This window comes from Ascaphus truei, unplaced genomic scaffold, assembly GCF_040206685.1.
Source record: "Ascaphus truei isolate aAscTru1 unplaced genomic scaffold, aAscTru1.hap1 HAP1_SCAFFOLD_141, whole genome shotgun sequence".
Taxonomy (NCBI): Eukaryota; Metazoa; Chordata; class Amphibia; order Anura; family Ascaphidae; genus Ascaphus; species Ascaphus truei.
In genome coordinates this window covers 334,124-401,423 of record NW_027454291.1, presented here as the reverse complement: position 1 = coordinate 401,423, position 67,300 = coordinate 334,124, and positions in this window count along the sequence as shown.

Sequence of the window (67,300 nt, the reverse complement as noted above, 5' to 3'; positions counted from 1 at the left end):
GAAAGAAAGAGCGCAGAGAGAGAGAAAGTGCGAAGAGAGAGAGAAAGAAAGTGCACAGAGAGAAAGAAAGAGCGCAGAGAGAGAGAAAGAAAGAGCGCAGAGAGAGAGAAAGAAAGAGCGCAGAGAGAGAAAGAAAGAGCGCAGAGAGAGAAAGAAACAAAGAGCGCAGAGAGAGAAAGAAAGAGCGCAGAGAGAGAAAGAAAGAGCGCAGAGAGAGAAAGAAAGAGCGCAGAGAAAGAGAAAGAGCGCAGAAAGAGAGAAAGAAAGAGCGCAGAGAGAGAGAAAGAAAGAGCGCAGAGAGAGAGATAGAAAGAAAGAGCGCAGAGAGAGAGAGAGAAAGAAAGAGCGCAGAGAGAGAGAGAGAAAGAAAGAGCGCAGAGAGAGAAAGAAAGAGCGCAGAGAGAGAAAGAAAGAGCGCAGAGAGAGAAAGAAAGAGCGCAGAGAGAGAAAGAAAGAGCGCAGAGAGAGAGAAAGTAAGAGCGCAGAGAGAGAAAGAAAGAGCGCAGAGAGAGAAAGAAAGAGCGAGAGACAGAGAGAAAGAGCGCAGAGAGAGAGAAAGAAAGAGCGCAGAGAGAAAGAAAGAGCGCAGAGAGAGAAAAAGAGCGCAGAGAGAGAGAAAGAAAGTGCGCAGAGAGAAAGAAAGAGCGCAGAGAGAGAGAGAGAAAGAAAGAGCGCAGAGAGAGAGAAAGAAAGAGCGCAGAGAGAGAGAAAGTAAGAGCGCAGAGAGAGAAAGAAAGAGCGCAGAGAGAGAAAGAAAGAGCGCAGAGAGAGAGAGAATGAGCGCAGAGAGAGAGAAAGAGCGCAGCGAGAGAGAGAGAAAGAGCGCAGAGAGAGAGAAAGAAAGAGCGCAGAGAGAGAGAAAGAAAGAGCGCAGAGAGAGAGAGAAAGAAAAAGCGCAGAGAGAGAAAGAAAGAGCGCAGAGAGAGAAAGAAAGAGCGCAGAGAGAGAAAGAAAGAGCACAGAGAGAGAGAGAAAGAGCGCAGAGAAAGAGCACAGAGAGAGAGAAAGAAAGAGCGCAGAGAGAGAGAAAGAAAGAGCGCAGAGAGAGAAAGAAAGAGCGCAGAGAGAGAAAGAAAGAGCGCAGAGAGAGAGAGAGTGCAGAGAGAGAGAGTGCAGAGAGAAAGAAAGAGCGCAGAAAGAGAGAAAGAGCGCAGAGAGAAAGAAAGTAAGAGCACAGAGAGAAAGAAAGAGCGAGAGAGAAAGAAAAAGCACAGAGAGAGAGAGAATGAGCGCAGAGAGAGAGAAAGAGCGCAGCGAGAGAGAGAGAAAGAGCGCAGAGAGAAAGAAAGAGCGCAGAGAGAGAGAAAGTGCGAAGAGAGAGAGAAAGAAAGTGCACAGAGAGAAAGAAAGAGCACAGAGAGAGAGAGAAAGAAAGAGCGCAGAGAGAGAGAAAGAAAGAGCGCAGAGAGAGAGAAAGAAAGAGCGCAGAGAGAGAAAGAAAGAGCGCAGAGAGAGAAAGAAAGAGCGCAGAGAGAGAGAAAGAGCGCAGAGAGAGAGAAAGAGCGCAGAGAGAGAGAGAAAGAGCGCAGAGAGAGAAAGAAAGAGCGCAGAGAGAGAGAGAGCGCAGAGAGAGAGAGAGCGCAGAGAGAAAGAAAGAGCGCAGAGAGAAAGAAAGAGCGCAGAGAGAGAGAGAGCGCAGAGAGAGAGAAAGAAAGTGCGCAGAGAGAAAGAAAGAGCGCAGAGAGAGAATGAAAGAGCGCAGAGAGAGAGAAAGAAAGAAAGATCGCAGAGAGAGAAAGAAAGAGCGCAGAGAGAGAGAAAGAGCGCAGAGAGAGAGAAAGAAAAAGCGCAGAGAGAGAGAAAGAAAGAGCGCAGAGAGAGAGAAAGAAAGAGCGCAGAGAGAGAAAGAAAGAGCGCAGAGAGAGAAAGAAAGAGCGTAGACAGAGAAAGAAAGAGCGCAGAGAGAGAAAGAAAGAGCGCAGAGAGAGAAAGAGCGCAGAGAGAGAAAGAGCGCAGAGAGAGAGAGAGCGCAGAGAGAAATAAAGAGCGCAGAGAGAAAGTAAGAGCGCAGAGAGAGAAAGAAAGAGCGCAGAGAGAGAAAGAAAGAGCGCAGAGAGAGAGAGAATGAGCGCAGAGAGAGAGAGAATGAGCGCAGAGAGAGAGAGAGAAAGAGCGCAGAGAGAGAGAAAGAAAGAGCGCAGAGAGATAGAAAGAGCGCAGAGAGAGAGAAAGTAAGAGCGCAGAGAGAGAAAGAAAGAGCGCAGAGAGAGAAAGAAAGAGCGCAGAGAGAGAGAGAATGAGCGCAGAGAGAGAGAAAGAGTGCAGCGAGAGAGAGAGAGAAAGAGCGCAGAGAGAGAGAAAGAAAGAGCGCAGAGAGAAAGAAAGAGCGCAGAGAGAGAAAAAGAGCGCAGAGAGAGAGAAAGAAAGTGCGCAGAGAGAAAGAAAGAGCGCAGAGAGAGAGAGAGAAAGAAAGAGCGCAGAGAGAGAGAAAGAAAGAGCGCAGAGAGAGAGAAAGTAAGAGCGCAGAGAGAGAAAGAAAGAGCGCAGAGAGAGAAAGAAAGAGCGCAGAGAGAGAGAGAAAGAGCGCAGAGAGAGAGAAAGAGCGCAGCGAGAGAGAGAGAAAGAGCGCAGAGAGAGAGAAAGAAAGAGCGCAGAGAGATAGAAAGAGCGCAGAGAGAGAGAAAGTAAGAGCGCAGAGAGAGAGAAAGTAAGAGCGCAGAGAGAGAAAGAAAGAGCGCAGAGAGAGAGAGAATGAGCGCAGAGAGAGAGAAAGAGTGCAGCGAGATACAGAGAGAAAGAGCGCAGAGAGAGAGAAAGAAAGAGCGCAGAGAGAAAGAAAGAGCGCAGAGAGAGAAAAAGAGCGCAGAGAGAGAGAAAGAAAGTGCGCAGAGAGAAAGAAAGAGCGCAGAGAGAGAGAGAGAAAGAAAGAGCGCAGAGAGAGAGAAAGAAAGAGCGCAGAGAGAGAGAAAGTAAGAGCGCAGAGAGAGAAAGAAAGAGCGCAGAGAGAGAAAGAAAGAGCGCAGAGAGAGAGAAAGAGCGCAGCGAGAGAGAGAGAAAGAGCGCAGAGAGAGAGAAAGAAAGAGCGCAGAGAGAGAGAAAGAGCGCAGAGAGAGAGAAAGAGCGCAGAGAGAGAGAGAAAGAAAAAGCGCAGAGAGAGAAAGAAAGAGCGCAGAGAGAGAAAGAAAGAGCGCAGAGAGAGAAAGAAAGAGCACAGAGAGAGAGAGAAAGAGCGCAGAGAAAGAGCACAGAGAGAGAGAAAGAAAGAGCGCAGAGAGAGAGAAAGAAAGAGCGCAGAGAGAGAAAGAAAGAGCGCAGAGAGAGAAAGAAAGAGCGCAGAGAGAGAGAGTGCAGAGAGAGAGAGTGCAGAGAGAAAGAAAGAGCGCAGAAAGAGAGAAAGAGCGCAGAGAGAGAGAAAGTAAGAGCACAGAGAGAAAGAAAGAGCGAGAGAGAAAGAAAAAGCACAGAGAGAGAGAGAATGAGCGCAGAGAGAGAGAAAGAGCGCAGCGAGAGAGAGAGAAAGAGCGCAGAGAGAAAGAAAGAGCGCAGAGAGAGAGAAAGTGCGAAGAGAGAGAGAAAGAAAGTGCACAGAGAGAAAGAAAGAGCACAGAGAGAGAGAGAAAGAAAGAGCGCAGAGAGAGAGAAAGAAAGAGCGCAGAGAGAGAGAAAGAAAGAGCGCAGAGAGAGAAAGAAAGAGCGCAGAGAGAGAAAGAAACAAAGAGCGCTGAGAGAGAAAGAAAGAGCGCAGAGAGAGAAAGAAAGAGCGCAGAGAGAGAAAGAAAGAGCGCAGAGAAAGAGAAAGAGCGCAGAAAGAGAGAAAGAAAGAGCGCAGAGAGAGAGAAAGAAAGAGCGCAGAGAGAGAGATAGAAAGAAAGAGCGCAGAGAGAGAGAGAGAAAGAAAGAGCGCAGAGAGAGAAAGAAAGAGCGCAGAGAGAGAAAGAAAGAGCGCAGAGAGAGAAAGAAAGAGCGCAGAGAGAGAAAGAAAGAGCGCAGAGAGAGAAAGAAAGAGCGCAGAGAGAGAAAGAAAGAGCGCAGAGAGAGAAAGAAAGAGCGCAGAGAGAGAGAGAAAGAGCGCAGAGAAAGAGAAAGAGCGCAGAGAGAGAAAAAGAAAGAGCACAGAGAGAGAGAAAGAAAGAGCGCAGAGAGAGATAGAAAGAAAGAGCGCAGAGAGAGAAAGAAAGAGCGCAGAGAGAGAGAGCGCAGAGAGAGAGCGCAAGAGAGAAAGAAAGAGCGCAGAGAGAGAGAAAGAGCGCAGAGAGAGAGAAAGAAAGAGCGCAGAGAGAAAGAAAGAGCGCAGAGAGAAAGAAAGAGCGCAGAGAGAGAAAGAAAGAGCACAGAGAGAGAGAAAGAAAGAGCACAGAGAGAGAGAAAGAAAGAGCGCAGAGAGAAAGAAAGAGCGCAGAGAGAGAAAGAAAGAGCGCAGAGAGAGAAAGAAAGAGCGCAGAGAGAGAAAGAAAGAAAGAGCGCAGAGAGAAAGAAAGAGCGCAGAGAGAGAAAGAAAGAGCGCAGAGAGAGAGAGAATGAGCGCAGAGAGAGAGAAAGAGCGCAGCGAGAGAGAGAGAAAGAGCGCAGAGAGAGAGAAAGAAAGAGCGCAGAGAGAAAGAAAGAGCGCAGAGAGAGAGAAAGAGCGCAGAGAGAGAGAAAGAAAGTGCGCAGAGAGAAAGAAAGAGCGCAGAGAGAGAGAGAGAGAAAGAAAGAGCGCAGAGAGAGAGAAAGAAAGAGCGCAGAGAGAGAGAAAGAAAGTGCGCAGAGAGAAAGAAAGGGCGCAGAGAGAGAGAGAGAAAGAAAGAGCGCAGAGAGAGAGAAAGAAAGAGCGCAGAGAGAAAGAAAGAAAGAGCGCAGAGAGAGAAAGAAAATGCGCAGAGAGAGAAAGAAAGAGCGCAGAGAGAGAAAGAAAGAGCGCAGAGAGAGAAAGAAAGAAAGAGCGCAGAGAGAGAAAGAAAGAGCACAGAGAGAGAGAAAGAAAGAGCGCAGAGAGAGAGAAATAAAGAGCGCAGAGAGAGAGAAAGAAAGAGCGCAGAGAGAGAAAGAAAGAGCGCAGAGAGAGAGAAAGAATGAGCGCAGAGAGAGAAAGAATGAGCGCAGAGAGAGAGAAAGAGCGCAGCAAGAGAGAGAGAAAGAGCGCAGAGAGAGAGAAAGAAAGAGCGCAGAGAGAAAGAAAGAGCGCAGAGAGAGGGAAAGAGCGCAGAGAGAGAGAAAGAAAGTGCGCAGAGAGAAAGAAAGAGCGCAGAGAGAGAGAAAGAAAGAGCGCAGAGAGAGAAAGAAAGAAAGAGCGCAGAGAGAGAAAGAAAGAGCGCAGAGAGAGAAAGAAAGAGCACAGAGAGAGAAAGAAAGAGTGCAGAGAGAGAAAGAAAGAAAGAGCGCAGAGAGAGAAAGAAAGAGCACAGAGAGAGAGAAATAAAGAGCGCAGAGAGAGAGAAAGAAAGAGCGCAGAGAGATAGAAAGAAAGAGCGCAGAGAGAGAAAGAAAGAGCGCAGAGAGAGAGAGAGAGCGCAGAGAAAGAAAGAGCACAGAGAGAGAAAGAAAGAAAGAGCGCAGAGAGAGAAAGAAAGAGCGCAGAGAGATAAAGAAAGAGCGCAGAGAGAAAAAAAAGAGTGCAGAGAGAGAGCGCAGAGAGAGAGAGAGCGCAGAGAGAAAGAAATAGCGCAGAGAGAGAGAAAGAAAGTGCGCAGAGAGAGAGAGAGAGAAAGAGCATAGAGAGAGAAAGAAAGAGCGCAGAGAGAGAAAGAAAGAGCGCAGAGAGAGAAAGAAAGAGCACAGAGAGAGAGACAAATATAATCACTGCGCTTCTCCATGTAAAGAGCATGCAGCTAGTGAAGGAAATGGCCATACAAATGTGCAAAACAGAAAGTGAATCCCTGCGCTTCTCCCATAGGGATAGCAATCAATGGGGAATATATATATATATGTATGGTGTAAATACCTATAAGAAAAAAGGAGACTTTTGGTATACATCCTTTGATCAAATAATGCCAAGCCTGCTAACCACGTCAAGGTAAGTCTCTTTAGCAGGTCCCTACGCTAAATGCATACTAGTGTTATGTGAAATAAGCCCAGAAGGGGTTAAAATATCAAAGCATATGCTTGTATAACCTAGTGCAATTAAAAACTGGTATATACCAGTACAGATACTCACATGTAAGTGAAGTGGAATAAGGGGACCTTGCTAGGAGATTATATACCTAGACGAGGAGGGGCTGGCCTGCCACAAACTGCTTAATAAGCAGTTGCAGGTGATTGGCTAAATATATTCAATTACACCATAGTAGTGTTGCCCTCTAGGAGCGTGCTGCAAAGGATTAAAATCGGCCCAACAAATAATGTAAAACAAATATAATCACTGCGCTTCTCCATGTAAAGAGCATGCAGCTAGTGAAGGAAATGGCCATACAAATGTGCAAAACAGAAAGTGAATCCCTGCGCTTCTCCCAAAGGGATACCAATCAATGGGGAATATATATATATATGTATGGTGTAAATACCTATAAGAAAAAAGGAGACTTTTGGTATACATCCTTTGATCAAATAATGCCAAGCCTGCTAACCACGTCAAGGTAAGTCTCTTTAGCAGGTCCCTACGCTAAATGCATACTAGTGTTATGTGAAATAAGCCCAGAAGGGGTTAAAATATCAAAGCATATGCTTGTATAACCTAGTGCAATTAAAAATTGGTATATACCAGTACAGATACTCACATGTAAGTGAAGTGGAATAAGGGGACCTTGCTAGGAGATTATATACCTAGACGAGGAGGGGCTGGCCTGCCACAAACTACTCAATAAGCAGTTGCAGGTGATTGGCTAAATATATTCAATTACACCATAGTAGTGTTGCCCTCTAGGAGCGTGCTGCAAAGGATTAAAATCGGCCCAACAAATAATGTAAAACAAATATAATCACTGCGCTTCTCCATGTAAAGAGCATGCAGCTAGTGAAGGTCCCCTTATTCCACTTCACTTACATGTGAGTATCTGTACTGGTATATACCAGTTTTTAATTGCACTAGGTTATACAAGCATATGCTTTGATATTTTAACCCCTTCTGGGCTTATTTCACATAACACTAGTATGCATTTAGCGTAGGGACCTGCTAAAGAGACTTACCTTGACGTGGTTAGCAGGCTTGGCATTATTTGATCAAAGGATGTATACCAAAAGTCTCCTTTTTTCTTATAGGTATTTACACCATACATATATATATATATTCCCCATTGATTGCTATCCCTATGGGAGAAGCGCAGGGATTCACTTTCTGTTTTGCACATTTGTATGGCCATTTCCTTCACTAGCTGCATGCTCTTTACATGGAGAAGCGCAGTGATTATATTTGTTTTACATTATTTGTTGGGCCGATTTTAATCCTTTGCAGCACGCTCCTAGAGGGCAACACTACTATGGTGTAATTGAATATATTTAGCCAATCACCTGCAACTGCTTATTGAGCAGTTTGTGGCAGGCCAGCCCCTCCTCGTCTAGGTATATAATCTCCTAGCAAGGTCCCCTTATTCCACTTCACTTACATGTGAGTATCTGTACTGGTATATACCAGTTTTTAATTGCACTAGGTTATACAAGCATATGCTTTGATATTTTAACCCCTTCTGGGCTTATTTCACATAACACTAGTATGCATTTAGCGTAGGGACCTGCTAAAGAGACTTACCTTGACGTGGTTAGCAGGCTTGGCATTATTTGATCAAAGGATGTATACCAAAAGTCTCCTTTTTTCTTATAGGTATTTACACCATACATATATATATATATTCCCCATTGATTGCTATCCCTATGGGAGAAGCGCAGGGATTCACTTTCTGTTTTGCACAGAGAGAGAGAGAAAGAAAGAGCGCAGAGAGAGAAAGAAAGAGCGCAGAGAGAAAGAAAGAGCACAGAGAGAGAAAGAAAGAGCGCAGAGAGAGAAAGAAAGAGCGCAGAGAGAGAGAAAGAGCGCAGAGAGAGAGAAAGAAAGAGCGCAGAGAGAGAAAGAAAGAGCGCAGAGAGAGAGAGAGAGAGCGCAGAGAGAGAGAGAGTGCAGAGAGAAAGAAAGAGCGCAGAGAGATAGAAAGAAAGTGCGCAGAGAGAGAAAAAGAAAGTGCGCAGAGAGAGAGAGAGAAAGAGCATAGAGAGAGAAAGAAAGAGCGCAGAGAGAGAAAGAAAGAGCACAGAGAGAGAGAGAAAGAAAGAGCGCAGAGAGAGAGAGAAAGAAAGAGCGCAGAGAGAGAAAGAAAGAGCGCAGAGAGAGAGCGCAGAGAGAGAGCGCAAGAGAGAAAGAAAGAGCGCAGAGAGAGAGAAAGAGCACAGAGAGAGAAAGAAAGAGCGCAGAGAGAGAAAGAAAGAGCGCAGAGAGAGAAAGAAAGAGCGCAGAGAGAGAGAGAGCGCAGAGAGAGAGAGCGCAGAGAGAGAGAGAGCGCAGAGAGAAAGAAAGAGCGCAGAGAGACAGAAAGAGCGCAGAGAGAAAGAAAGAGCGCAGAGAGAGAGAGAGCGCAGAGAGAGAGAAAGAAAGTGCGCAGAGAGAAAGAAAGAGCGCAGAGAGAGAGAAAGAAAGAAAGATCGCAGAGAGAGAAAGAAAGAGCGCAGAGAGAAAGAAAATGCGCAGAGAGAGAAAGAAAGAGCGCAGAGAGAGAAAGAAAGAGCGCAGAGAGAGAAAGAAAGAAAGAGCGCAGAGAGAGAAAGAAAGAGCACAGAGAGAGAGAAAGAAAGAGCACAGAGAGAGAGAAAGAAAGAGCGCAGAGAGAGAGAAATAAAGAGCGCAGAGAGAGAGAAAGAAAGAGCGCAGAGAGAGAAAGAAAGAGCGCAGAGAGAGAGAAAGAATGAGCGCAGAGAGAAAGAAATAGCGCAGAGAGAGAGAAAGAAAGTGCGCAGAGAGAGAGAGAGAAAGAGCATAGAGAGAGAAAGAAAGAGCGCAGAGAGAGAAAGAAAGAGCGCAGAGAGAGAAAGAAAGAGCACAGAGAGAGAGAGAAAGAAAGAGCGCAGAGAGAGAAAGAAAGAGCGCAGAGAGAGAGAGAGAGCGCAGAGAAAGAAAGAGCGCAGAGAGAGAAAGAAAGAGCGCAGAGAGAGAAAGAAAGAGCGCAGAGAGAGAAAGAAAGAGCGCAAAGAGAGAGAAAGAGCGCAGAGAGAGAGAAAGAGCGCAGAGAGAGAGAAAGAGCGCAGAGAGAGAGAAAGAGCGCAGAGAGAGAGAAAGAGCGCAGAGAGAGAAAGAAAGAGCGCAGAGAGAGAGAGAGAGCGCAGAGAGAGAGAGAGTGCAGAGAGAAAGAAAGAGCGCAGAGAGATAGAAAGAAAGTGCGCAGAGAGAGAAAAAGAAAGTGCGCAGAGAGAGAGAGAGAAAGAGCATAGAGAGAGAAAGAAAGAGCGCAGAGAGAGAAAGAAAGAGCGCAGAGAGAGAAAGAAAGAGCGCAGAGAGAGAGAGAGCGCAGAGAAAGAAAGAGCGCAGAGAGAGAAAGAAAGAAAGAGCGCAGAGAGAGAAAGAAAGAGCGCAGAGAGAGAGAGAGAGCGCAGAGAGAGAGAGAGCGCAGAGAGAGAGAGTGCAGAGAGAAAGAAAGAGCGCAGAGAGAAAGAAAGAGCGCAGAGAGAGAGAGAGCGCAGAGAGAGAGAAAGAAAGTGCGCAGAGAGAAAGAAAGAGCGCAGAGAGAGAATGAAAGAGCGCAGAGAGAGAGAAAGAAAGAAAGAGCGCAGAGAGAAAGAAAATGCGCAGAGAGAGAAAGAAAGAGCGCAGAGAGAGAAAGAAAGAGCGCAGAGAGAGAAAGAAAGAGCGCAGAGAGAGAAAGAAAGAAAGAGCGCAGAGAGAGAAAGAAAGAGCACAGAGAGAGAGAAAGAAAGAGCGCAGAGAGAGAGAAATAAAGAGCGCAGAGAGAGAGAAAGAAAGAGCGCAGAGAGAGAAAGAAAGAGCGCAGAGAGAGAGAAAGAATGAGCGCAGAGAGAGAAAGAATGAGCGCAGAGAGAGAGAAAGAGCGCAGCAAGAGAGAGAGAAAGAGCGCAGAGAGAGAGAAAGAAAGAGCGCAGAGAGAAAGAAAGAGCGCAGAGAGAGGGAAAGAGCGCAGAGAGAGAGAAAGAAAGTGCGCAGAGAGAAAGAAAGAGCGCAGAGAGAGAGAAAGAAAGAGCGCAGAGAGAGAAAGAAAGAAAGAGCGCAGAGAGAGAAAGAAAGAGCGCAGAGAGAGAAAGAAAGAGCACAGAGAGAGAAAGAAAGAGTGCAGAGAGAGAAAGAAAGAAAGAGCGCAGAGAGAGAAAGAAAGAGCACAGAGAGAGAGAAATAAAGAGCGCAGAGAGAGAGAAAGAAAGAGCGCAGAGAGATAGAAAGAAAGAGCGCAGAGAGAGAAAGAAAGAGCGCAGAGAGAGAGAGAGAGCGCAGAGAAAGAAAGAGCACAGAGAGAGAAAGAAAGAAAGAGCGCAGAGAGAGAAAGAAAGAGCGCAGAGAGATAAAGAAAGAGCGCAGAGAGAAAAAAAAGAGTGCAGAGAGAGAGCGCAGAGAGAGAGAGAGCGCAGAGAGAAAGAAATAGCGCAGAGAGAGAGAAAGAAAGTGCGCAGAGAGAGAGAGAGAGAAAGAGCATAGAGAGAGAAAGAAAGAGCGCAGAGAGAGAAAGAAAGAGCGCAGAGAGAGAAAGAAAGAGCACAGAGAGAGAGACAAATATAATCACTGCGCTTCTCCATGTAAAGAGCATGCAGCTAGTGAAGGAAATGGCCATACAAATGTGCAAAACAGAAAGTGAATCCCTGCGCTTCTCCCATAGGGATAGCAATCAATGGGGAATATATATATATATGTATGGTGTAAATACCTATAAGAAAAAAGGAGACTTTTGGTATACATCCTTTGATCAAATAATGCCAAGCCTGCTAACCACGTCAAGGTAAGTCTCTTTAGCAGGTCCCTACGCTAAATGCATACTAGTGTTATGTGAAATAAGCCCAGAAGGGGTTAAAATATCAAAGCATATGCTTGTATAACCTAGTGCAATTAAAAACTGGTATATACCAGTACAGATACTCACATGTAAGTGAAGTGGAATAAGGGGACCTTGCTAGGAGATTATATACCTAGACGAGGAGGGGCTGGCCTGCCACAAACTGCTTAATAAGCAGTTGCAGGTGATTGGCTAAATATATTCAATTACACCATAGTAGTGTTGCCCTCTAGGAGCGTGCTGCAAAGGATTAAAATCGGCCCAACAAATAATGTAAAACAAATATAATCACTGCGCTTCTCCATGTAAAGAGCATGCAGCTAGTGAAGGAAATGGCCATACAAATGTGCAAAACAGAAAGTGAATCCCTGCGCTTCTCCCAAAGGGATACCAATCAATGGGGAATATATATATATATGTATGGTGTAAATACCTATAAGAAAAAAGGAGACTTTTGGTATACATCCTTTGATCAAATAATGCCAAGCCTGCTAACCACGTCAAGGTAAGTCTCTTTAGCAGGTCCCTACGCTAAATGCATACTAGTGTTATGTGAAATAAGCCCAGAAGGGGTTAAAATATCAAAGCATATGCTTGTATAACCTAGTGCAATTAAAAATTGGTATATACCAGTACAGATACTCACATGTAAGTGAAGTGGAATAAGGGGACCTTGCTAGGAGATTATATACCTAGACGAGGAGGGGCTGGCCTGCCACAAACTACTCAATAAGCAGTTGCAGGTGATTGGCTAAATATATTCAATTACACCATAGTAGTGTTGCCCTCTAGGAGCGTGCTGCAAAGGATTAAAATCGGCCCAACAAATAATGTAAAACAAATATAATCACTGCGCTTCTCCATGTAAAGAGCATGCAGCTAGTGAAGGTCCCCTTATTCCACTTCACTTACATGTGAGTATCTGTACTGGTATATACCAGTTTTTAATTGCACTAGGTTATACAAGCATATGCTTTGATATTTTAACCCCTTCTGGGCTTATTTCACATAACACTAGTATGCATTTAGCGTAGGGACCTGCTAAAGAGACTTACCTTGACGTGGTTAGCAGGCTTGGCATTATTTGATCAAAGGATGTATACCAAAAGTCTCCTTTTTTCTTATAGGTATTTACACCATACATATATATATATATTCCCCATTGATTGCTATCCCTATGGGAGAAGCGCAGGGATTCACTTTCTGTTTTGCACATTTGTATGGCCATTTCCTTCACTAGCTGCATGCTCTTTACATGGAGAAGCGCAGTGATTATATTTGTTTTACATTATTTGTTGGGCCGATTTTAATCCTTTGCAGCACGCTCCTAGAGGGCAACACTACTATGGTGTAATTGAATATATTTAGCCAATCACCTGCAACTGCTTATTGAGCAGTTTGTGGCAGGCCAGCCCCTCCTCGTCTAGGTATATAATCTCCTAGCAAGGTCCCCTTATTCCACTTCACTTACATGTGAGTATCTGTACTGGTATATACCAGTTTTTAATTGCACTAGGTTATACAAGCATATGCTTTGATATTTTAACCCCTTCTGGGCTTATTTCACATAACACTAGTATGCATTTAGCGTAGGGACCTGCTAAAGAGACTTACCTTGACGTGGTTAGCAGGCTTGGCATTATTTGATCAAAGGATGTATACCAAAAGTCTCCTTTTTTCTTATAGGTATTTACACCATACATATATATATATATTCCCCATTGATTGCTATCCCTATGGGAGAAGCGCAGGGATTCACTTTCTGTTTTGCACAGAGAGAGAGAGAAAGAAAGAGCGCAGAGAGAGAAAGAAAGAGCGCAGAGAGAAAGAAAGAGCACAGAGAGAGAAAGAAAGAGCGCAGAGAGAGAAAGAAAGAGCGCAGAGAGAGAGAAAGAGCGCAGAGAGAGAGAAAGAAAGAGCGCAGAGAGAGAAAGAAAGAGCGCAGAGAGAGAGAGAGAGAGCGCAGAGAGAGAGAGAGTGCAGAGAGAAAGAAAGAGCGCAGAGAGATAGAAAGAAAGTGCGCAGAGAGAGAAAAAGAAAGTGCGCAGAGAGAGAGAGAGAAAGAGCATAGAGAGAGAAAGAAAGAGCGCAGAGAGAGAAAGAAAGAGCACAGAGAGAGAGAGAAAGAAAGAGCGCAGAGAGAGAGAGAGAGCGCAGAGAAAGAAAGAGCGCAGAGAGAGAAAGAAAGAAAGAGCGCAGAGAGAGAAAGAAAGAGCGCAGAGAGAGAAAGAAAGAGCGCAGAGAGAGAGAAAGAGCGCAGAGAGAGAGAAAGAGCGCAGAGAGAGAGAAAGAAAGAGCGCAGAGAGAGAAAGAAAGAGCGCAGAGAGAGAGAGAGCGCAGAGAGAGAGCGCAGAGAGAGAGAGAGCGCAGAGAGAAAGAAAGAGCGCAGAGAGACAGAAAGAGCGCAGAGAGAAAGAAAGAGCGCAGAGAGAGAGAGAGCGCAGAGAGAGAGAAAGAAAGTGCGCAGAGAGAAAGAAAGAGCGCAGAGAGAGAGAAAGAAAGAAAGATCGCAGAGAGAGAAAGAAAGAGCGCAGAGAGAAAGAAAATGCGCAGAGAGAGAAAGAAAGAGCGCAGAGAGAGAAAGAAAGAGCGCAGAGAGAGAAAGAAAGAAAGAGCGCAGAGAGAGAAAGAAAGAGCACAGAGAGAGAGAAAGAAAGAGCACAGAGAGAGAGAAAGAAAGAGCGCAGAGAGAGAGAAATAAAGAGCGCAGAGAGAGAGAAAGAAAGAGCGCAGAGAGAGAAAGAAAGAGCGCAGAGAGAGAGAAAGAATGAGCGCAGAGAGAAAGAAATAGCGCAGAGAGAGAGAAAGAAAGTGCGCAGAGAGAGAGAGAGAAAGAGCATAGAGAGAGAAAGAAAGAGCGCAGAGAGAGAAAGAAAGAGCGCAGAGAGAGAAAGAAAGAGCACAGAGAGAGAGAGAAAGAAAGAGCGCAGAGAGAGAAAGAAAGAGCGCAGAGAGAGAGAGAGAGCGCAGAGAAAGAAAGAGCGCAGAGAGAGAAAGAAAGAGCGCAGAGAGAGAAAGAAAGAGCGCAGAGAGAGAAAGAAAGAGCGCAAAGAGAGAGAAAGAGCGCAGAGAGAGAGAAAGAGCGCAGAGAGAGAGAAAGAGCGCAGAGAGAGAGAAAGAGCGCAGAGAGAGAGAAAGAGCGCAGAGAGAGAAAGAAAGAGCGCAGAGAGAGAGAGAGAGCGCAGAGAGAGAGAGAGTGCAGAGAGAAAGAAAGAGCGCAGAGAGATAGAAAGAAAGTGCGCAGAGAGAGAAAAAGAAAGTGCGCAGAGAGAGAGAGAGAAAGAGCATAGAGAGAGAAAGAAAGAGCGCAGAGAGAGAAAGAAAGAGCGCAGAGAGAGAAAGAAAGAGCGCAGAGAGAGAGAGAGCGCAGAGAAAGAAAGAGCGCAGAGAGAGAAAGAAAGAAAGAGCGCAGAGAGAGAAAGAAAGAGCGCAGAGAGAGAGAGAGAGCGCAGAGAGAGAGAGAGCGCAGAGAGAGAGAGTGCAGAGAGAAAGAAAGAGCGCAGAGAGAAAGAAAGAGCGCAGAGAGAGAGAGAGCGCAGAGAGAGAGAAAGAAAGTGCGCAGAGAGAAAGAAAGAGCGCAGAGAGAGAATGAAAGAGCGCAGAGAGAGAGAAAGAAAGAAAGAGCGCAGAGAGAAAGAAAATGCGCAGAGAGAGAAAGAAAGAGCGCAGAGAGAGAAAGAAAGAGCGCAGAGAGAGAAAGAAAGAGCGCAGAGAGAGAAAGAAAGAAAGAGCGCAGAGAGAGAAAGAAAGAGCACAGAGAGAGAGAAAGAAAGAGCGCAGAGAGAGAGAAATAAAGAGCGCAGAGAGAGAGAAAGAAAGAGCGCAGAGAGAGAAAGAAAGAGCGCAGAGAGAGAGAAAGAATGAGCGCAGAGAGAGAAAGAATGAGCGCAGAGAGAGAGAAAGAGCGCAGCAAGAGAGAGAGAAAGAGCGCAGAGAGAGAGAAAGAAAGAGCGCAGAGAGAAAGAAAGAGCGCAGAGAGAGGGAAAGAGCGCAGAGAGAGAGAAAGAGCGCAGAGAGAGAGAAAGAAAGAGCGCAGAGAGAGAAAGAAAGAAAGAGCGCAGAGAGAGAAAGAAAGAGCGCAGAGAGAGAAAGAAAGAGCGCAGAGAGAGAAAGAAAGAAAGAGCGCAGAGAGAGAAAGAAAGAGCACAGAGAGAGAGAAAGAAAGAGCGCAGAGAGAGAGAAAGAAAGAGCGCAGAGAGAGAGAAAGAAAGAGCGCAGAGAGAGAAAGAAAGAGCGCAGAGAGAGAGAGAGAGCGCAGAGAAAGAAAGAGCACAGAGAGAGAAAGAAAGAAAGAGCGCAGAGAGAGAAAGAAAGAGCGCAGAGAGATAAAGAAAGAGCGCAGAGAGAAAAAAAAGAGTGCAGAGAGAGAGCGCAGAGAGAAAGAAATAGCGCAGAGAGAGAGAAAGAAAGTGCGCAGAGAGAGAGAGAGAAAGAGCATAGAGAGAGAAAGAAAGAGCGCAGAGAGAGAAAGAAAGAGCGCAGAGAGAGAAAGAAAGAGCACAGAGAGAGAGAGAAAGAAAGAGCGCAGAGAGAGAGAGAGAGCGCAGAGAAAGAAAGAGCGCAGAGAGAGAAAGAAAGAGCGCAGAGAGAGAAAGAAAGAGCGCAGAGAGAGAGAAAGAGCGCAGAGAGAGAGAAAGAGCGCAGAGAGAAAGAAAGAGCGCAGAGAGAGAAAGAAAGAGCGCAGAGAGAGAGAGAGAGCGCAGAGAGAGAGAGAGTGCAGAGAGAAAGAAAGAGCGCAGAGAGATAGAAAGAAAGTGCGCAGAGAGAGAAAAAGAAAGTGCGCAGAGAGAGAGAGAGAAAGAGCGCAGAGAGAGAGAAAGAAAGAGCGCAGAGAGAGAGAGAAAGAAAAAGCGCAGAGAGAGAAAGAAAGAGCGCAGAGAGAGAAAGAAAGAGCGCAGAGAGAGAAAGAAAGAGCACAGAGAGAGAGAGAAAGAGCGCAGAGAAAGAGCACAGAGAGAGAGAAAGAAAGAGCGCAGAGAGAGAGAAAGAAAGAGCGCAGAGAGAGAAAGAAAGAGCGCAGAGAGAGAAAGAAAGAGCGCAGAGAGAGAAAGTGCAGAGAGAGAGAGCGCAGAGAGAAAGAAAGAGCGCAGAAAGAGAGAAAGAGCGCAGAGAGAGAGAAAGTAAGAGCACAGAGAGAAAGAAAGAGCGCAGAGAGAGAAAGAAAAAGCACAGAGAGAGAGAGAATGAGCGCAGAGAGAGAAAGAGCGCAGCGAGAGAGAGAGAAAGAGCGCAGAGAGAAAGAAAGAGCGCAGAGAGAGAGAAAGTGCAGAGATAGAGATAAAGAAAGTGCGCAGAGAGAAAGAAAGAGCACAGAGAGAGAGAGAAAGAAAGAGCGCAGAGAGAGAGAAAGAAAGAGCGCAGAGAGAGAGAAAGAAAGAGCGCAGAGAGAGAAAGAAAGAGCGCAGAGAGATAAAGAAACAAAGAGCGCAGAGAGAGAAAGAAAGAGCGCAGAGAGAGAAAGAAAGAGCGCAGAGAGAGAAAGAAAGAGCGCAGAGAAAGAGCGCAGAGAGAGAGAAAGAAAGAGCGCAGAGAGAGAGAAAGAAAGAGCGCAGAGAGAGAGAGAGAAAGAAAGAGCGCAGAGAGAGAGAGAGAAAGAAAGAGCGCAGAGAAAGAAAGAAAGAGCGCAGAGAGAGAAAGAAAGAGCGCAGAGAGAGAAAGAAAGAGCGCAGAGAGAGAAAGAAAGAGCACAGAGAGAGAAAGAAAGAGCGCAGAGAGAGAAAGAAAGAGCGCAGAGAGAGAGAGAAAGAGCGCAGAGAAAGAGAAAGAGCGCAGAGAGAGAGAAAGAAAGAGCGCAGAGAGAGAAAGAAAGAGCGCAGAGAGAGATAGAAAGAAAGAGCGCAGAGAGAGAAAGAAAGAGCGCAGAGAGAGAGAGAGAGCGCAGAGAGAGAGAGAGTGCAGAGAGAAAGAAAGAGCGCAGAGAGATAGAAAGAAAGTGCGCAGAGAGAGAAAAAGAAAGTGCGCAGAGAGAGAGAGAGAAAGAGCGCAGAGAGAGAGAAAGAAAGAGCGCAGAGAGAGAGAGAAAGAAAAAGCGCAGAGAGAGAAAGAAAGAGCGCAGAGAGAGAAAGAAAGAGCGCAGAGAGAGAAAGAAAGAGCACAGAGAGAGAGAGAAAGAGCGCAGAGAAAGAGCACAGAGAGAGAGAAAGAAAGAGCGCAGAGAGAGAGAAAGAAAGAGCGCAGAGAGAGAAAGAAAGAGCGCAGAGAGAGAAAGAAAGAGCGCAGAGAGAGAAAGTGCAGAGAGAGAGCGCAGAGAGAAAGAAAGAGCGCAGAAAGAGAGAAAGAGCGCAGAGAGAGAGAAAGTAAGAGCACAGAGAGAAAGAAAGAGCGCAGAGAGAGAAAGAAAAAGCACAGAGAGAGAGAGAATGAGCGCAGAGAGAGAAAGAGCGCAGCGAGAGAGAGAGAAAGAGCGCAGAGAGAAAGAAAGAGCGCAGAGAGAGAGAAAGTGCAGAGATAGAGATAAAGAAAGTGCGCAGAGAGAAAGAAAGAGCACAGAGAGAGAGAGAAAGAAAGAGCGCAGAGAGAGAGAAAGAAAGAGCGCAGAGAGAGAGAAAGAAAGAGCGCAGAGAGAGAAAGAAAGAGCGCAGAGAGATAAAGAAACAAAGAGTGCAGAGAGAGAAAGAAAGAGCGCAGAGAGAGAAAGAAAGAGCGCAGAGAGAGAAAGAAAGAGCGCAGAGAAAGAGCGCAGAGAGAGAGAAAGAAAGAGCGCAGAGAGAGAGAAAGAAAGAGCGCAGAGAGAGAGAGAGAAAGAAAGAGCGCAGAGAGAGAGAGAGAAAGAAAGAGCGCAGAGAAAGAAAGAAAGAGCGCAGAGAGAGAAAGAAAGAGCGCAGAGAGAGAAAGAAAGAGCGCAGAGAGAGAAAGAAAGAGCACAGAGAGAGAAAGAAAGAGCGCAGAGAGAGAAAGAAAGAGCGCAGAGAGAGAGAGAAAGAGCGCAGAGAAAGAGAAAGAGCGCAGAGAGAGAGAAAGAAAGAGCGCAGAGAGAGAAAGAAAGAGCGCAGAGAGAGATAGAAAGAAAGAGCGCAGAGAGAGAAAGAAAGAGCGCAGAGAGAGAGAGCGCAGAGAGAGAGCGCAAGAGAGAAAGAAAGAGCGCAGAGAGAGAGAAAGAGCGCAGAGAGAGAGAAAGAAAGAGCGCAGAGAGAAAGAAAGAGCGCAGAGAGAAAGAAAGAGCGCAGAGAGAGAAAGAAAGAGCACAGAGAGAGAGAAAGAAAGAGCACAGAGAGAGAGAAAGAAAGAGCGCAGAGAGAGAAAGAAAGAGCACAGAGAGAGAGAAAGAAAGAGCACAGAGAGAGAGAAAGAAAGAGCGCAGAGAGAGAGAAAGAAAGAGCGCAGAGAGAGAAAGAAAGAACGCAGAGAGAGAAAGAAAGAAAGAGCGCAGAGAGAGAAAGAAAGAGCGCAGAGAGAAAGAAAGAGCGCAGAGAGAGAGAGCGCAGAGAGAGAGAAAGAAAGTGCGCAGAGAGAAAGAAAGAGCGCAGAGAGAGAATGAAAGAGCGCAGAGAGAGAGAAAGAAAGAAAGATCGCAGAGAGAGAAAGAAAGAGCGCAGAGAGAAAGAAAATGCGCAGAGAGAGAAAGAAAGAGCGCAGAGAGAGAAAGAAAGAGCGCAGAGAGAGAAAGAAAGAAAGAGCGCAGAGAGAGAAAGAAAGAGCACAGAGAGAGAGAAAGAAAGAGCGCAGAGAGAGAGAAATAAAGAGCGCAGAGAGAGAGAAAGAAAGAGCGCAGAGAGAGAAAGAAAGAGCGCAGAGAGAGAGAAAGAATGAGCGCAGAGAGAGAAAGAATGAGCGCAGAGAGAGAGAAAGAGCGCAGCAAGAGAGAGAGAAAGAGCGCAGAGAGAGAGAAAGAAAGAGCGCAGAGAGAAAGAAAGAGCGCAGAGAGAGGGAAAGAGCGCAGAGAGAGAGAAAGAGCGCAGAGAGAGAGAAAGAAAGAGCGCAGAGAGAGAAAGAAAGAAAGAGCGCAGAGAGAGAAAGAAAGAGCGCAGAGAGAGAAAGAAAGAGCGCAGAGAGAGAAAGAAAGAGCGCAGAGAGAGAAAGAAAGAAAGAGCGCAGAGAGAGAAAGAAAGAGCACAGAGAGAGAGAAAGAAAGAGCGCAGAGAGAGAGAAAGAAAGAGCGCAGAGAGAGAGAAAGAAAGAGCGCAGAGAGAGAAAGAAAGAGCGCAGAGAGAGAGAGAGAGCGCAGAGAAAGAAAGAGCACAGAGAGAGAAAGAAAGAAAGAGCGCAGAGAGAGAAAGAAAGAGCGCAGAGAGATAAAGAAAGAGCGCAGAGAGAAAAAAAAGAGTGCAGAGAGAGAGCGCAGAGAGAAAGAAATAGCGCAGAGAGAGAGAAAGAAAGTGCGCAGAGAGAGAGAGAGAAAGAGCATAGAGAGAGAAAGAAAGAGCGCAGAGAGAGAAAGAAAGAGCGCAGAGAGAGAAAGAAAGAGCACAGAGAGAGAGAGAAAGAAAGAGCGCAGAGAGAGAGAGAGAGCGCAGAGAAAGAAAGAGCGCAGAGAGAGAAAGAAAGAGCGCAGAGAGAGAAAGAAAGAGCGCAGAGAGAGAGAAAGAGCGCAGAGAGAGAGAAAGAGCGCAGAGAGAAAGAAAGAGCGCAGAGAGAGAAAGAAAGAGCGCAGAGAGAGAGAGAGAGCGCAGAGAGAGAGAGAGTGCAGAGAGAAAGAAAGAGCGCAGAGAGATAGAAAGAAAGTGCGCAGAGAGAGAAAAAGAAAGTGCGCAGAGAGAGAGAGAGAAAGAGCGCAGAGAGAGAGAAAGAAAGAGCGCAGAGAGAGAGAGAAAGAAAAAGCGCAGAGAGAGAAAGAAAGAGCGCAGAGAGAGAAAGAAAGAGCGCAGAGAGAGAAAGAAAGAGCACAGAGAGAGAGAGAAAGAGCGCAGAGAAAGAGCACAGAGAGAGAGAAAGAAAGAGCGCAGAGAGAGAGAAAGAAAGAGCGCAGAGAGAGAAAGAAAGAGCGCAGAGAGAGAAAGAAAGAGCGCAGAGAGAGAAAGTGCAGAGAGAGAGAGCGCAGAGAGAAAGAAAGAGCGCAGAAAGAGAGAAAGAGCGCAGAGAGAGAGAAAGTAAGAGCACAGAGAGAAAGAAAGAGCGCAGAGAGAGAAAGAAAAAGCACAGAGAGAGAGAGAATGAGCGCAGAGAGAGAAAGAGCGCAGCGAGAGAGAGAGAAAGAGCGCAGAGAGAAAGAAAGAGCGCAGAGAGAGAGAAAGTGCAGAGATAGAGATAAAGAAAGTGCGCAGAGAGAAAGAAAGAGCACAGAGAGAGAGAGAAAGAAAGAGCGCAGAGAGAGAGAAAGAAAGAGCGCAGAGAGAGAGAAAGAAAGAGCGCAGAGAGAGAAAGAAAGAGCGCAGAGAGATAAAGAAACAAAGAGTGCAGAGAGAGAAAGAAAGAGCGCAGAGAGAGAAAGAAAGAGCGCAGAGAGAGAAAGAAAGAGCGCAGAGAAAGAGCGCAGAGAGAGAGAAAGAAAGAGCGCAGAGAGAGAGAAAGAAAGAGCGCAGAGAGAGAGAGAGAAAGAAAGAGCGCAGAGAGAGAGAGAGAAAGAAAGAGCGCAGAGAAAGAAAGAAAGAGCGCAGAGAGAGAAAGAAAGAGCGCAGAGAGAGAAAGAAAGAGCGCAGAGAGAGAAAGAAAGAGCACAGAGAGAGAAAGAAAGAGCGCAGAGAGAGAAAGAAAGAGCGCAGAGAGAGAGAGAAAGAGCGCAGAGAAAGAGAAAGAGCGCAGAGAGAGAGAAAGAAAGAGCGCAGAGAGAGAAAGAAAGAGCGCAGAGAGAGATAGAAAGAAAGAGCGCAGAGAGAGAAAGAAAGAGCGCAGAGAGAGAGAGCGCAGAGAGAGAGCGCAAGAGAGAAAGAAAGAGCGCAGAGAGAGAGAAAGAGCGCAGAGAGAGAGAAAGAAAGAGCGCAGAGAGAAAGAAAGAGCGCAGAGAGAAAGAAAGAGCGCAGAGAGAGAAAGAAAGAGCACAGAGAGAGAGAAAGAAAGAGCACAGAGAGAGAGAAAGAAAGAGCGCAGAGAGAGAAAGAAAGAGCACAGAGAGAGAGAAAGAAAGAGCACAGAGAGAGAGAAAGAAAGAGCGCAGAGAGAGAGAAAGAAAGAGCGCAGAGAGAGAAAGAAAGAACGCAGAGAGAGAAAGAAAGAAAGAGCGCAGAGAGAGAAAGAAAGAGCGCAGAGAGAGAAAGAAAGAGCGCAGAGAGAGAGAAAGAGCGCAGAGAGAGAGAAAGAGCGCAGGAGAGAAAGAAAGAGCGCAGAGAGAGAGAAAGAAAGAGCGCAGAGAGAGAGAAAGAAAGAGCGCAGAGAGAGAGAAAGAAAGAGCTCAGAGAGAGAAAGAAAGAGCGCAGAGAGAGAAAGAAAGAGCGCAGAGAGAGAAAGAAAGAGCGCAGAGAGAGAAAGAAATAGCGCAGAGAGAGAAAGAGCGCAGAGAGAGAGAGCGCAGAGAGAAAGAAAGAGCTTAGAGAGAGAGAAAGAGCGCAGAAAGAGAGAAAGAAAGAGCGCAGAGAGAGAAAGAAAGAGCGTAGACAGAGAAAGAAAGAGCGCAGATAGAGAAAGAAAGAGCACAGAGAGAGAAGAGCGCAGAGAGAGAAAGAGCGCAGAGAGAGAGAGAGCGCAGAGAGAAATAAAGAGCGCAGAGAGAAAGTAAGAGCGCAGAGAGAGAAAGAAAGAGCGCAGAGAGAGAAAGAAAGAGCGCAGAGAGAGAGAGAATGAGCGCAGAGAGAGAATGAAAGAGCGCAGAGAGAGAGAAAGAAAGAAAGATCGCAGAGAGAGAAAGAAAGAGCGCAGAGAGAGAGAAAGAGCGCAGGAGAGAAAGAAAGAGCGCAGAGAGAGAGAAAGAAAAAGCGCAGAGAGAGAGAAAGAAAGAGCGCAGAGAGAGAGAAAGAAAGAGCGCAGAGAGAGAAAGAAAGAGCGCAGAGAGAGAAAGAAAGAGCGTAGACAGAGAAAGAAAGAGCGCAGAGAGAGAAAGAAAGAGCGCAGAGAGAGAAAGAGCGCAGAGAGAGAGAGAGCGCAGAGAGAAATAAAGAGCGCAGAGAGAAAGTAAGAGCGCAGAGAGAGAAAGAAAGAGCGCAGAGAGAGAAAGAAAGAGCGCAGAGAGAGAGAGAATGAGCACAGAGAGAGAGAAAGAGCGCAGCGAGAGAGAAAGAGCGCAGAGAGACAGAAAGAAAGAGCGCAGAGAGATAGAAAGAGCGCAGAGAGAGAGAAAGAAAGAGCGCAGAGAGAGAAAGAAAGAGCGCAGAGAGAGAAAGAAAGAGCGCAGAGAGAGAGAGAATGAGCGCAGAGAGAGAGAAAGAGTGCAGCGAGAGAGAGAGAGAAAGAGCGCAGAGAGAGAGAAAGAAAGAGCGCAGAGAGAAAGAAAGAGCGCAGAGAGAGAAAAAGAGCGCAGAGAGAGAGAAAGAAAGTGCGCAGAGAGAAAGAAAGAGCGCAGAGAGAGAGAGAGAAAGAAAGAGCGCAGAGAGAGAGAAAGAAAGAGCGCAGAGAGAGAGAAAGTAAGAGCGCAGAGAGAGAAAGAAAGAGCGCAGAGAGAGAAAGAAAGAGCGCAGAGAGAGAGAGAGAATGAGCGCAGAGAGAGAGAAAGAGCGCAGCGAGAGAGAGAGAAAGAGCGCAGAGATAGAGAAAGAAAGAGCGCAGAGAGATAGAAAGAGCGCAGAGAGAGAGAAAGTAAGAGCGCAGAGAGAGAAAGAAAGAGCGCAGAGAGAGAAAGAAAGAGCGCAGAGAGAGAGAGAATGAGCGCAGAGAGAGAGAAAGAGTGCAGCGAGAGAGAGAGAGAAAGAGCGCAGAGAGAGAGAAAGAAAGAGCGCAGAGAGAAAGAAAGAGCGCAGAGAGAGAAAAAGAGCGCAGAGAGAGAGAAAGAAAGTGCGCAGAGAGAAAGAAAGAGCGCAGAGAGAGAGAGAGAAAGAAAGAGCGCAGAGAGAGAGAAAGAAAGAGCGCAGAGAGAGAGAAAGTAAGAGCGCAGAGAGAGAAAGAAAGAGCGCAGAGAGAGAAAGAAAGAGCGCAGAGAGAGAGAGAATGAGCGCAGAGAGAGAGAAAGAGCGCAGCGAGAGAGAGAGAAAGAGCGCAGAGAGAGAGAAAGAAAGAGCGCAGAGAGAGAGAAAGAAAGAGCGCAGAGAGAGAGAGAAAGAAAAAGCGCAGAGAGAGAAAGAAAGAGCGCAGAGAGAGAAAGAAAGAGCGCAGAGAGAGAAAGAAAGAGCACAGAGAGAGAGAGAAAGAGCGCAGAGAAAGAGCACAGAGAGAGAGAAAGAAAGAGCGCAGAGAGAGAGAAAGAAAGAGCGCAGAGAGAGAAAGATAGAGCGCAGAGAGAGAAAGAAAGAGCGCAGAGAGAGAGAGAGTGCAGAGAGAGAGAGCGCAGAGAGAAAGAAAGAGCGCAGAAAGAGAGAAAGAGCGCAGAGAGAGAGAAAGTAAGAGCACAGAGAGAAAGAAAGAGCGCAGAGAGAGAAAGAAAAAGCACAGAGAGAGAGAGAATAAGCGCAGAGAGAGAGAAAGAGCGCAGCGAGAGAGAGAGAAAGAGCGCAGAGAGAAAGAAAGAGCGCAGAGAGAGAGAAAGTGCGAAGAGAGAGAGAAAGAAAGTGCGCAGAGAGAGAGAAAGTGCGCAGAGAGAGAGAAAGAAAGTGCGCAGAGAGAAAGAAAGAGCACAGAGAGAGAGAGAAAGAAAGAGCGCAGAGAGAGAGAAAGAAAGAGCGCAGAGAGAGAAAGAAAGAGCGCAGAGAGAGAAAGAAACAAAGAGCGCAGAGAGAGAAAGAAAGAGCGCAGAGAGAGAAAGAAAGAGCGCAGAGAGAGAAAGAAAGAGCGCAGAGAAAGAGAAAGAGCGCAGAGAGAGAGAAAGAAAGAGCGCAGAGAGAGAGAAAGAAAGAGCGCAGAGAGAGAGAGAGAAAGAAAGAGCGCAGAGAGAGAGAGAGAAAGAAAGAGCGCAGAGAGAGAAAGAAAGAGCGCAGAGAGAGAAAGAAAGAGCGCAGAGAGAGAAAGAAAGAGCGCAGAGAGAGAAAGAAAGAGCGCAGAGAGAAAGAAAGAGCGCAGAGAGAGAAAGAAAGAGCGCAGAGAGAGAGAGAAAGAGCGCAGAGAAAGAGAAAGAGCGCAGAGAGAGAGAAAGAAAGAGCGCAGAGAGAGAGAAAGAAAGAGCGCAGAGAGAGATAGAAAGAAAGAGCGCAGAGAGAGAAAGAAAGAGCGCAGAGAGAGAGAGCGCAGAGAGAGAGCGCAAGAGAGAAAGAAAGAGCGCAGAGAGAGAGAAAGAGCGCAGAGAGAGAGAAAGAAAGAGCGCAGAGAGAAAGAAAGAGCGCAGAGAGAAAGAAAGAGCGCAGAGAGAGAAAGAAAGAGCACAGAGAGAGAGAAAGAAAGAGCACAGAGAGAGAGAAAGAAAGAGCGCAGAGAGAGAGAAAGAAAGAGCGCAGAGAGAGAAAGAAAGAACGCAGAGAGAGAAAGAAAGAAAGAGCGCAGAGAGAGAAAGAAAGAGCGCAGAGAGAGAAAGAAAGAGCGCAGAGAGAGAGAAAGAGCGCAGAGAGAGAGAAAGAGCGCAGGAGAGAAAGAAAGAGCGCAGAGAGAGAGAAAGAAAGAGCGCAGAGAGAGAGAAAGAAAGAGCGCAGAGAGAGAGAAAGAAAGAGCGCAGAGAGAGAGAAAGAAAGAGCTCAGAGAGAGAAAGAAAGAGCGCAGAGAGAGAAAGAAAGAGCGCAGAGAGAGAAAGAAAGAGCGCAGAGAGAGAAAGAAATAGCGCAGAGAGAGAAAGAGCGCAGAGAGAGAGAGCGCAGAGAGAAAGAAAGAGCTTAGAGAGAGAGAAAGAGCGCAGAAAGAGAGAAAGAAAGAGCGCAGAGAGAGAAAGAAAGAGCGCAGAGAGAGAGAGAAAGAGCGCAGCGAGAGAGAGAGAAAGAGCGCAGCGAGAGAGAGAGAAAGAGCGCAGAGAGAGAAAGAAAGAGCGCAGGAGAGAAAGAAAGAGCGCAGAGAGAGAGAGCGCAGAGAGAAAGAAAGAGCGCAGAGAGAAAGAAAGAGCGCAGAGAGAGAGAGAGCGCAGAGAGAGAGAAAGAAAGTGCGCAGAGAGAAAGAAAGTGCGCAGAGAGAAAGAAAGAGCGCAGAGAGAGAATGAAAGAGCGCAGAGAGAGAGAAAGAAAGAAAGATCGCAGAGAGAGAAAGAAAGAGCGCAGAGAGAGAGAAAGAGCGCAGGAGAGAAAGAAAGAGCGCAGAGAGAGAGAAAGAAAGAGCGCAGAGAGAGAGAAAGAAAGAGCGCAGAGAGAGAGAAAGAAAGAGCGCAGAGAGAGAAAGAAAGAGCGCAGAGAGAGAAAGAAAGAGCGTAGACAGAGAAAGAAAGAGCGCAGAGAGAGAAAGAAAGAGCGCAGAGAGAGAAAGAGCGCAGAGAGAGAGAGCGCAGAGAGAAATAAAGAGCGCAGAGAGAGAGAAAGAGCGCAGAGAGAGAGAAAGAAAGAGCGCAGAGAGAGAGAAAGTAAGAGCGCAGAGAGAGAAAGAAAGAGCGCAGAGAGAGAAAGAAAGAGCGCAGAGAGAGAATGAGCGCAGAGAGAGAGAAAGAGCGCAGCGAGAGAGAGAGAAAGAGCGCAGAGAGAGAGAAAGAAAGAGCGCAGAGAGATAGAAAGAGCGCAGAGAGAGAGAAAGTAAGAGCGCAGAGAGAGAAAGAAAGAGCGCAGAGAGAGAAAGAAAGAGCGCAGAGAGAGAGAAAGTAAGAGCGCAGAGAGAGAAAGAAAGAGCGCAGAGAGAGAAAGAAAGAGCGCAGAGAGAGAGAGAATGAGCGCAGAGAGAGAGAAAGAGCGCAGCGAGAGAGAGAGAAAGAGCGCAGAGAGAGAGAAAGAAAGAGCGCAGAGAGATAGAAAGAGCGCAGAGAGAGAGAAAGTAAGAGCGCAGAGAGAGAAAGAAAGAGCGCAGAGAGAGAAAGAAAGAGCGCAGAGAGAGAGAGAATGAGCGCAGAGAGAGAGAAAGAGCGCAGCGAGAGAGAGAGAAAGAGCGCAGAGAGAGAGAAAGAAACAGCGCAGAGAGAAAGAAAGAGCGCAGAGAGAGAAAAAGAGCGCAGAGAGAGAGAAAGAAAGTGCGCAGAGAGAAAGAAAGAGCGCAGAGAGAGAGAGAGAGAGAGAGAAAGAAAGAGCGCAGAGAGAGAGAAAGAAAGAGCGCAGAGAGAGAGAAAGTAAGAGCGCAGAGAGAGAAAAAAAGAGCGCAGAGAGAAAGAAAGAGCGCAGAGAGAGAGAGAGAAAGAAAGAGCGCAGAGAGAAAGAAAGAGCGCAGAGAGAGAGAAAGAAAGAGCGCAGAGAGAGAAAGAAAGAAAGAGCGCAGAGAGAGAAAGAAAATGCGCAGAGAGAGAAAGAAAGAGCGCAGAGAGAGAAAGAAAGAGCGCAGAGAGAGAAAGAAAGAAAGAGCGCAGAGAGAGAAAGAAAGAGCAAAGAGAGAGAGAAAGAAAGAGCGCAGAGAGAGAGAAAGAAAGAGTGCAGAGAGAGAGAAAGAAAGAGCGCAGAGAGAGAAAGAAAGAAAGAAAGAGCGCAGAGAGAGAAAGAAAGAGCGCAGAGAGAGAAAGAAAGAGCGCAGAGAGAGAAAGAAAGAAAGAGCGCAGAGAGAAAGAAAGAGCGCAGAGAGAGAAAGAAAGAGCGCAGAGAGAGAAAGAAAGAGCGCAGAGAGAGAGAGAAAGAGCGCAGAGAGAGAGAGAATGAGCGCAGAGAGAGAGAAAGAGCGCAGCGAGAGAGAGAGAAAGAGCGCAGAGAGAGAGAAAGAAAGAGCGCAGAGAGAAAGAAAGAGCGCAGAGAGAGAGAAAGAGCGCAGAGAGAGAGAGAGAAAGAAAGTGCGCAGAGAGAAAGAAAGAGCGCAGAGAGAGAGAGAGAAAGAAAGAGCGCAGAGAGAGAGAAAGAAAGAGCGCAGAGAGAAAGAAAGAAAGAGCGCAGAGAGAGAAAGAAAATGAGCAGAGAGAGAAAGAAAGAGCGCAGAGAGAGAAAGAAAGAGCGCAGAGAGAGAAAGAAAGAAAGAGCGCAGAGAGAGAAAGAAAGAGCACAGAGAGAGAGAAAGAAAGAGCGCAGAGAGAGAGAAATAAAGAGCGCAGAGAGAGAGAAAGAAAGAGCGCAGAGAGAGAAAGAAAGAGCGCAGAGAGAGAGAAAGAATGAGCGCAGAGAGAGAAAGAATGAGCGCAGAGAGAGAGAAAGAGCGCAGCAAGAGAGAGCGAAAGAGCGCAGAGAGAGAGAAAGAAAGAGCACAGAGAGAAAGAAAGAGCGCAGAGAGAGGGAAAGAGCGCAGAGAGAGAGAAAGAAAGTGCGCAGAGAGAAAGAAAGAGCGCAGAGAGAGAGAAAGAAAGAGTGCAGAGAGAGAGAAAGAAAGAGCGCAGAGAGAGAAAGAAAGAAAGAAAGAAAGAGCGCAGAGAGAGAAAGAAAGAGCGCAGAGAGAGAAAGAAAGAGCGCAGAGAGAGAAAGAAAGAGCGCAGAGAGAGAAAGAAAGAAAGAGCGCAGAGAGAAAGAAAGAGCGCAGAGAGAGAAAGAAAGAGCGCAGAGAGAGAGAGAATGAGCGCAGAGAGAGAGAAAGAGCGCAGCGAGAGAGAGAGAAAGAGCGCAGAGAGAGAGAAAGAGCGCAGAGAGAGAGAAAGAAAGTGCGCAGAGAGAAAGAAAGAGCGCAGAGAGAGAGAGAGAAAGAAAGAGCGCAGAGAGAGAGAAAGAGCGCAGAGAGAGAGAAAGAAAGTGCGCAGAGAGAAAGAAAGAGCGCAGAGAGAGAGAGAGAAAGAAAGAGCGCAGAGAGAGAGAAAGAAAGAGCGCAGAGAGAAAGAAAGAAAGAGCGCAGAGAGAGAAAGAAAATGCGCAGAGAGAGAAAGAAAGAGCGCAGAGAGAGAAAGAAAGAGCGCAGAGAGAGAAAGAAAGAAAGAGCGCAGAGAGAGAAAGAAAGAGCACAGAGAGAGAGAAAGAAAGAGCGCAGAGAGAGAGAAATAAAGAGCGCAGAGAGAGAGAAAGAAAGAGCGCAGAGAGAGAAAGAAAGAGCGCAGAGAGAGAGAAAGAATGAGCGCAGAGAGAGAAAGAATGAGCGCAGAGAGAGAAAGAATGAGCGCAGAGAGAGAGAAAGAGCGCAGCAAGAGAGAGCGAAAGAGCGCAGAGAGAGAGAAAGAAAGAGCACAGAGAGAAAGAAAGAGCGCAGAGAGAGGGAAAGAGCGCAGAGAGAGAGAAAGAAAGTGCGCAGAGAGAAAGAAAGAGCGCAGAGAGAGAGAAAGAAAGAGTGCAGAGAGAGAGAAAGAAAGAGCGCAGAGAGAGAAAGAAAGAAAGAAAGAGCGCAGAGAGAGAAAGAAAGAGCGCAGAGAGAGAAAGAAAGAGCGCAGAGAGAGAAAGAAAGAGCGCAGAGAGAGAAAGAAAGAAAGAGCGCAGAGAGAAAGAAAGAGCGCAGAGAGAGAAAGAAAGAGCGCAGAGAGAGAGAGAATGAGCGCAGAGAGAGAGAAAGAGCGCAGCGAGAGAGAGAGAAAGAGCGCAGAGAGAGAGAAAGAGCGCAGAGAGAGAGAAAGAAAGTGCGCAGAGAGAAAGAAAGAGCGCAGAGAGAGAGAGAGAAAGAAAGAGCGCAGAGAGAGAGAAAGAGCGCAGAGAGAGAGAAAGAAAGTGCGCAGAGAGAAAGAAAGAGCGCAGAGAGAGAGAGAGAAAGAAAGAGCGCAGAGAGAGAGAAAGAAAGAGCGCAGAGAGAAAGAAAGAAAGAGCGCAGAGAGAGAAAGAAAATGCGCAGAGAGAGAAAGAAAGAGCGCAGAGAGAGAAAGAAAGAGCGCAGAGAGAGAAAGAAAGAAAGAGCGCAGAGAGAGAAAGAAAGAGCACAGAGAGAGAGAAAGAAAGAGCGCAGAGAGAGAGAAATAAAGAGCGCAGAGAGAGAGAAAGAAAGAGCGCAGAGAGAGAAAGAAAGAGCGCAGAGAGAGAGAAAGAATGAGCGCAGAGAGAGAAAGAATGAGCGCAGAGAGAGAGAAAGAGCGCAGCAAGAGAGAGAGAAAGAGCGCAGAGAGAGAGAAAGAAAGAGCGCAGAGATAAAGAAAGAGCGCAGAGAGAGGGAAAGAGCGCAGAGAGAGAGAAAGAAAGTGCGCAGAGAGAAAGAAAGAGCGCAGAGAGAGAGAAAGAAAGAGCGCAGAGAGAGAAAGAAAGAAAGAAAGAGCGCAGAGAGAGAAAGAAAGAGCGCAGAGAGAGAAAGAAAGAGCGCAGAGAGAGAAAGAAAGAGCGCAGAGAGAGAAAGAAAGAGCGCAGAGAGAGAAAGAAAGAGCGCAGAGAGAGAAAGAAAGAAAGAGCGCAGAGAGAGAAAGAAAGAGCACAGAGAGAGAGAAAGAAAGAGCGCAGAGAGAGAGAAAGAAAGACCGCAGAGAGAGAGAAAGAAAGAGCGCAGAGAGAGAAAGAAAGAGCGCAGAGAGAGAGAGAGCGCTCAGAGAAAGAAAGAGCACAGAGAGAGAAAGAAAGAAAGAGCGCAGAGAGAGAAAGAAAGAGCGCAGAGAGATAAAGAAAGAGCGCAGTGAGAAAAAAAAGAGTGCAGAGAGAGAGCGCAGAGAGAGAGAGAGCGCAGAGAGAAAGAAATAGCGCAGAGAGAGAGAAAGAAAGTGCGCAGAGAGAGAGAGAGAGAGAGCATAGAGAGAGAAAGAAAGAGCGCAGAGAGAGAAAGAAAGAGCGCAGAGAGAGAAAGAAAGAGCACAGAGAGAGAGAGAAAGAAAGAGCACAGAGAGAGAAAGAAAGAGCGCAGAGAGAGAGAGAGAGCGCAGAGAAAGAAAGAGCGCAGAGAGAGAAAGAAAGAGCGCAGAGAGAGAAAGAAAGAGCGCAGAGAGAGAAAGAAAGAGCGCAGAGAGAGAGAAAGAGCGCAGAGAGAGAGAAAGAGCGCAGAGAGAGAGAAAGAAAGAGCGCAGAGAGAGAGAGAGAGCGCAGAGAGAGAGAGAGTGCAGAGAGAAAGAAAGAGCGCAGAGAGATAGAAAGAAAGTGCGCAGAGAGAGAAAAAGAAAGTGCGCAGAGAGAGAGAGAGAAAGAGCATAGAGAGAGAAAGAAAGAGCGCAGAGAGAGAAAGAAAGAGCGCAGAGAGAGAAAGAAAGAGCACAGAGAGAGAGAGAAAGAAAGAGCGCAGAGAGAGAAAGAAAGAGCGCAGAGAGAGAGAGAGAGCGCAGAGAAAGAAAGTGCGCAGAGAGAGAAAGAAAGAAAGAGCGCAGAGAGAGAAAGAAAGAGCGCAGAGAGAGAAAGAAAGAGCGCAGAGAGAGAGAAAGAGCGCAGAGAGAGAGAAAGAGCGCAGAGAGAGAGAAAGAAAGAGCGCAGAGAGAGAAAGAAAGAGCGCAGAGAGAGAGAGAGCGCAGAGAGAAAGAAAGAGCGCAGAGAGAAAGAAAGAGCGCAGAGAGAGAGAGAGCGCAGAGAGAGAGAAAGAAAGTGCGCAGAGAGAAAGAAAGAGCGCAGAGAGAGAATGAAAGAGCGCAGAGAGAGAGACAGAAAGAAAGATCGCAGAGAGAGAAAGAAAGAGCGCAGAGAGAGAGAAAGAGCGCAGGAGAGAAAGAAAGAGCGCAGAGAGAGAGAAAGAAAAAGCGCAGAGAGAGAGAAAGAAAGAGCGCAGAGAGAGAGAGAAAGAAAGAGCGCAGAGAGAGAAAGAAAGAGCGCAGAGAGAGAAAGAAAGAGCGTAGACAGAGAAAGAAAGAGCGCAGAGAGAGAAAGAAAGAGCGCAGAGAGAGAAAGAGCGCAGAGAGATAGAGAGCGCAGAGAGAAATAAAGAGCGCAGAGAGAAAGTAAGAGCGCAGAGAGAGAAAGAAAGAGCGCAGAGAGAGAAAGAAAGAGCGCAGAGAGAGAGAGAATGAGCGCAGAGAGAGAGAAAGAGCGCAGCGAGAGAGAGAGAAAGAGCGCAGAGAGAGAGAAAGAAAGAGCGCAGAGAGATAGAAAGAGCGCAGAGAGAGAGAAAGTAAGAGCGCAGAGAGAGAAAGAAAGAGCGCAGAGAGAGAAAGAAAGAGCGCAGAGAGAGAGAGAAAGAGCGCAGAGAGAGAGAGAATGAGCGCAGAGAGAGAGAAAGAGTGCAGCGAGAGAGAGAGAGAAAGAGCGCAGAGAGAGAGAAAGAAAGAGCGCAGAGAGAAAGAAAGAGCGCAGAGAGAGAAAAAGAGCGCAGAGAGAGAGAAAGAAAGTGCGCAGAGAGAAAGAAAGAGCGCAGAGAGAGAGAGAGAAAGAAAGAGCGCAGAGAGAGAGAAAGAAAGAGCGCAGAGAGAGAGAAAGTAAGAGCGCAGAGAGAGAAAGAAAGAGCGCAGAGAGAGAAAGAAAGAGCGCAGAGAGAGAGAGAATGAGCGCAGAGAGAGAGAAAGAGCGCAGCGAGAGAGAGAGAAAGAGCGCAGAGAGAGAGAAAGAAAGAGCGCAGAGAGATAGAAAGAGCGCAGAGAGAGAGAAAGTAAGAGCGCAGAGAGAGAAAGAAAGAGCGCAGAGAGAGAAAGAAAGAGCGCAGAGAGAGAGAGAATGAGCGCAGAGAGAGAGAAAGAGTGCAGCGAGAGAGAGAGAGAAAGAGCGCAGAGAGAGAGAAAGAAAGAGCGCAGAGAGAAAGAAAGAGCGCAGAGAGAGAAAAAGAGCGCAGAGAGAGAGAAAGAAAGTGCGCAGAGAGAAAGAAAGAGCGCAGAGAGAGAGAGAGAAAGAAAGAGCGCAGAGAGAGAGAAAGAAAGAGCGCAGAGAGAGAGAAAGTAAGAGCGCAGAGAGAGAAAGAAAGAGCGCAGAGAGAGAAAGAAAGAGCGCAGAGAGAGAGAGAATGAGCGCAGAGAGAGAGAAAGAGCGCAGCGAGAGAGAGAGAAAGAGCGCAGAGAGAGAGAAAGAAAGAGCGCAGAGAGAGAGAAAGAAAGAGCGCAGAGAGAGAGAGAAAGAAAAAGCGCAGAGAGAGAAAGAAAGAGCGCAGAGAGAGAAAGAAAGAGCGCAGAGAGAGAAAGAAAGAGCACAGAGAGAGAGAGAAAGAGCGCAGAGAAAGAGCACAGAGAGAGAGAAAGAAAGAGCGCAGAGAGAGAGAAAGAAAGAGCGCAGAGAGAGAAAGAAAGAGCGCAGAGAGAGAAAGAAAGAGCGCAGAGAGAGAGAGTGCAGAGAGAGAGAGCGCAGAGAGAAAGAAAGAGCGCAGAAAGAGAGAAAGAGCGCAGAGAGAGAGAAAGTAAGAGCGCAGAGAGAGAAAGAAAGAGCGCAGAGAGAGAAAGAAAAAGCACAGAGAGAGAGAGAATGAGCGCAGAGAGAGAGAAAGAGCGCAGCGAGAGAGAGAGAAAGAGCGCAGAGAGAAAGAAAGAGCGCAGAGAGAGAGAAAGTGCGAAGAGAGAGAGAAAGAAAGTGCGCAGAGAGAAAGAAAGAGCACAGAGAGAGAGAGAAAGAAAGAGCGCAGAGAGAGAGAAAGAAAGAGCGCAGAGAGAGAGAAAGAAAGAGCGCAGAGAGAGAAAGAAAGAGCGCAGAGAGAGAAAGAAACAAAGAGCGCAGAGAGAGAAAGAAAGAGCGCAGAGAGAGAACGAAAGAGCGCAGAGAGAGAAAGAAAGAGCGCAGAGAGAGAAAGAAAAAGCACAGAGAGAAAGAGAATGAGCGCAGAGAGAGAGAAAGAGCGCAGCGAGAGAGAGAGAAAGAGCGCAGAGAGAAAGAAAGAGCGCAGAGAGAGAGAAAGTGCGAAGAGAGAGAGAAAGAAAGTGCGCAGAGAGAAAGAAAGAGCGCAGAGAGAGAGAGAGAAAGAAAGAGCGCAGAGAGAGAGAAAGAAAGAGCGCAGAGAGAAAGAAAGAAAGAGCGCAGAGAGAGAAAGAAAATGCGCAGAGAGAGAAAGAAAGAGCGCAGAGAGAGAAAGAAAGAGCGCAGAGAGAGAAAGAAAGAAAGAGCGCAGAGAGAGAAAGAAAGAGCACAGAGAGAGAGAAAGAAAGAGCGCAGAGAGAGAGAAATAAAGAGCGCAGAGAGAGAGAAAGAAAGAGCGCAGAGAGAGAAAGAAAGAGCGCAGAGAGAGAGAAAGAATGAGCGCAGAGAGAGAAAGAATGAGCGCAGAGAGAGAGAAAGAGCGCAGAGAGAGAGAAAGAAAGAGCACAGAGAGAAAGAAAGAGCGCAGAGAGAGGGAAAGAGCGCAGAGAGAGAGAAAGAAAGTGCGCAGAGAGAAAGAAAGAGCGCAGAGAGAGAGAAAGAAAGAGCGCAGAGAGAGAAAGAAAGAAAGAAAGAGCGCAGAGAGAGAAAGAAAGAGCGCAGAGAGAGAAAGAAAGAGCGCAGAGAGAGAAAGAAAGAGCGCAGAGAGAGAAAGAAAGAGCGCAGAGAGAGAAAGAAAGAGCGCAGAGAGAGAAAGAAAGAAAGAGCGCAGAGAGAGAAAGAAAGAGCACAGAGAGAGAGAAAGAAAGAGCGCAGAGAGAGAGAAAGAAAGACCGCAGAGAGAGAGAAAGAAAGACCGCAGAGAGAGAGAAAGAAAGAGCGCAGAGAGAGAAAGAAAGAGCGCAGAGAGAGAGAGAGCGCTCAGAGAAAGAAAGAGCACAGAGAGAGAAAGAAAGAAAGAGCGCAGAGAGAGAAAGAAACAGCGCAGAGAGATAAAGAAAGAGCGCAGTGAGAAAAAAAAGAGTGCAGAGAGAGAGCGCAGAGAGAGAGAGAGCGCAGAGAGAAAGAAATAGCGCAGAGAGAGAGAAAGAAAGTGCGCAGAGAGAGAGAGAGAAAGAGCATAGAGAGAGAAAGAAAGAGCGCAGAGAGAGAAAGAAAGAGCGCAGAGAGAGAAAGAAAGAGCACAGAGAGAGAGAGAAAGAAAGAGCGCAGAGAGAGAAAGAAAGAGCGCAGAGAGAGAGAGAGAGCGCAGAGAAAGAAAGAGCGCAGAGAGAGAAAGAAAGAGCGCAGAGAGAGAAAGAAAGAGCGCAGAGAGAGAAAGAAAGAGCGCAGAGAGAGAGAAAGAGCGCAGAGAGAGAGAAAGAGCGCAGAGAGAGAGAAAGAAAGAGCGCAGAGAGAGAAAGAAAGAGCGCAGAGAGAGAGAGAGAGCGCAGAGAGAGAGAGAGTGCAGAGAGAAAGAAAGAGCGCAGAGAGATAGAAAGAAAGTGCGCAGAGAGAGAAAAAGAAAGTGCGCAGAGAGAGAGAGAGAAAGAGCATAGAGAGAGAAAGAAAGAGCGCAGAGAGAAAGTAAGAGCGCAGAGAGAGAAAGAAAGAGCGCAGAGAGAGAAAGAAAGAGCGCAGAGAGAGAAAGAAAGAGCGCAGAGAGAGAGAGAATGAGCGCAGAGAGAGAGAAAGAGCGCAGCGAGAGAGAGAGAAAGAGCGCAGAGAGAGAGAAAGAAAGAGCGCAGAGAGATAGAAAGAGCGCAGAGAGAGAGAAAGTAAGAGCGCAGAGAGAGAAAGAAAGAGCGCAGAGAGAGAAAGAAAGAGCGCAGAGAGAGAGAGAAAGAGCGCAGAGAGAGAGAGAATGAGCGCAGAGAGAGAGAAAGAGTGCAGCGAGAGAGAGAGAGAAAGAGCGCAGAGAGAGAGAAAGAAAGAGCGCAGAGAGAAAGAAAGAGCGCAGAGAGAGAAAGAAAGAGCGCAGAGAGAGAAAGAAAGAGCGCAGAGAGAGAGAGAATGAGCGCAGAGAGAGAGAAAGAGCGCAGCGAGAGAGAGAGAAAGAGCGCAGAGAGAGAGAAAGAAAGAGCGCAGAGAGATAGAAAGAGCGCAGAGAGAGAGAAAGTAAGAGCGCAGAGAGAGAAAGAAAGAGCGCAGAGAGAGAAAGAAAGAGCGCAGAGAGAGAGAGAATGAGCGCAGAGAGAGAGAAAGAGTGCAGCGAGAGAGAGAGAGAAAGAGCGCAGAGAGAGAGAAAGAAAGAGCGCAGAGAGAAAGAAAGAGCGCAGAGAGAGAAAAAGAGCGCAGAGAGAGAGAAAGAAAGTGCGCAGAGAGAAAGAAAGAGCGCAGAGAGAGAGAGAGAAAGAAAGAGCGCAGAGAGAGAGAAAGAAAGAGCGCAGAGAGAGAGAAAGTAAGAGCGCAGAGAGAGAAAGAAAGAGCGCAGAGAGAGAAAGAAAGAGCGCAGAGAGAGAGAGAGAATGAGCGCAGAGAGAGAGAAAGAGCGCAGCGAGAGAGAGAGAAAGAGCGCAGAGAGAGAGAAAGAAAGAGCGCAGAGAGAGAGAAAGAAAGAGCGCAGAGAGAGAGAGAAAGAAAAAGCGCAGAGAGAGAAAGAAAGAGCGCAGAGAGAGAAAGAAAGAGCGCAGAGAGAGAAAGAAAGAGCACAGAGAGAGAGAGAAAGAGCGCAGAGAAAGAGCACAGAGAGAGAGAAAGAAAGAGCGCAGAGAGAGAGAAAGAAAGAGCGCAGAGAGAGAAAGAAAGAGCGCAGAGAGAGAAAGAAAGAGCGCAGAGAGAGAGAGTGCAGAGAGAGAGAGCGCAGAGAGAAAGAAAGAGCGCAGAAAGAGAGAAAGAGCGCAGAGAGAGAGAAAGTAAGAGCGCAGAGAGAGAAAGAAAGAGCGCAGAGAGAGAAAGAAAAAGCACAGAGAGAGAGAGAATGAGCGCAGAGAGAGAGAAAGAGCGCAGCGAGAGAGAGAGAAAGAGCGCAGAGAGAAAGAAAGAGCGCAGAGAGAGAGAAAGTGCGAAGAGAGAGAGAAAGAAAGTGCGCAGAGAGAAAGAAAGAGCACAGAGAGAGAGAGAAAGAAAGAGCGCAGAGAGAGAGAAAGAAAGAGCGCAGAGAGAGAGAAAGAAAGAGCGCAGAGAGAGAAAGAAAGAGCGCAGAGAGAGAAAGAAACAAAGAGCGCAGAGAGAGAAAGAAAGAGCGCAGAGAGAGAACGAAAGAGCGCAGAGAGAGAAAGAAAGAGCGCAGAGAGAGAAAGAAAAAGCACAGAGAGAGAGAGAATGAGCGCAGAGAGAGAGAAAGAGCGCAGCGAGAGAGAGAGAAAGAGCGCAGAGAGAAAGAAAGAGCGCAGAGAGAGAGAAAGTGCGAAGAGAGAGAGAAAGAAAGTGCGCAGAGAGAAAGAAAGAGCACAGAGAGAGAGAGAAAGAAAGAGCGCAGAGAGAGAGAAAGAAAGAGCGCAGAGAGAGAGAAAGAAAGAGCGCAGAGAGAGAAAGAAAGAGCGCAGAGAGAGAAAGAAACAAAGAGCGCAGAGAGAGAAAGAAAGAGCGCAGAGAGAGAACGAAAGAGCGCAGAGAGAGAAAGAAAGAGCGCAGAGAGAGAAAGAAAGAGCGCAGAGAAAGAGAAAGAGCGCAGAGAGAGAGAAAGAAAGAGCGCAGAGAGAGAGAGAGAAAGAAAGAGCGCAGAGAGAGAAAGAAAGAGCGCAGAGAGAGAAAGAAAGAGCGCAGAGAGAGAAAGAAAGAGCGCAGAGAGAGAAAGAAAGAGCGCAGAGAGAGAGAGAAAGAGCGCAGAGAAAGAGAAAGAGCGCAGAGAGAGAGAAAGAAAGAGCGCAGAGAGAGAGAAAGAAAGAGCGCAGAGAGAGATAGAATGAAAGAGCGCAGAGAGAGAAAGAAAGAGCGCAGAGAGAGAGAGCGCAGAGAGAGAGCGCAAGAGAGAAAGAAAGAGCGCAGAGAGAGAGAGAGAAAGAAAGAGCGCAGAGAGAGAAAGAAAGAGCGCAGAGAGAGAAAGAAAGAGCGCAGAGAGAGAAAGAAAGAGCGCAGAGAGAGAAAGAAAGAGCGCAGAGAGAGAGAAAGAAAGAGCGCAGAGAGAGATAGAAAGAAAGAGCGCAGAGAGAGAAAGAAAGAGCGCAGAGAGAGAGAGCGCAGAGAGAGAGCGCAAGAGAGAAAGAAAGAGCGCAGAGAGAGAGAAAGAGCGCAGAGAGAGAGAAAGAAAGAGCGCAGAGAGAAAGAAAGAGCGCAGAGAGAAAGAAAGAGCACAGAGAGAGAAAGAAAGAGCACAGAGAGAGAGAAAGAAAGAGCACAGAGAGAGAGAAAGAAAGAGCGCAGAGAGAGAGAAAGAAAGAGCGCAGAGAGAGAAAGAAAGAACGCAGAGAGAGAAAGAAAGAAAGAGCGCAGAGAGAGAAAGAAAGAGCGCAGAGAGAGAAAGAAAGAGCGCAGAGAGAGAGAAAGAGCGCAGAGAGAGAGAAAGAGCGCAGGAGAGAAAGAAAGAGCGCAGAGAGAGAGAAAGAAAGAGCGCAGAGAGAGAGAAAGAAAGAGCGCAGAGAGAGAGAAAGAAAGAGCTCAGAGAGAGAAAGAAAGAGCGCAGAGAGAGAAAGAAAGAGCGCAGAGAGAGAAAGAAAGAGCGCAGAGAGAGAAAGAAATAGCGCAGAGAGAGAAAGAGCTCAGAGAGAGAGAGCGCAGAGAGAAAGAAAGAGCTTAGAGAGAGAGAAAGAGCGCAGAAAGAGAGAAAGAAAGAGCGCAGAGAGAGAAAGAAAGAGCGCAGAGAGAGAGAGAATGAGCGCAGAGAGAGAGAAAGAGCGCAGCGAGAGAGAGAGAAAGAGCGCAGAGAGAGAAAGAAAGAGCGCAAAGAGAGAGAGAGCGCAGAGAGAGAGAGAGCGCAGAGAGAAAGAAAGAGCGCAGAGAGAAAGAAAGAGCGCAGAGAGAGAGAGAGCGCAGAGAGAGAGAAAGAAAGTGCGCAGAGAGAAAGAAAGAGCGCAGAGAGAGACTGAAAGAGCGCAGAGAGAGAGAAAGAAAGAAAGATCGCAGAGAGAGAAAGAAAGAGCGCAGAGAGAGAGAAAGAGCGCAGGAGAGAAAGAAAGAGCGCAGAAAGAGAGAAAGTAAGAGCGCAGAGAGAGAAAGAAAGAGCGCAGAGAGAGAAAGAAAGAGCGCAGAGAGAGAGAGAATGAGCGCAGAGAGAGAGAAAGAGTGCAGCGAGAGAGAGAGAGAAAGAGCGCAGAGAGAGAGAAAGAAAGAGCGCAGAGAGAAAGAAAGAGCGCAGAGAGAGAAAAAGAGCGCAGAGAGAGAGAAAGAAAGTGCGCAGAGAGAAAGAAAGAGCGCAGAGAGAGAGAGAGAAAGAAAGAGCGCAGAGAGAGAGAAAGAAAGAGCGCAGAGAGAGAAAGAAAGAGCGCAGAGAGAGAGAGAATGAGCGCAGAGAGAGAGAAAGAGCGCAGCGAGAGAGAGAGAAAGAGCGCAGAGAGAGAGAAAGAAAGAGCGCAGAGAGACAGAAAGAAAGAGCGCAGAGAGAGAGAGAAAGAAAAAGCGCAGAGAGAGAAAGAAAGAGCGCCGAGAGAGAAAGAAAGAGCGCAGAGAGAGAAAGAAAGAGCACAGAGAGAGAGAGAAAGAGCGCAGAGAAAGAGCACAGAGAGAGAGAAAGAAAGAGCGCAGAGAGAGAGAAAGAAAGAGCGCAGGGAGAGAGAGAAAGAAAGAGCGCAGAGAGAGAAAGAAAGAGCGCAGAGAGAGAGAGAGTGCAGAGAGAGAGAGCGCAGAGAGAAAGAAAGAGCGCAGAAAGAGAGAAAGAGCGCAGAGAGAGAGAAAGTAAGAGCACAGAGAGAAAGAAAGAGCGCAGAGAGAGAAAGAAAAAGCACAGAGAGAGAGAGAATGAGCGCAGAGAGAGAGAAAGAGCGCAGCGAGAGAGAGAGAAAGAGCGCAGAGAGAAAGAAAGAGCGCAGAGAGAGAGAAAGTGCGAAGAGAGAGAGAAAGAAAGGGCGCAGAGAGAAAGAAAGAGCACAGAGAGAGAGAGAAAGAAAGAGCGCAGAGAGAGAGAAAGAAAGAGCGCAGAGAGAGAGAAAGAAAGAGCGCAGAGAGAGAAAGAAAGAGCGCAGAGAGAGAAAGAAAGAGCGCAGAGAGAGAAAGAAACAAAGAGCGCAGAGAGAGAAAGAAAGAGCGCAGAGAGAGAAAGAAAGAGCGCAGAGAGAGAAAGAAAGAGCGCAGAGAAAGAGAAAGAGCGCAGAGAGAGAGAAAGAAAGAGCGCAGAGAGAGAGAAAGAAAGAGCGCAGAGAGAGAGAGAGAAAGAAAGAGCGCAGAGAGAGAGAGAAAGAAAGAGCGCAGAGAGAGAAAGAAAGAGCGCAGAGAGAGAAAGAAAGAGCGCAGAGAAAGAAAGAGCGCAGAGAGAGAAAGAAAGAGCGCAGAGAGAGAAAGAAAGAGCGCAGAGAGAGAAAGAAAGAGCGCAGAGAGAGAAAGAAAGAGCGCAGAGAGAGAGAGAAAGAGCGCAGAGAAAGAGAAAGAGCGCAGAGAAAGAGAAAGAGCGCAGAGAGAGAGAAAGAAAGAGCGCAGAGAGAGAGAAAGAAAGAGCGCAGAGAGAGATAGAAAGAAAGAGCACAGAGAGAGAAAGAAAGAGCGCAGAGAGAGAGAGCGCAGAGAGAGAGCGCAAGAGAGAAAGAAAGAGCGCAGAGAGAGAGAAAGAGCGCAGAGAGAGAGAAAGAAAGAGCGCAGAGAGAAAGAAAGAGCGCAGAGAGAGAAAGAAAGAGCGCAGAGAGAGAAAGAAAGAGCACAGAGAGAGAGAACGAAAGAGCACAGAGAGAGAGAGAAAGAAAGAGCGCAGAGAGAGAGAAAGAAAGAGCGCAGAGAGAGAAAGAAAGAACGCAGAGACAGAAAGAAAGAAAGAGCGCAGAGAGAGAAAGAAAGAGCGCAGAGAGAGAAAGAAAGAGCGCAGAGAGAGAGAAAGAGCGCAGAGAGAGAGAAAGAGCGCAGGAGAGAAAGAAAGAGTGCAGAGAGAGAGAAAGAAAGAGCGCAGAGAGAGAGAAAGAAAGAGCGCAGAGAGAGAGAAAGAAAGAGCTCAGAGAGAGAAAGAAAGAGCGCAGAGAGAGAAAGAAAGAGCGCAGAGAGAGAAAGAAAGAGCGCAGAGAGAGAAAGAAATAGCGCAGAGAGAGAAAGAGCGCAGAGAGAGAGAGCGCAGAGAGAAAGAAAGAGCTTAGAGAGAGAGAAAGAGCGCAGAAAGAGAGAAAGAAAGAGCGCAGAGAGAGAAAGAAAGAGCGCAGAGAGAGAGAGAATGAGCGCAGAGAGAGAGAAAGAGCGCAGCGAGAGAGAGAGAAAGAGCGCAGAGAGAGAGAAAGAGAGAGCGCAGAGAGAAAGAAAGAGCGCAGAGAGAGAGAAAGAGCGCAGAGAGAGAGAAAGAAAGTGCGCAGAGAGAAAGAAAGAGCACAGAGAGAGAGAGAAAGAAAGAGCGCAGAGAGAGAGAAAGAAAGAGCGCAGAGAGAGAAAGAAAGAGCGCAGAGAGAGAAAGAAAGAGCGCAGAGAGAGAGAGAATGAGCGCAGAGAGAGATAAAGAGCGCAGCGAGAGAGAGAGAAAGAGCGCAGAGAGAGAGAAAGAAAGAGCGCAGAGAGAAAGAAAGAGCGCAGAGAGAAAGAAAGAGCGCAGAGAGAGAGAGAGAAAGAAAGAGCGCAGAGAGAGAGAAAGAAAGAGCGCAGAGAGAGAGAAAGAAAGAGCGCAGAGAGAGAGAAAGAAAGAGCGCAGAGAGAGAAAGAAAGAGCGCAGAGAGAGAGAGAAAGAAAGAGCGCAGAGAGAGAAAGAAAGAGCGCAGATAGAGAAAGAAAGAGCGCAGAGAGAGAGAGAAAGAGCGCAGAGAAAGAGAAAGAGCGCAGAGAGAGAGAAAGAAAGAGCGCAGAGAGAGAGAAAGAAAGAGCGCAGAGAGAGAGAAAGAAAGAGCGCAGAGAGAGAGAAAGAAAGAGCGCAGAGAGAGAGAAAGAAAGAGCGCAGAGAGAGAAAAAAAGAGCGCAGAGAGAGAAAGAAAGAGCGCAGAGAGAGAAAGAAAGAAAGAGCGCAGAGAGAGAAAGAAAGAGCGCAGAGAGAGAGAGAGTGCATAGAGAGAGAGCGCCGAGAGAAAGAAAGAGCGCAGAGAGAGAGAAAGTAAGAGCACAGAGAGAAAGAAAGAGCGCAGAGAGAGAAAGAAAAAGCACAGAGAGAGAGAGAATGAGCGCAGAGAGAGAGCACAGAGAGAGAGAAAGAAAGAGCGCAGAGAGAGAGAAAGAAAGAGCGCAGAGAGAGAGAGAAAGAAAGAGCGCAGAGAGAGAAAGAAAGAGCGCAGAGAGAGAGAGAGTGCAGAGAGAGAGCGCCGAGAGAAAGAAAGAGCGCAGAGAGAGAGAAAGTAAGAGCACAGAGAGAAAGAAAGAGCGCAGAGAGAGAAAGAAAAAGCACAGAGAGAGAGAGAATGAGCGCAGAGAGAGAGAAAGAGCGCAGCGAGAGAGAGAGAAAGAGCGCAGAGAGAAAGAAAGAGCGCAGAGAGAGAGAAAGAGCGCAGAGAGAGAGAAAGAAAGTGCGCAGAGAGAAAGAAAGAGCGCAGAGAGAGAGAGAGAAAGAAAGAGCGCAGACAGAGAGAAAGAAAGAGCGCAGAGAGAGAGAAAGAGCGCAGAGAGAGAGAAAGAAAGTGCGCAGAGAGAAAGAAAGAGCGCAGAGAGAGAGAGAGAAAGAAAGAGCGCAGAGAGAGAGAAAGAAAGAGCGCAGAGAGAGAGAAAGAAAGTGCGCAGAGAGAAAGAAAGAGCGCAGAGAGAGAGAGAAAGAAAGAGCGCAGAGAGAGAGAAAGAAAGAGCGCAGAGAGAAAGAAAGAAAGAAAGAGCGCAGAGAGAGAAAGAAAATGCACAGAGAGAGAAAGAAAGAGCGCAGAGAGAGAAAGAAAGAGCGCAGAGAGAGAAAGAAAGAAAGAGCGCAGAGAGAGAAAGAAAGAGCACAGAGAGAGAGAAAGAAAGAGCGCAGAGAGAGAGAAATAAAGAGCGCAGAGAGAGAGAAAGAAAGAGCGCAGAGAGAGAAAGAAAGAGCGCAGAGAGAGAGAAAGAATGAGCGCAGAGAGAGAAAGAATGAGCGCAGAGAGAGAGAAAGAGCGCAGCAAGAGAGAGAGAAAGAGCGCAGAGAGAGAGAAAGAAAGAGCGCAGAGAGAAAGAAAGAGCGCAGAGAGAGGGAAAGAGCGCAGAGAGAGAGAAAGAAAGTGCGCAGAGAGAAAGAAAGAGCGCAGAGAGAGAGAAAGAAAGAGCGCAGAGAGAGAAAGAAAGAAAGAGCGCAGAGAGAGAAAGAAAGAAAGAGCGCAGACAGAGAAAGAAAGAGCGCAGAGAGAGAAAGAAAGAGCGCAGAGAGAGAAAGAAAGAGCGCAGAGAGAGAAAGAAAGAAAGAGCGCAGAGAGAGAAAGAAAGAGCACAGAGAGAGAGAAAGAAAGAGCGCAGAGAGAGAAAGAAAGAGCGCAGAGAGAGAAAGAAAGAAAGAGCGCAGAGAGAGAAAGAAAGAGCACAGAGAGAGAGAAAGAAAGAGCGCAGAGAGAGAAAGAAAGAGCGCAGAGAGAGAGAGAGAGCGCAGAGAAAGAAAGAGCGCAGAGAGAGAAAGAAAGAGCGCAGAGAGATAAAGAAAGAGCGCAGAGAGAAAAAAAAGAGTGCAGAGAGAGATCGCAGAGAGAGAGAGAGCGCAGAGAGAAAGAAATAGCGCAGAGAGAGAGAAAGAAAGTGCGCAGAGAGAGAGAGAGAGAGAGAAAGAGCATAGAGAGAGAAAGAAAGAGCGCAGAGAGAGAAAGAAAGAGCGCAGAGAGAGAAAGAAAGAGCACAGAGAGAGAGAGAAAGAAAGAGCGCAGAGAGAGAAAGAAAGAGCGCAGAGAGAGAGAGAGAGCGCAGAGAAAGAAAGAGCGCAGAGAGAGAAAGAAAGAGCGCAGAGAGAGAAAGAAAGAGCGCAGAGAGAGAAAGAAAGAGCGCAGAGAGAGAGAAAGAGCGCAGAGAGAGAGAAAGAGCGCAGAGAGAGAGAAAGAAAGAGCGCAGAGAGAGAAAGAGCGCAGAGAGAGAGAGAGCGCAGAGAGAAATAAAGAGCGCAGAGAGAGAGAAAGAGCGCAGAGAGAGAGAAAGAAAGAGCGCAGAGAGAGAGAAAGTAAGAGCGCAGAGAGAGAAAGAAAGAGCGCAGAGAGAGAAAGAAAGAGCGCAGAGAGAGAGAGAATGAGCGCAGAGAGAGAGAAAGAGCGCAGCGAGAGAGAGAGAAAGAGCGCAGAGAGAGAGAAAGAAAGAGCGCAGAGAGATAGAAAGAGCGCAGAGAGAGAGAAAGTAAGAGCGCAGAGAGAGAAAGAAAGAGCGCAGAGAGAGAAAGAAAGAGCGCAGAGAGAGAGAGAATGAGCGCAGAGAGAGAGAAAGAGTGCAGCGAGAGAGAGAGAGAAAGAGCGCAGAGAGAGAGAAAGAAAGAGCGCAGAGAGAAAGAAAGAGCGCAGAGAGAGAAAAAGAGCGCAGAGAGAGAGAAAGAAAGTGCGCAGAGAGAAAGAAAGAGCGCAGAGAGAGAGAGAGAAAGAAAGAGCGCAGAGAGAGAGAAAGAAAGAGCGCAGAGAGAGAAAGAAAGAGCGCAGAGAGAGAGAGAATGAGCGCAGAGAGAGAGAAAGAGCGCAGCGAGAGAGAGAGAAAGAGCGCAGAGAGAGAGAACGAAAGAGCGCAGAGAGAAAGAAAGAGCGCAGAGAGAAAGAAAGAGCGCAGAGAGAGAGAGAGAGAATGAAAGAGCGCAGAGAGAGAGAAAGAAAGAGCGCAGAGAGAGAGAAATAAAGAGCGCAGAGAGAGAAAGGAAGAGCGCAGAGAGAAAAAGAAAGAGCGCAGAGAGAGAAAGAAAGAGCGCAGAGAGAGAGAGAAAGAGCGCAGAGAAAGAGAAAGAGCGCAGAGAGAGAGAAAGAAAGAGCGCAGAGAGAGAGAAAGAAAGAGCGCAGAGAGAGAGAGAAAGAAAAAGCACAGAGAGAGAAAGAAAGAGCGCAGAGAGAGAAAGAAAGAGCGCAGAGAGAGAAAGAAAGAGCGCAGAGAGAGAGAGAGAGAGAATGAAAGAGCGCAGAGAGAGAGAAAGAAAGAGCGCAGAGAGAGAGAAAGAAAGAGCGCAGAGAGAAAGAAAGAAAGAGCGCAGAGAGAGAAAGAAAATGCGCAGAGAGAGAAAGAAAGAGCGCAGAGAGAGAAAGAAAGAGCGCAGAGAGAGAAAGAAAGAAAGAGCGCAGAGAGAGAAAGAAAGAGCACAGAGAGAGAGAAAGAAAGAGCACAGAGAGAGAGAAAGAAAGAGCACAGAGAGAGAGAAATAAAGAGCGCAGAGAGAGAGAAAGAAAGAGCGCAGAGAGAGAAAGAAAGAGCGCAGAGAGAGAGAAAGAATGAGCGCAGAGAGAGAAAGAATGAGCGCAGAGAGAGAGAAAGAGCGCAGCAAGAGAGAGAGAAAGAGCGCAGAGAGAGAGAAAGAAAGAGCGCAGAGAGAAAGAAAGAGCGCAGAGAGAGGGAAAGAGCGCAGAGAGAGAGAAAGAAAGTGCGCAGAGAGAAAGAAAGAGCGCAGAGAGAGAGAAAGAAAGAGCGCAGAGAGAGAAAGAAAGAAAGAGCGCAGAGAGAGAAAGAAAGAAAGAGCACAGACAGAGAAAGAAAGAGCGCAGAGAGAGAAAGAAAGAGCGCAGAGAGAGAAAGAAAGAGCGCAGAGAGAGAAAGAAAGAAAGAGCGCAGAGAGAGAAAGAAAGAGCACAGAGAGAGAGAAAGAAAGAGCGCAGAGAGAGAAAGAAAGAGCGCAGAGAGAGAAAGAAAGAAAGAGCGCAGAGAGAGAAAGAAAGAGCACAGAGAGAGAGAAAGAAAGAGCGCAGAGAGAGAGAAAGAAAGAGCGCAGAGAGAGAGAGAGAGCGCAGAGAAAGAAAGAGCGCAGAGAGAGAAAGAAAGAGCGCAGAGAGATAAAGAAAGAGCGCAGAGAGAAAAAAAAGAGTGCAGAGAGAGATCGCAGAGAGAGAGAGAGCGCAGAGAGAAAGAAATAGCGCAGAGAGAGAGAAAGAAAGTGCGCAGAGAGAGAGAGAGAAAGAGCATAGAGAGAGAAAGAAAGAGCGCAGAGAGAGAAAGAAAGAGCGCAGAGAGAGAAAGAAAGAGCACAGAGAGAGAGAAAGAAAGAGCGCAGAGAGAGAAAGAAAGAGCGCAGAGAGAGAGAGAGAGCGCGCAGAGAAAGAAAGAGCGCAGAGAGAGAAAGAAAGAGCGCAGAGAGAGAAAGAAAGAGCGCAGAGAGAGAAAGAAAGAGCGCAGAGAGAGAGAAAGAGCGCAGAGAGAGAGAAAGAGCGCAGAGAGAGAGAAAGAAAGAGCGCAGAGAGAGAAAGAGCGCAGAGAGAGAGAGAGCGCAGAGAGAAATAAAGAGCGCAGAGAGAGAGAAAGAGCGCAGAGAGAGAGAAAGAAAGAGCGCAGAGAGAGAGAAAGTAAGAGCGCAGAGAGAGAAAGAAAGAGCGCAGAGAGAGAAAGAAAGAGCGCAGAGAGAGAGAGAATGAGCGCAGAGAGAGAGAAAGAGCGCAGCGAGAGAGAGAGAAAGAAAGAGCGCAGAGAGATAGAAAGAGCGCAGAGAGAGAGAAAGTAAGAGCGCAGAGAGAGAAAGAAAGAGCGCAGAGAGAGAAAGAAAGAGCGCAGAGAGAGAATGAGCGCAGAGAGAGAGAAAGAGTGCAGCGAGAGAGAGAGAGAAAGAGCGCAGAGAGAGAGAAAGAAAGAGCGCAGAGAGAAAGAAAGAGCGCAGAGAGAGAAAAAGAGCGCAGAGAGAGAGAAAGAAAGTGCGCAGAGAGAAAGAAAGAGCGCAGAGAGAGAGAGAGAAAGAAAGAGCGCAGAGAGAGAGAAAGAAAGAAAGAGCGCAGAGAGAGAAAGAAAGAGCGCAGAGAGAGAGAGAATGAGCGCAGAGAGAGAGAAAGAGCGCAGCGAGAGAGAGAGAAAGAGCGCAGAGAGAGAGAACGAAAGAGCGCAGAGAGAAAGAAAGAGCGCAGAGAGAAAGAAAGAGCGCAGAGAGAGAGAGAGAGAATGAAAGAGCGCAGAGAGAGAGAAAGAAAGAGCGCAGAGAGAGAGAAAGAAAGAGCGCAGAGAGAGAAAGGAAGAGCGCAGAGAGAAAAAGAAAGAGCGCAGAGAGAGAAAGAAAGAGCGCAGAGAGAGAGAGAAAGAGCGCAGAGAAAGAGAAAGAGCGCAGAGAGAGAGAAAGATAGAGCGCAGAGAGAGAAAGAAAGAGCGCAGAGAGAAAAAGAAAGAGCGCAGAGAGAGAAAGAAAGAGCGCAGAGAGAGAGAGAAAGAGCGCAGAGAAAGAGAAAGAGCGCAGAGAGAGAGAAAGAAAGAGCGCAGAGAGAGAGAAAGAAAGAGCGCAGAGAGAGAGAGAAAGAAAAAGCGCAGAGAGAGAAAGAAAGAGCGCAGAGAGAGAAAGAAAGAGCGCAGAGAGAGAAAGAAAGAGCACAGAGAGAGAGAGAAAGAGCGCAGAGAAAGAGCACAGAGAGAGAGAAAGAAAGAGCGCAGAGAGAGAGAGAAAGAAAGAGCGCAGAGAGAGAGAGAAAGAAAGAGCGCAGAGAGAGAAAGAAAGAGCGCAGAGAGAGAGAGAGTGCAGAGAGAGAGAGCGCAGAGAGAAAGAAAGAGCGCAGAAAGAGAGAAAGAGCGCCGAGAGAGAGAAAGTAAGAGCACAGAGAGAAAGAAAGAGCGCAGAGAGAGAAAGAAAGAGCGCAGAGAGAGAAAGAAAAAGCACAGAGAGAGAGAGAATGAGCGCAGAGAGAGAGAAAGAGAGCAGCGAGAGAGAGAGAAAGAGCGCAGAGAGAGAAAGAAAGAGCGCAGAGAGAGAAAGAGAGCGCAGAGAGAGAAAGAAAGAAAGAGCGCAGAGAGAGAAAGAAAGAGCACAGAGAGAGAGAAAGAAAGAGCGCAGAGAGAGAGAAAGAAAGACCGCAGAGAGAGAGAAAGAAAGAGCGCAGAGAGAGAAAGAAAGAGCGCAGAGAGAGAGAGAGAGCGCAGAGAAAGAAAGAGCACAGAGAGAGAAAGAAAGAAAGAGCGCAGAGAGAGAAAGAAAGAGCGCAGAGAGATAAAGAAAGAGCTCAGTGAGAAAAAAAAGAGTGCAGAGAGAGAGCGCAGAGAGAGAGAGAGCGCAGAGAGAAAGAAATAGCGCAGAGAGAGAGAAAGAAAGTGCGCAGAGAGAGAGAGAGAAAGAGCATAGAGAGAGAAAGAAAGAGCGCAGAGAGAGAAAGAAAGAGCGCAGAGAGAGAAAGAAAGAGCACAGAGAGAGAGAGAAAGAAAGAGCGCAGAGAGAGAAAGAAAGAGCGCAGAGAGAGAGAGAGAGCGCAGAGAAAGAAAGAGCGCAGAGAGAGAAAGAAAGAGCGCAAAGAGAGAAAGAAAGAGCGCAGAGAGAGAAAGAAAGAGCGCAGAGAGAGAGAAAGAGCGCAGAGAGAGAGAAAGAGCGCAGAGAGAGAGAAAGAAAGAGCGCAGAGAGAGAAAGAAAGAGCGCAGAGAGAGAGAGAGAGCGCAGAGAGAGAGAGAGTGCAGAGAGAAAGAAAGAGTGCAGAGAGATAGAAAGAAAGTGCGCAGAGAGAAAAAGAAAGTGCGCAGAGAGAGAGAGAGAAAGAGCATAGAGAGAGAAAGAAAGAGCGCAGAGAGAGAAAGAAAGAGCGCAGAGAGAGAAAGAAAGAGCGCAGAGAGAGAAAGAAAGAGCACAGAGAGAGAGAGAAAGAAAGAGCGCAGAGAGAGAAAGAAAGAGCGCAGAGAGAGAGAGAGAGCGCAGAGAAAGAAAGTGCGCAGAGAGAGAAAGAAAGAAAGAGCGCAGAGAGAGAAAGAAAGAGCGCAGAGAGAGAAAGAAAGAGCGCAGAGAGAGAGAAAGAGCGCAGAGAGAGAGAAAGAGCGCAGAGAGAGAGAAAGAAAGAGCGCAGAGAGAGAAAGAAAGAGCGCAGAGAGAGAGAGAGCGCAGAGAGAGAGAGAGCGCAGAGAGAAAGAAAGAGCGCAGAGAGAAAGAAATAGCGCAGAGAGAGAGAGAGCGCAGAGAGAGAGAAAGAAAGTGCGCAGAGAGAAAGAAAGAGCGCAGAGAGAGAATGAAAGAGCGCAGAGAGAGAGACAGAAAGAAAGATCGCAGAGAGAGAAAGAAAGAGCGCAGAGAGAGAGAAAGAGCGCAGGAGAGAAAGAAAGAGCGCAGAGAGAGAGAAAGAAAAAGCGCAGAGAGAGAGAAAGAAAGAGCGCAGAGAGAGAGAAAGAAAGAGCGCAGAGAGAGAAAGAAAGAGCGCAGAGAGAGAAAGAAAGAGCGTAGACAGAGAAAGAAAGAGCGCAGAGAGAGAAAGAAAGAGCGCAGAGAGAGAAAGAGCGCAGAGAGAGAGAGAGCGCAGAGAGAAATAAAGAGCGCAGAGAGAAAGTAAGAGCGCAGAGAGAGAAAGAAAGAGCGCAGAGAGAGAAAGAAAGAGCGCAGAGAGAGAAAGAATGAGCGCAGAGAGAGAGAAAGAGCGCAGCGAGAGAGAGAGAAAGAGCGCAGAGAGAGAGAAAGAAAGAGCACAGAGAGATAGAAAGAGCGCAGAGAGAGAGAAAGTAAGAGCGCAGAGAGAGAAAGAAAGAGCGCAGAGAGAGAAAGAAAGAGCGCAGAGAGAGAGAGAATGAGCGCAGAGAGAGAGAAAGAGTGCAGCGAGAGAGAGAGAGAAAGAGCGCAGAGAGAGAGAAAGAAAGAGCGCAGAGAGAAAGAAAGAGCGCAGAGAGAGAAAAAGAGCGCAGAGAGAGAGAAAGAAAGTGCGCAGAGAGAAAGAAAGAGCGCAGAGAGAGAGAGAGAAAGAAAGAGCGCAGAGAGAGAGAAAGAAAGAGCGCAGAGAGAGAGAAAGTAAGAGCGCAGAGAGAGAAAGAAAGAGCGCAGAGAGAGAAAGAAAGAGCGCAGAGAGAGAAAGAAAGAGCGCAGAGAGAGAAAGAAAGAGCGCAGAGAGAGAAAGAGCGCAGAAAGAGAGAGAGCACAGAGAGAGAGAAAGAAAGTGCGCAGAGAGAAAGAAAGATCGCAGAGAGAGAAAGAAAGAGCGCAGAGAGAGAGAAAGAGCGCAGAGAGAGAAAGAAAGAGCGCAGAGAGAGAAAGAAAGAGCGCAGAGAGAGAGAGAAAGAAAGAGCGCAGAGAGAGAGAGAAAGAAAGAGCGCAGAGAGAGAAAGAAAGAGCGCAGAGAGAGAGAGAGAGCGCAGAGAAAGAAAGAGCGCAGAGAGAGAAAGAAAGAAAGAGCGCAGAGAGAGAAAGAAAGAGCGCAGAGAGAGAAAGAAAGAGCGCAGAGAGAGAGAGAGCGCAGAGAGAGAGAAAGAAAGTGCGCAGAGAGAAAGAAAGAGCGCAGAGAGAGAATGAAAGAGCGCAGAGAGAGAGACAGAAAGAAAGATCGCAGAGAGAGAAAGAAAGAGCGCAGAGAGAGAGAAAGAGCGCAGGAGAGAAAGAAAGAGCGCAGAGAGAGAGAAAGAGCGCAGAGAGAGAAAGAAAGAGCGCAGAGAGAGAAAGAAAGAGCGCAGAGAGAGAGAGAAAGAAAGAGCGCAGAGAGAGAGAGAAAGAAAGAGCGCAGAGAGAGAAAGAAAGAGCGCAGAGAGAGAGAGAGAGCGCAGAGAAAGAAAGAGCGCAGAGAGAGAAAGAAAGAAAGAGCGCAAAGAGAGAAAGAAAGAGCGCAGAGAGAGAAAGAAAGAGCGCAGAGAGAGAGAAAGAGCGCAGAGAGAGAGAAAGAGCGCAGAGAGAGAGAGAGCGCAGAGAGAGAGAGCGCAGAGAGAAAGAAAGAGCGCAGAGAGAAAGAAAGAGCGCAGAGAGAGAGAGAGCGCAGAGAGAGAGAAAGAAAGTGCACAGAGAGAAAGAAAGAGCGCAGAGAGAGAAAGAAAGAGCGCAGAGAGAGAGAAAGAAAGAAAGATCGCAGAGAGAGAAAGAAACAGCGCAGAGAGAGAGAAAGAGCGCAGGAGAGAAAGAAAGAGCACAGAGAGAAAGAAAGAAAGAGCGCAGAGAGAGAGAAAGAAAGAGCGCAGAGAGATAAAGAAAGAGCGCAGAGAGAGAAAGAAAGAGCGCAGAGAGAGAAAGAAAGAGCGCAGAGAGAGAAAGAAAGAGCGCAGAGAGAGAAAGAAAGAGCGCAGAGAGAGAAAGAGCGCAGAAAGAGAGAGAGCACAGAGAGAAAGAAAGAGCGCAGAGAGAAAGAGCGCAGAGAGAGAGAAAGAAAGAGTGCAGAGAGAGAGAAAGTAAGAGCGCAGAGAGAGAAAGAAAGAGCGCAGAGAGAGAAAGAAAGAGCGCAGAGAGAGAGAGAATGAGCGCAGAGAGAGAGAAAGAGCGCAGCGAGAGAAAGAGAAAGAGCGCAGAGAGAGAGAAAGAAAGAGCGCAGAGAGAAAGAAAGAGCGCAGAGAGAGAGAAAGTAAGAGCGCAGAGAGAGAAAGAAAGAGCGCAGAGAGAGAAAGTAAGAGCGCAGAGAGAGAAAGAAAGAGCGCAGAGAGAGAAAGAAAGAGCGCAGAGAGAGAGAGAATGAGCGCAGAGAGAAAGAAAGAGCGCAGAGAGAGAAAGAAAGAGCGCAGAGAGAGAAAGAAAGAGCGCAGAGAGAGAGAGAAAGAAAGAGCGCAGAGAGAGAAAGAAAGAGCGCAGAGAGAGAGAGAGAGCGCAGAGAAAGAAAGAGCGCAGAGAGAGAAAGAAAGAAAGAGCGCAGAGAGAGAAAGAAAGAGCGCAGAGAGAGAAAGAAAGAGCGCAGAGAGAGAGAAAGAGCGCAGAGAGAGAGAGAGAGCGCAGAGAGAGAGAGAGAGAGCGCAGAGAGAGAGAGCGCAGAGAGAAAGAAAGAGCGCAGAGAGAAAGAAAGAGCGCAGAGAGAGAGAGAGCGCAGAGAGAGAGAAAGAAAGTGCACAGAGAGAAAGAAAGAGCGCAGAGAGAGAAAGAAAGAGCGCAGAGAGAGAGAAAGAAAGAAAGATCGCAGAGAGAGAAAGAAAGAGCGCAGAGAGAGAGAATGAGCGCAGAGAGAGAGAAAGAGCGCAGCGAGAGAGAGAGAAAGAGCGCAGAGAGAGAGAAAGAAAGAGCGCAGAGAGAAAGAAAGAGCGCAGAGAGAGAGAAAGTAAGAGCGCAGAGAGAGAAAGAAAGAGCGCAGAGAGAGAAAGAAAGAGCGCAGAGAGAGAGAGAATGAGCGCAGAGAGAGAGAAAGAGCGCAGAGAGAAAGAAAGAGCGCAGAGAGAGAGAAAGAAAGAGCGCAGAGAGAGAGAAAGAAAGAGCGCAGAGAGAGAGAAAGAAAGAGCGCAGAGAGAGAGAAAGAGCGCAGAGAGAGAGAAAGAAAGAGCGCAGAGAGAGAAAGAAAGAAAGAGCGCAGAGAGAGAAAGAAAGAGCGCAGAGAGAGAAAGAAAGAGCGCAGAGAGAGAAAGAAAGAGCGCAGAGAGAGAAAGAAAGAAAGAGCGCAGAGAGAGAAAGAAAGAAAGAGCGCAGAGAGAGAAAGAAAGAGCGCAGAGAGAGAAAGAAAGAAAGAGCGCAGAGAGAGAAAGAAAGAGCGCAGAGAGAGAAAGAAAGAGCGCAGAGAGAAAAAAAAGAGTGCAGAGAGAGAGAGCGCAGAGAGAGAGAGAGCGCAGAGAGAGAGAGCGCAGAGAGAAAGAAAGAGCGCAGAGAGATAGAAAGAAAGTGCGCAGAGAGAGAAAGAAAGTGCGCAGAGAGAGAGAGAAAGAGCATAGAGAGAGAAAGAAAGAGCACAGAGAGAGAAAGAAAGAGCGCAGAGAGAGAGAGAAAGAAAGTGCGCAGAGAGAGAAAGAAAGAGCACAGAGAGAGAGAAAGAAAGAGCGCAGAGAGAGAAAGAAAGAGCGCAGAGAGAGAGAAAGAAAGAGCGCAGAGAGAAAGAAAGAGCGCAGAGAGAGAGAGAATGAGCGCAGAGAGAGAGAAAGAGCGCAGCGAGAGAGAGAGAAAGAGCGCAGAGAGAGAGAAAGAAAGAGCGCAGAGAGAAAGAAAGAGCGCAGAGACAGAGAAAGAGCGCAGAGAGAGAGAAAGAAAGTGCGCAGAGAGAATGAAAGAGCGCAGAGAGAGAGAGAGAAAGAAAGAGTGCAGAGAGAGATAGAAAGAAAGAGTGCAGAGAGAGATAGAAAGAAAGAGCGCAGAGAGAGAAAGAAAGAGCGCAGAGAGAGAAAGAAAGAGCGCAGAGAGAGAAAGAAAGAGCGCAGAGAGAGAAAGAAAGAGCACAGAGAGAGAGAAAGAAAGAGCGCAGAGAGAGAGAAAGAAAGAGCGCAGAGAGAGAGAAAGAAAGAGCGCAGAGAGAGAAAGAAAGAGCGCAGATAGAGAGAGAGAGAGCGCAGAGAAAGAAAGAGCGCAGAGAGAAAGAAAGAAAGAGCACAGAGAGAGAAAGAAAGAGCGCAGAGAGAGAAAGAAAGAGCGCAGAGAGAAAAAAAGAGTGCAGAGAGAGAGAGCGCAGAGAGAGAGAGAGCGCAGAGAGAGAGAGAGCGCAGAGAGAAAGAAAGAGCGCAGAGAGATACTGCACCGACACACTTTATTCGAGCAAATGCCTGGTTTGTACCTGGCAGAAACCTGGAATCCGCCGCTGCTCACCTCTTGCATGCTTCGTTGCGTTTGCCTTCCCAGCCACGGTTCATGCCTGGCTGACGGGGGCCTGATCTGTTAAATGATAATGAGAATGATTTACTAGGCTGCGATGTTTCGATTGTCCACCAGATGGCATAAACTCATGACTTAAGTAATGTGTGGCCTTTGCAAGTTGTTTCGTTTCCAAAAAAAGATACTTTATCCCAGTACAGTATGCTACAGTATTGTAACTTGTCCTTGAGACTGAAGGAAGAGTTGCAAAAAATGTATCAATTTAGGCTTTACATACAGTAATGTATTAAATAAAGACAAAGATCATTTTCACTTACACTATTCTACAGAGACATGAGTGTTCAAGTGGAGCCCGTGTTCCAAAAACCTGACAGAAGTTATGCTTATTTGATATGGGCCGCTATTAATGCAACAGAGGATAAGATGGCAACAGTTGTTCAAATTTATCAGTATTTTATCGAAAATTATGACTTTTACAGATTTTCGCCAACTCCTCATTTGTGGAAGCATGCAATAAGGAAAAGGTTATGTAGTGACCCCTGTTTTCACCGTATTGAGCCCCAATTTGTTGGAGGGTATTGGTGTGTGTCACAGGGTTTTTCCCGTATCTATGATAATGGAGGCGGCAAAAGGCAAAGGGTCGTGTTAAAACGAAATAAGAAGCGACAGTCCCTGCCAAGCAATGCGCCAGAACCAGAACCAGAACCAGCAGCAGCACCAGCTTATCATCATGGTCCCGCCGTCGGTGACAACTCTGAGATGGATTTCGCAGCCAGTTTTGATGAAGCTTGCATGTACCTAAGCGATTTCCCGCTGACTACAGGTGGGCTAGTCCCTCTGCAAAATGATGAAAGCTGGACTGGAAGTGGACCGGCGCCAGCGCAAGCTGAATGGGAAATTTAGTAATACTGTACAGTATGGTGAGTACTGTATTTTTGCCGTATTATTTTGGTGGGGCTGGCTGGGAACTTCTTTAGGGGGCTGACCATTACTGTACATTAAAACTTTTCATTTTGTTTTTCCTCAGAAAAGAAAACGGCTAATGGGGGGATTTCGATGGATTATATTGTACTGTATGCTGATGTTTTCCGGCCATACAGTATACTGTGTAATAAACCCGAATAAATAAAACTATGCATTTATTCTACAGTACATGTTCAGTAAATTACTGCACATACTGGGGGCGAGATGTGTTTGCAGCAGAGAGAGATTTAATAATATTGTACAGTGAGCAGGGGGTTCCCTGAGCCAGAAATTAATGCTCAGGGACCCCCCCCCCCTGCTCCTGATCAGTATTATTAAAAATACGGAAAATGCTGCGTCATTACCATAGCGGATAGCCGCTAAGGCAATGAAGGGGTTAACCCATCGTGCCCGCTTTATTGTGTGTAGTGGGGATGGGTGAGGGGGGTATTTGGCCCTTGGTGTGAGTTTAGGACTTGCGGGAGGGGGGGGGGGTTGCGGGTGCACTTAACCCCTTCACGATCGTAGCAGTTAATACCGCTACGGTCATGAAGGGGTTAAGCCCTCCCGCTACCCCACCCCCCCCCGCAAGCCCTCCCCAACCATCGTTGGGGCGAATACCCCATTCACCCACCCTCCCGCAACCCACAACAATAAAATACTGTACACACAGCAGCCGCCAAAAAATAAATAAATAAATGACAATAAATACATTTGAAATACATTTTTATTGATAGTGTAGATGTGCAGGGGGTCTCCGGAGCTGAACCGCGTTGGTTTTAGGTCTGGGGACCCCGTGCCCCCCGAGATACAGGCCCCTTTAGGGGCTGCCGGTAGCCCTCTGCTTGGTTTAAAGGTCCCGATCACGTGATCGCGGCCTGTAAACCAAGCAGAGCAGAGGGATACCGGCACCCCCTAAAGGGGCCTGTATCTCGGGGGGCACGGGGTCCCCAGACCTGAAACCTGTGCGCTTCTGCTCTGGAGACCCTCTGCACATGTACACTATCAATAAAAATGTATTTCAAATGTATTTATTTTTCATTTATTTATTTATTTATTTATATTTATTTATTAATTGTGCTGCTGCTGCAAGTCGTAAACTCACACCAAGGGCCAAACACCCCCCTCACCCCCAATAAAAAAAATTCACGCACAGCAGCCCCACAATTAATAAATAAATCTAAATAAATAAATAAAATCTATGTAAAACCCCCTCCCCTATTCTCGCTTTTAAAACGCCCTGCCTTCTCTCTAATCTATGTAAAAAACCCTCCCCCTATCCCCCTATTGTGTGTGTGCGTTAAGCTTCCCTGCAAGCTATGTAAAAAAACCTCCCCCTATTGTGTGTGTGTTTAAATCTGGCTGGCCTGTGTTTCTGAGTGCTGAGTGCTCTGCGTTTAAAGGTCCCGATCACGTGATCGCGGCCTGTAAACCAAGCAGAGCAGAGGGATACCGGCACCCCCTAAAGGGGCCTGTATCTCGGGGGGCACGGGGTCCCCAGACCTGAAACCTGTGCGCTTCAGCTCCGGAGACCCCCTGCACATGTACACTATCAATAAAAATGTATTTCAAATGTATTTATTGTCATTTATTTATTTATTTATTTATTTATATTTATTAATTGTGCTGCTGCTGCAAGTCGTAAACTCACACCAAGGGCCAAACACCCCCCTCACCCCCAATAAAAAAAATTCACGCACAGCAGCCCCACAATTAATAAATAAATCTAAATAAATAAATAAAGACATGAAGAGAAATAAATATATACTGTACAGTATATACTTTGTATATATATATACACTGTATATATATATATATATATATATATATATATACAGTATACATATATACACTGTGTATATATATATATATATATCATACAGCTATATATATATATATATATATATATATATATATATATATATATATATATATATATACATACCAGTACTGTATGTGAGTGAAAAGAGAAAAAAGTAACCCGTATGGGAGCACTCAGGTATGCAATTGATATATTTGTTTATTTATTTGACACAGTGCAAAAAGGGATGAATAAACAGTACATGATTTAAAAACACTTAAAAAAGAGGCATGGACCCTTAAACACTAATGAACAGCACTAGGGAACGACACACACTGTCAACCCTAAACATGAAAAGGATAGTGACTCAAAAAACACTAGGGAGAATCAAAGTGAATCACAATAGGTTACTGGGTTTAAAGGCACCTACAGTATACAACGCTAAGGATAATGCACACTACACACCAAAAGGTAGACTTGTCAAAGTATAAATGACAGTCTCAAAGCATCACACATCTGCATTAGCATACAGTAATATAACCAATGCCTACAGCACAAATCATGTGTAGGAAAGGTGGTAAGGTGGAATGAAATCCCTAGATGTGTAGAGCAATGAAGTTAATGAATAGCATACAGTATACAGTAAAACATAACATTACAATCCACACAGTACATTGCATTTACAGTACATTGTATACTGTAAATGATGCATAGCATTAAATCTATGCACCATATACAGTACTGTACATTCTGCAAATGAATGTTAACAATATAATTGCAAGCTACTCTACCAGTAAATACTGTACAAACACTTCCAAACAAGTCAACTTAACTACAGTATTTTAACCAAGCAAGTAAACCAAAATCAATATATACTGTAAGTAACAACCAGAAAAGACAATTTAAAACCAAACTAACCCTTACAATACCAAGGATTACATCTATCTAATTGTAAAACACCTTATACATTATACACAGCATTGTTTAAAAACCCCTTCCCCCCTAATGTTTGTGTTAAGCAGATTACACTGAAGGGAGAGAGATATAAAGGCCTAAAGCCCCTTCCCCCCTAATGTTTCTGTTAAACAGATTACAGTACATTGAAGGGAGAGAGATTTTACAGAAACACACATTAGGGGGGAGGGGGCTTTAAACAGATTACATTGAAGGGAGAGAGATGTTTCTGTTACCAGTAAATCTCCCTCCCTGCATTGCTAACCACCCTCACCCCCTACCCACATACCGTTAACCCCCCCCCCCATCCTGGCCATGGCCCCTCCGCTTCTGCAAAACAGACACAAAAATTAAAACATACAAAGTAATGTCCCCTAACCCCTTAATCACCATAGCGGTTATTAACCGCTACAGTCATGAAGGGGTTAACCCACCCTCACCCACCCACCACTCGGGATGCCTACATACCCTCCCACACTAACCCCCCCCCCCACCCGTGAGGCCTAACCACCCAGTCAGTACCCACAAGGGAGGCCTACCCACATACCGTTGGGGAAACACCCCACCCCCACCCCAGTACCCACAATAAAAACAGTACAATCACCCACAATAAACAGCATTCTATTTATTAAATACATTACCCACCCCCTGTGCCCCCCCCCCATAAATACAAGATTTATTCTTTTACATTCAGGGTCCATAACGTAGCCCCACGCTAGTCCCCGGTGGGCTGGCAGGGCACCTGGACAGACCTACAGTTTACCAGCAGCATTCCACAGGTTCTGGAGGCCTGCTGGTGGATCCTGCCAGCACCATGGCGCCCAGGTGGTCTCCTTGGGTCACCGTGAGCCTCAATTGGGTCCACACGGTAGGCCCAAGGATGTCTGGGAGCCCCGGGTCAAACCCACAGGTGTCTGCGGGGCCTCGGGTGGTTCCCATGGGGGTCTGGGGAACTCACGGGTGCTCACTACGGGTCCGCGGTGCCCCCACAGAAGTGGGACCACACATCATCATCCCCGCACCTACGGCTCGGAGGTGCCCCCACAGAAGTGGGACCACACATCGTCATGCCCGCAGACTACGGGTCCGCGGTGCCCCCACAGAAGTGGGACCACACATCATCATCCCCGCATGTGTCACCCGTGGAACCACCAGCCTGCTACCCTTTAGGATACCCGAGGATTCCCCGCGGGTGGTCTCCAGAGGTCCCACGCAAAACCACGGAAGTAACCCTGAATGTAAAAAAAATAAACCTGGCCAATACATTCAATACATACACCCTCCCCCCCAACACCTACAGTACAATAATGTGCAAAATAACTATTATCCAGATATGGATAATAGATTAATTGCCCATTATTAAAAACATTAACTAGCATATACAAATAAATAAAGTACTACTGACCTCATCAATACGAAGTGTCCGACGCCAGCGCCTTCCTTCTCTTGCCCACACAAAACATAGCCAAAACCAAGCCAATACATTGCAATTACATTCAGATATCAATTAACCCCTTAAACACCTTATCGGATAATAACCGCAAAGGTAATTAAGGGGTTAAGCCACACAGGCACGATACCCACCCTTCACCCATGAATTTGTACTGCGGCTTCATCATGCAACTGTATATATATACTGTATATATATACATACAGAGAGACAGAGAGAAAGAGAGAGAGAGATATATATACAGTATATATATATACACACGTTATATACACACCCATGATAAACCAAATATACAGTACAAATAAATGTAGAAGGGTTATCAAAACCATGCTGTTCTACAACCAAACACTTCTCCATACAGACACTACATTAAAAATCAATTTCCTTTAAAAATCCTAACTGATCTCACAATCTACTGTACTGTATATGATCACAAACCAATGAAAAAAGTCACATTCCAAAATGCATAAAATCTATGCACCATACTGTATACATTCTGCAAATTAATCAACGTAAACAAAAATCAATTAGCAATCATTATTTAGATCTCTAAACATTTCACACTCAATCATGAACAATGAAACCATTAACAGATTCACGCCTAGAGCAGAACAATTAAGCCTTTGAAAAAAATATAAGTACCAACAAAAATACAACCTTTACAGTACAACCAAGGCTATCTAACCCTGACCTTCCTCAAACACACAATACAATACCAAGGAATAATACATCTATCTAATTTTAAAATACTTTAAACTCACAAAATAATTAAAAACACATCTAATCCAGCTTTTAAAACATCATCATTTCTTACCCTGAATGTATACTGTACAGTATATCTCTCTAGACATACAGTATATATTGTACATACATACATACAGTGGCAAGAAATGATATACCACAAACAAAAAAAAAATACACATGTTAAAAAACCTTTTGAAATAATGAACAAGTTAAATAAAATACATTTCTTTACTGTAGTTCACTTACCATTACTTGCCCCCACCGACTCCCGTTGCCCAGCTTACTCACGAACCAATCCACGATCAGGAACCCATAAAATAATAAACCATTGAAAATAATAAACATTAAACTAAAAATCCAAACCAATCCACGGGTCTTCTACTTGTAATACACCTTCATCTGTATTCTTCTTTCTTCTATCTCCTTCCGGGCGGGGCAGGGCGTGGTCTTCTTTCCATCATCGGCCACGCCCTTGTCTTTTTTCTTCTCCGGAGGTCCTTCCTCCGCGGCGTCTGGCTGCAAAATGAGACGACATAGGCTTTTAAAGACCTATGACGTCACATTTTGCGTCATGGTTCCCACGGTCCTGATTGGACCGTGAAAACCATGTGTTTTGGCCGATAATAAAAAAATGATGACGTCACTTAAAGGGAATGAAAGCACAGCCAATCAGAATGGCTTTGCTTCAATTGCCTTTAAGATGACGTCATGAAAAGGCACATGGCCGTGCACACATGGTACTAGAGCCAATCAGAGCGTGGGAACTTTATCCCTACTCTGATTGGCTCTGGTATACCATGTGTCAGGGGCTTGGGGGAGAAAGGATGTGACGTCAATAAGGATAAAGTTCCCACGCTCTGATTGGCTACCGTACCACGTGACAGGTTTTCATTGACGTCACATCCTTTCTCCCCCAAGCCCCTGACACATGGTATACCAGAGCCAATCAGAGTAGGGATAAAGTTCCCACGCTCTGATTGGCTCTAGTACCATGTGTGCACGGCCATGTGCCTTTTCATGACGTCATCTTAAAGGCAATTGAAGCAAAGCCATTCTGATTGGCTGTGCTTTCATTCCCTTTAAGTGACGTCATCATTTTTTTATTATCGGCCAAAACACATGGTTTTCACGGTCCAATCAGGACCGTGGGAACCATGACGCAAAATGTGACGTCATAGGTCTTTAAAAGCCTATGTCGTCTCATTTTGCAGCCAGACGCCGCGGAGGAAGGACCTCCGGAGAAGAAAAAAGACAAGGGCGTGGCCGATGATGGAAAGAAGACCACGCCCTGCCCCGCCCGGAAGGAGATAGAAGAAAGAAGAATACAGATGAAGGTGTATTACAAGTAGAAGACCCGTGGATTGGTTTGGATTTTTAGTTTAATGTTTATTATTTTCAATGGTTTATTATTTTATGGGTTCCTGATCGTGGATTGGTTCGTGAGTAAGCTGGGCAACGGGAGTCGGTGGGGGCAAGTAATGGTAAGTGAACTACAGTAAAGAAATGTATTTTATTTAACTTGTTCATTATTTCAAAAGGTTTTTTAACATGTGTATTTTTTTTTTGTTTGTGGTATATCATTTCTTGCCACTGTATGTATGTATGTACAATATATACTGTATGTCTAGAGAGATATACTGTACAGTATACATTCAGGGTAAGAAATGATGATGTTTTAAAAGCTGGATTAGATGTGTTTTTAATTATTTTGTGAGTTTAAAGTATTTTAAAATTAGATAGATGTATTATTCCTTGGTATTGTATTGTGTGTTTGAGGAAGGTCAGGGATAGATAGCCTTGGTTGTACTGTAAAGGTTGTATTTTTGTTGGTACTTATATTTTTTTCAAAGGCTTAATTGTTCTGCTCTAGGCGTGAATCTGTTAATGGTTTCATTGTTCATGATTGAGTGTGAAATGTTTAGAGATCTAAATAATGATTGCTAATTGATTTTTGTTTACGTTGATTAATTTGCAGAATGTATACAGTATGGTGCATAGATTTTATGCATTTTGGAATGTGACTTTTTTCATTGGTTTGTGATCATATACAGTACAGTAGATTGTGAGATCAGTTAGGATTTTTAAAGGAAATTGATTTTAATGTAGTGTCTGTATGGAGAAGTGTTTGGTTGTAGAACAGTATGGTTTTGATAACCCTTCTACATTTATTTGTACTGTATATTTGGTTTATCATGGGTGTGTATATAACGTGTGTATATATATATACTGTATATATCTCTCTCTCTCTCTTTCTCTCTGTCTCTCTGTATGTATATGTAGCCATGCATAATAATGACTGCATACGTCTTCTCTGTTGGCAGTAAGTCCTGGTATATACAGGCCTGCCCACAGTAGTTATGGAGGTTTTCCCTCACACCCAAGTGGGGTGCCCTGTGTAAGGATGGGAGTGGCTGTATGCTCTGAGTCCCTGGATAGTGACCTCAGAGCTGCGCCTGCCCCTGGAGTATAAAGGGCACAACACTGACAGTTAGTGTTGAGTTCGGAGCAGAGAGTAACCCGAAGATACAGATATTGCAGGAACACTTTTGTGACCCTAGTGCAGTAACTAGCGGGAGCATAGTGATAATTCCAGTGCGGTTACGCCACGCTGTGTCCAGGGACCTGGCACAGTGGTGATCTCCCTAGGAGAAAGGGAATCCCACTTCATTATTGGAGGGCGTACCTGGCAAAGGGACATCACGCAGAGATGTGCGGCTAGAGCTGGCAGCTGCATGGGGCAGTCTGCTACATCCCTGTACTTAATAAAGATGTCCTTGAGAAAAAGAACCCCACTGTGTGAGTGTGAGCTTACTCGACAGTGGATGGCACCAAGAAGGAGTTCCTCACCAGGACCATCTCCCTGCGGAAGCATAGATCCTGATGAGGTGGAGGCGCTGCACATGATGTAAGTTGGACTCGTACCCACTACCTCAGTTACCTGTCCTGATTGACATCCCCTAATAACACCAAGCGGGAGACTCAAGAGTCCTGTTACTTGCAGGTGCACCACCACACACGCCTTGTAATGGGGGACTGGTTAGACTACACGGGTCAATATGAGATTGGGTGGGTCAGGCCAGAGGGAACACCCGTTACAATTGGAGGCGCTGCTGAGAGACCTGTCAACAGGACAGGCTTTTGCTAGGCACACAGTAGGAATTAAGGAAAGTGTCTGCTGCCACTTTGTGCTTGAGGGACGGAGCCAGGGGTAGTCAGGGAGGTGCTGGATATGCATGCCGCAAAGACGCCTTGGGATCCGTTAGGGGTTAGTGAGTCTGGAGCCGGGGGCTATTGCTGTTCTAGTCGCCTTGAGGTAGCGCTAGCGGGGGACGCCTGAAGGGGTAAACTGGTAACTGAGAGCAGGAATTCTGGACGGGTCCGCACTAGGCTAGCCAAAAGTAGGTCGATGCCCAAAGTGCTGCATGGAAGAGCCAGAGTACTCTAGTCCCCATTCCAGATCACTTACCAAGGAGCACAGACTGGAGGAACGTGTTACGGTAGACACAGGAAGGGTGAGCCTAGCCTGAGGTAGTGCAAACACGAGTCAGATCTACGTTAGGTACACAAGGTGGTGCACAAGGCATGTTTATTGTACAGATGTGGTAGCTGCCCCGCAGAGCGGAGCTCCACGTACAGAGAATCGGTGTTCAACGATCACGAGAGACCTGTCGGAATGGAGGATCTGTACAGAACAGAAGGTCCAGGATGGCGGAGAGAGAGAACCACGAGAATGGAGGATCTGCATAGAGCAGAAGGTCCAGGATTGCGGTCAGACGAAGAACAAGCTACAGAAGAGACTTTTGTGAGTTTGTTATGGAATGGCGTGAAAGCCGTGGCTGCGCCGTGTTTGTCGTGTTTTTGTTCTCGGGATGATACCCCTGAGAATAATGAGCAGGACAGTGTGCTTCGATGGGAGGAACAAAATGGACTTTGTTATACACCAATTAACAGACAGCCAGACGTTGCCTTCCAGGAAAGAAAAGACAGTGAACGAAAAGACAATGCTTACCAAGATGGCGGTTCCCGCGTTCCCGGGACACCGCGTGGGCATGCTGCAAAAGGTCTTGCAACTTTGCAGTCTGCTAGATGTTGGCCAGGATTGGCGCCAACGCGGAAGCTCCACCCCGCTGAGGAGTTTGGCGCGAAAGCTGGAGCCGCGCCCTCATGGACTATGACTCACTCCGCACCTGTGCTGGGTCAGCCTACAAATCTACAAGACATCCCCCTAGTTTCAACCAGGGGGAGTGGTTTGCGGTCTCACCGGATGTCGCAAGAGGAAATGGGAGGAAGGGTGACTATATCAGCCCATGCCTTTCAGTTGCGAAGAGCCATTGATCAGTATCGACCTCTGAGCAGAGTACCTCCGCTGATAAAAATGGCTGAAGCTGTTGATAAAGTGGACCAAGGTCCTGTGATTTCCACGCATCCTTATTCGGCTCCAGGAGGCTTCCTGGTGATCCGGGTAAAGGGTGTGGAGACTGTGGCGTGTCTCTGCCTGCAGTGCAGACTGCCGGGCAGAGCTGTGGGCAGCGAAGCCCGATGCCCCCACTGTGGACTGCAGTACATGTGGCCCATGACCACATTCGTACCGGTGCAATCTACGGGAATGACCGGAAATGTACCGGTGGCGACAGAAGAGCAGCCGGGAGCTCTCTGGAACAAGAGGGCCAGTCCCGCAGAATCGGAGCCATCATTGGTGCTTCCGATAGAGAAACTCAGCCATCGGAGAGGTGATCACCGAGGAGCCCATCGCCGGTCTCCTACTGGGATGCCTCGGCCGAACTGCAAGCTGGAATCCTCGGACGAGGAGTGTGCAAGGCTGGCGAGTAAGACAGTCATCAGACGGGACTGTCATACCATTGGTACGCCATGGAGGGATGAAATTCCTCGTGGTGTGGAGACGCGGAATCGAATGTCTCCCGTACCGCGACCATCCGATCGCCGGAGTCCCACTGCCGTGGTGACTAGTGGATCGGACGGAGGCAGATCTACACCTACCCTGCACGGGACTAAGACACGGTGTCTGTCGCAGGCCCAGGAGGTGGAAGATCCAGAGGAGCGAGTCCAGAGCCAGACTGGATCGCGTGGCAGAATGGCGTTGGAGGAGATCCTTGTGGAGGAAGAGATTCCGCTTGGGAATCCACCGCAAGATGGCGTCGCAGCACGTGCGTGTGCGGAAGTGGTGCCGGAGAACCAGGGAGGCCCCGAGTGGGAGATGGTGCCGCCTCTGCGATCGAGCAGCGGGAAGCGATCCCCTATTATCCAGGGGAATGGACGTTTGAACTGCAACCCCAGAAGCTCCGCTGTTGAGAATAAAGATGGACTTTGTGGCGACGTCAAGACAGGTATCGCTGGAGAGCAGGTCGAAACCCTGTCAGTACCTACTGTTCGGTCCCGTCCCCACACCCCGTCCACACCCAAGGTTAGTCCTACGGCCCTCGCTAAAGCCCCTGTACCCGTCCCTATCCTATTTGGATCTAGTTCCAGTTTAGGGTTGTCCGGGGAGTCACGGGGTCCTTTTGATGATCGGACTGGGAGCCTGGACTTGGGTACGTCGGATGATGGGTCGGAGGGAGGAGGGAGCATGTCCCGACAAGTGTCGGTGTCCAGTGATTGTCCTAGCGGGATGAGTATTACTGTTAGGAATACCTCTCACCGTAAGGGAGTTAATACCAGATCTGAGGGTACATCTGGAGTGTCTTCTGGTGGGCCTGATGAGGAGTCCCTAGAAGAAAATGCAGATTCTAGCTCCGAGGAACGGAAGGAGACTAGGTGGTGGGCCCCCTTGTATGAGGGGTATGTCTCGTGGCTTGACCGCACCCGCTTTATTTTAGAGAGAGAGGGGGTGGTTGATCACTGGTGGGCTGCCGGGGATTTTGATGATGAATCCTACCTTAGGGCTCTAAGGGTACGATGGGACCGTATACAGGCAGGCCTAATTATTCCTAAGGGGTCCGCAGGGTTAGATGATCCGGTGGAGACACATGAGCCCCTATCATGGGTGTTGCCCGGGAAGGCTGGTCAAACCAGTTTAACTAGGGCTTGCAGAGCTGAGCGAGCTATCATTGCCAAGTACAGGAAGTCCCATGGGTTTGATTACCCCTATGTCCCTGAACCTCTAATGACAGAGATAGAGGAGAATAGGGAGAGATGGCTCAAGAATGATATTCAGTATTATATCATTGAGCGAGGGGGAGCCATTAAAGGTATACAGGCCGAGCAGAGGGTAGCTCAACTGATGCGGGTCTGGAAGATTGGGCGCAGTGTACATATGCACAAGGTGGTGTACTGTAATGAAAGAGGAGTACCACGGGAATACAGTGTGACTGTGCATGATGCCGCGGGGCGAGAGGTAACGAAGCCAGATCCTCGGCATTACTATTGAGTGTCCAATAGAGTGGTCTGTTGTTTCTTTTGCGCTCCCTGCTGGTCAGTGAGTGTACTGAGCGTTCATTATTATGTTATGTAATGATGTTGCTGTGTTATTGGTGTGTTCTTTTGCAGTGTTTCCTGGCGCAAGGTACACCAAATTTAGGTCCCAGCCGGGACGGTGGGTATTCACCAGGGGGAGTATGTAGCCATGCATAATAATGACTGCATACGTCTTCTCTGTTGGCAGTAAGTCCTGGTATATACAGGCCTGCCCACAGTAGTTATGGAGGTTTTCCCTCACACCCAAGTGGGGTGCCCTGTGTAAGGATGGGAGTGGCTGTATGCTCTGAGTCCCTGGATAGTGACCTCAGAGCTGCGCCTGCCCCTGGAGTATAAAGGGCACAACACTGACAGTTAGTGTTGAGTTCGGAGCAGAGAGTAACCCGAAGATACAGATATTGCAGGAACACTTTTGTGACCCTAGTGCAGTAACTAGCGGGAGCATAGTGATAATTCCAGTGCGGTTACGCCACGCTGTGTCCAGGGACCTGGCACAGTGGTGATCTCCCTAGGAGAAAGGGAATCCCACTTCATTATTGGAGGGCGTACCTGGCAAAGGGACATCACGCAGAGATGTGCGGCTAGAGCTGGCAGCTGCATGGGGCAGTCTGCTACATCCCTGTACTTAATAAAGATGTCCTTGAGAAAAAGAACCCCACTGTGTGAGTGTGAGCTTACTCGACAGTGGATGGCACCAAGAAGGAGTTCCTCACCAGGACCATCTCCCTGCGGAAGCATAGATCCTGATGAGGTGGAGGCGCTGCACATGATGTAAGTTGGACTCGTACCCACTACCTCAGTTACCTGTCCTGATTGACATCCCCTAATAACACCAAGCGGGAGACTCAAGAGTCCTGTTACTTGCAGGTGCACCACCACACACGCCTTGTAATGGGGGACTGGTTAGACTACACGGGCCAATATGAGATTGGGTGGGTCAGGCCAGAGGGAACACCCGTTACATATATATATACAGTATATATATATAGTTGCATGATGAAGCCACAGTACAAATTCATGGGTGAAGGGTGGGTATCGTGCCTGTGTGGCTTAACCCCTTAATTACCTTTGCGGTTATTATCCGATAAGGTGTTTAAGGGGTTAATTGATATCTGAATGTAATTGCAATGTATTGGCTTGGTTTTGGCTATGTTTTGTGTGGGCAAGAGAAGGAAGGCGCTGGCGTCGGACACTTCGTATTGATGAGGTCAGTAGTACTTTATTTATTTGTATATGCTAGTTAATGTTTTTAATAATGGGCAATTAATCTATTATCCATATCTGGATAATAGTTATTTTGCACATTATTGTACTGTAGGTGTTGGGGGGGAGGGTGTATGTATTGAATGTATTGGCCAGGTTTATTTTTTTTACATTCAGGGTTACTTCCGTGGTTTTGCGTGGGACCTCTGGAGACCACCCGCGGGGAATCCTCGGGTATCCTAAAGGGTAGCAGGCTGGTGGTTCCACGGGTGACACATGCGGGGATGATGATGTGTGGTCCCACTTCTGTGGGGGCACCGCGGACCCGTAGTCTGCGGGCATGACGATGTGTGGTCCCACTTCTGTGGGGGCACCTCCGAGCCGTAGGTGCGGGGATGATGATGTGTGGTCCCACTTCTGTGGGGGCACCGCGGACCCGTAGTGAGCACCCGTGAGTTCCCCAGACCCCCATGGGAACCACCCGAGGCCCCGCAGACACCTGTGGGTTTGACCCGGGGCTCCCAGACATCCTTGGGCCTACCGTGTGGACCCAATTGAGGCTCACGGTGACCCAAGGAGACCACCTGGGCGCCATGGTGCTGGCAGGATCCACCAGCAGGCCTCCAGAACCTGTGGAATGCTGCTGGTAAACTGTAGGTCTGTCCAGGTGCCCTGCCAGCCCACCGGGGACTAGCGTGGGGCTACGTTATGGACCCTGAATGTAAAAGAATAAATCTTGTATTTATGGGGGGGGGGGCACAGGGGGTGGGTAATGTATTTAATAAATAGAATGCTGTTTATTGTGGGTGATTGTACTGTTTTTATTGTGGGTACTGGGGTGGGGGTGGGGTGTTTCCCCAACGGTATGTGGGTAGGCCTCCCTTGTGGGTAGTTAGTGGGTGAGGGTTGAGGGTGGTTAGGCCTCACGGGGTGGGGGGTTAGAGTGGGAGGGTATGTACAGTAGGCGTCCCGAGTGGTGGGTGAGGGCGGGTTAACCCCTTCATGACTGTAGCGGTTAATAACCGCTATGGTGATTAAGGGGTTAGGGGACATTACTTTGAAAGTGTTATTTTTTTTCTCTGTTTTACTGTACAGCAGCGGAGGTTGCCATGGGTAGTGGGTAGTGTATTGAATGTATTTATTGGTTATTATGCCTTAACCCCTTCATTACCTTAGCGGCTATACGCTATGCTAATGAAGCCTCGTTTCTGAACTTTTAATAATATTGTGCAGGAGCAGGGGGTCCCCTGAGATTAGATTTCTGTCTCAGGGAACCCCCTGCTCACTCTACAATATTATTAAAAATACAGAAATGCTGCTTCTTTACCATAGCGCATAGCCGCTAAGCTAAAGAATGATTCTTTAATGATGTGTGTGTTTTATTCACAGTGTAGATGTTCTCCGGAGCTGAAGCGCACAGGTTTCAGGTCTGGGGACCCCGTGCCCCCCGAGATACAGGCCCCTTTAGGGGGTGCCGGTATCCCTCTGCTCTGCTTGGTTTACAGGCCGCGGTCACGTGATCGGGGCTTTTAACGCAGAGCTGGATACCGGCACCCCCTAAAGGGGCCTGTATCTCGGGGGGCACGGGGTCCCCAGACCTGAAACCTGTGTGGTTCAGCTCCAGAGACCCCCTGCACATCTACACTATCAATAAAAATGTATTTCAAATGTATTTATTTGTATTTATTTATTTATTGTGGGGATGCTGTGTGTGATTATTTTTTATTGTGTTTAGCGGGGGTGGGTGACGGGGTTTATAAATGTGAGTTTATAAATAAAATAAAGAATATTATTTATAGGGGCCTTAGAACAGAAGTTCCCACGCCAATTGCGCGCTCATTGCTCTTTTGTTACAATGTTGCTGGTCTTGCGGGTTTGCAGTCTGGCAGCAAAAAGCAGTTTGTAGTACTGTGTGTGAGATAAAGTAACCAGTTCTTTTATTGCTGAAGTCGCCACTAAAAACTTTTATTTACAAATACAGTACAAAAACCGTGCAACACACAACAACATTCAGTATCCTTTGTTTAAGTACAGCAGGTACTATAGGGTAAAACATGTACTGTACAGTACAGCACAACATTACAGTATGGTCTCACTGAAAGTCCTCCCCATTTTCCAGCCATGGCCGATGCCTTGCATGGCGCAAAACGC